Source organism: Bombina bombina, chromosome 1 (genome assembly GCF_027579735.1).
Source record: "Bombina bombina isolate aBomBom1 chromosome 1, aBomBom1.pri, whole genome shotgun sequence".
Classification (NCBI taxonomy): Eukaryota; Metazoa; Chordata; class Amphibia; order Anura; family Bombinatoridae; genus Bombina; species Bombina bombina.
In genome coordinates, this window is record NC_069499.1 from 1,505,426,100 (window position 1) to 1,505,498,188 (window position 72,089).

The 72,089-nt window shown below is 39.1% G+C and overlaps 1 protein-coding gene across 1 annotated transcript; it reads right to left on the reverse strand.

The window, feature by feature from the left end:
• Window positions 1-8,066: 8,066 nt before the first annotated feature.
• On the reverse strand, window positions 8,067-58,248 carry PSMD12 (proteasome 26S subunit, non-ATPase 12). Its single transcript, XM_053707920.1, has 11 exons — window positions 58,060-58,248; window positions 52,531-52,590; window positions 46,997-47,125; window positions 39,057-39,164; window positions 37,497-37,601; window positions 37,117-37,266; window positions 36,410-36,544; window positions 33,460-33,572; window positions 19,963-20,137; window positions 17,184-17,261; window positions 8,067-8,531 (listed from the first exon to the last, which is right to left on the reverse strand). The coding sequence occupies exons 1-11, from the start codon at window positions 58,162-58,164 to the stop codon at window positions 8,322-8,324; spliced, it is 1,368 nt and encodes a 455-aa protein (XP_053563895.1). The 5' UTR covers window positions 58,165-58,248; the 3' UTR covers window positions 8,067-8,321.
• Window positions 58,249-72,089: the final 13,841 nt, after the last annotated feature.

A 72,089-nucleotide genomic window follows, 5' to 3' on the forward strand; every position in this document is an offset into this window, starting at 1 on the left:
TTGTAAATGCTTCTCTGGGATCCCCTTTGTTCAGAAATAGCAGATATATATGACTTTGGCGTTGCTTTCTGGTAATTAGAAGGCCGCAAAATGCTGCTGCGCATCACACGTGTATTATGGCTAGCAGTGAAGGGGTTAATTAGGAAGTTTGTAGGGAGCTTGCAGGGTTAATTTTAGCTTTAGTGTAGAGATCAGCCTCCCACCTGACACATCAGACCCCCTGATCCCTCCCAAACAGCTCCCTTCCCTCCCCCACCCCACAATTGTCCCCGCCATCTTAAGTACTGGCAGAAAGTCTGCCAGTAATAAAATAAAAGCTTTTTGGGGGGTTTAGGTTTTTTTTTAAAAAAAAAAAATTCTTCTGCTGTGTAGGACCCCCCCTTAGCCTCCAACCTCCCTGATCCCCCCCCAAAACAGCTCTGTAACCTTCCCTATCTGCCTTTTTGGGGGCCATCTTGGGTACTGGCAGCTGTCTGCCAGTACCCAGCTTGCACAAAAAAGGGCTTTTTTTTTTTTTCCTTAGTTTTTTTTTTCTGTAGTGTAGCTTCCCCAAACACCCCCCCCACCCCCCCCCCACCACAAACCCCCACTACCACCTGTAGTGTAGCGGTTCCCACCCGCTCCCTCCCCGTGCACGCGCCCGCCCCCCCCCGTGCACGCGCGCGCGTCCGTCCGTGCGCGCCCCCGGGCATCCCCGCCCACGATCCCGCCCCCCTCCACATCTCCAGGGCCATCGATGGCCGCCACCCGCCTCCCGGTACTGCTCCCACCCACCAACGAAGGAAGCCACCGATCTCCGGTGCAGAGAGGGCCACAGAGTGGCTCTCTCTGCATCGGATGGCTTCAAAAGGTTGTTGCAGGATGCCTCCATATCGAGGCATCACTGCAATAACCGGAAAGCAGCTGGAAGCAAACAGGATCGCTTCCAGCTGCTTTCAAGACCGAGGACGTGCAGGGTACGTCCTCAGGCGTTAACTGCCTTTTTTTTGAGGACGTACCCTGCACGTCCTCGGTCGTTAAGGGGTTAAAGGGACATGAAACCCAACATTTTTTCTTTAATGATTCAGCTTGAGCATACATTTTTAAGCAACTTTCCAATTTACTTCTATGATCAATTTGGCTTCATTCCCTTGGTATCCTTTGTTGAATGAGCAGAAATGCATCACTAGCTAAACACATTAGTAAGCCAATGAACAGAGACATATATGTACTGCCACTAATAACCAACTAGTTCCCAGCTCTGAAGCCTACGTTTTTTTTGTTAAACAAAAGTATACCAAGTAAATTGCAAAGTTGTTTAAAAAATTGTATGCTCTACATCACTGGTTTTCAAACCTGTTCTCAGGCCTCCCTAACAGTCCACATTTTGAGGATATCTGAACTAGAGCACAGGTGAAATAATTAGCGGATTAGTAAACATGGTTATTAATCTGCTCTCATTTAAGGTAATTCTGAAAACCTGGCCTGTTGAGGAGGCCTGAAGATAGGTGTGAAAACTAGTGCTCTACATGAATCATGAACAAAAACAAAATTTATTAAATTTCTTTCTGGGCATGGAGAGTTCACAACGTCATTCCAATTACTAGTGGGATATTCAACTCCTGGCAAGCAGGAGGAGGCAAAGAGCACCCCAGCAAAGCTGTTAAGTGTAACTTCCCTTACCTATAATCCCCAGTCATTCAGCCAAAGGAAAATGGAAAAAGAAGAAACAGAAAAGGTAGAGAGGTGTCTGAGGTTTACTCAAAAAAACTTCCGAATTATTATAATTTAAAAAGAGGGCGGGGTCATGGAATCACCAAAAAGAAGGAACAACAATTTCTTGATTAAAGGGACACTGAACCCAATTTTTTTTTCTTTCGTGATTCAGACAGAGCATGCAATTTTAAGCAACTTTCTAATTTACTCCTGTTATCAATTTCTTTGTTCTCTTGCTATCTTTATTTGAAAAAGAAGGCATCTAAGCTATTTTTTGGTTCAGACCTCTGGACATCAGTTTTTTATTGGTGGATGAATTTATTCACCAATCAGCAAGGACAACCCAGTTGTTGCCCAAAAATGGTCTGGCATCTAAACTTACATTCTTAAATTTCAAATAAAGATAACAAGAGAATAAAGACAATTTTATAATAGGAGTAAATTAGAAAAGTTGCTTAAAATGTCATGCTCTATCTGAATCACGAAATGAAAAATTTGGGTTCAGTGTCCCTTTAATGTTTCGATCTGACACCACCTTAGGGAGAAACCCTAATTTAGTATAAAGACCGCCTTATCTGCATGAAAAATAAAGGTACGTGGAATCCCTTAGATTCGCACCAAAAAAGGTATTTACGCCATACCTTATGGTAAATCCTGCAAATAACAGGTTTATGAGCCTGAAGCATAGTATCAATAACCACTTCAGAAAAACCACGTCTAGATAGGACTAGGCGTTCAATCTCCAAGCAGTCAGCTTCAGAGAATCTTGATTTAGATGGAGGAATGGACCCTGAACTAGAAGGTCCTTCCTCAGAAGTAACCTCCAAGGTGGAAGATATGACATCTTCACCAGATCCGCGAACCAGATCCTGCGAGGCCAGGCAGGAACTATGAGAATCACAGACACTCTCTCCTATTTGATACGAGCAATGACTCGTGGAAGGAGAGCAAACTGAGGAAAAAGGGTATGCTAGAGCAAAATTCCAATGAACCGCCAGAGCATCTATCAGAGCGGCCTGAGGATCTCTTGACCTTGATCCGTACTTTGGAAGCTTGGCGTTTTGACGAGATGCCATCAGATCCAACTCTGGAACCCCCACCTGAGGGTTATCCTTGAAAATACTTCCGGATGGAGAGCCCACTCCCTGGGATGAAAAGTCTGTCTGCTCGGAAATTCTGCCTCCCAATTGTCCACCCCTGGAATGGGAATGGATGGCAGATAGGAGACAATCATGAGTTTCCGCCCACTGCAGAATGTGAGTCACCTCCTATATGGCCAAGGAACTCCAAGTTCCTCCCTGGTGGTTGATGTAAGCCACTGAGGTGATGTTGTCCGACTGGAATCTGATAAACCGGACTAAAGATAACTGATGCCAAGCTGTCAATGCATTGAAAATGACTCAACTCCAAGATGTTTATGGGGAGAGAAGACTCTTCCCGAGACCACAGGCCCTGAGCTTTAAGAGAACCCCAAACAGCTCCCCAGCCTAACAGCCTGGTGTCCATAGTCACAATGACCCAGGAAGGTCTCAGGAAGCAAGTGCCCCGAGACAGATGTTCCTGTGAAATCCACCACGAGAGGGAGCTTCTTGTTAGGGGATTCAGATTTATCCTCTGCGATAAATCTGAATGGTCTCTGTTCCATTGACTAAGCATGCAAAGCTGCAGAGGTCGTAGATTGAACCGAGCAAAAGGAATAATGTCCATGGAAGCCACCATCAGACCAATCTCCTCCATGCATTGAGCCACTGATGGACGAATAGCAGACTGGAGAGAAAGGCAAGAAACAAGATATTTGGATTTTCTGACGTCCATCAGGAAAATCTTCATGGACAGGGAATCTATAATTGTCCCTAGGAAACACACTCTTTTCCAGATTCACTTTCCACCCCTGGGAACGTAAAAAAGACAACATCTCTGTATGAAATTTTGCTAGTTGAAAAGATGACACCTGAACTAAGATGTCGTCTAGATAAGGCGCCAGAGCAATTCCCTGGGATCTGATGACTGATCTGGGACATCACGTATCCAAGCCTGTCGAAAAAAGGAAAGCCTGCCCCCCCACTTGATCCAAAATTGGATCGGGGTTAGACCCTTCATGCTGATTTAGAATCAGCGGAAGGCTTTTTGTTTTGCTTCCACTTATTCCATGTCTGACTGGACCTCAATGAGGTCTTGGATTGCTCTGGTTTGGAAGAAGAGGAGGAAGACGTCTGTCCTTTAAAGTTACGAAAGGAGCAAAAATTAGAATTCTGGCGACCCTAAGGTCTATTCTTCTTGTCCTGAGGTAGGAAAGATCCCTTTACACCCGTAATTTCGGAAATGGATTTCCACCAGACCAGGACCAAATAAAGTTTTATCTTTATAAGGTAAAGACAAAAGCTTGGCCTTTGAAGTGACATCAGCCGACCAAGATTTTAACCACAGAGCTCTGCGAGCTAGAACAGTGAAGATAGACATCATAGCTCCGAGTCCAATTACCTGCATGTTGGCATCTCAGATAAAAGGTATTGGTCAGTTTAAGAGCTTTGATCTTATCTTGGATCTCCTCTATCGTAGTCTCTTCTGATATCAGACAAGGCATCGCACCAATAAGATGCTGCTCCCACAACCATAGCAATAATTGCCGCAGGTTGCCACTGTAATCCTTGATGGAGGTACATCTTCTTTAAGTAAGTCTCTAGCTTCTTATCCATAGGATCCTTAAAAGAACAACTATCCTCTATAGGAATGGTAGTTCTTTTGGCTAGATTAGAGATAGCTCATTCTACTTTAGGCACAGTGCTCCAAGAGTCACGAATGGAGTCCGCAACAGAAAAAATCTTTTTAAAAACAGGGAAGGGGAAAAAGGAACCCCTGGCTTATCCCATTCCTGAGCTATAATTTCAGACATCTTGTCTGGAACAGGAAAAAAAATCCACAGATGAAGGAGAATCATAAACTCTTAAGTTTAGTAGACTTTTTAGGGTTGATAGCAACCAAAGGTTCGGAGTCGTCTAAAGTAGCTAGAACCTCCTTCAGAAGCAAACAAAGATGTTCAAGTTTAAATCTGAAATTAACTTCCTCCGATTCTGAAAAATTTCCCCCCATCATGTCAGAGTCTGAGATTTCACCTTCAGAAGCTACTGAAGTATCCTCCTCATCAGACATTTGAGAAAGGTTGACCAGAGCAGACTTAGAAGGGTCAGGAACGTTACTAGTAGAAACATTTTAAGATTTCCTCTTACACTTACCCGAAGTAGGGAAAGCAGATAAAGCTGCAGACACTGCAGAAGTTAGCTACGCAGCAAAATCCCCTGGCAAATAAACACCTTCAGGAGGTTGAGAAGAACCGCAGGGCACTGCATGTGAAACAACCATAGGTTGAGACGTTTGAGGAGAAAGCTGAGGTGTATCCTGAACAGCATTATCCTGAGAGACATAAGGCTCAGAAGGGGATGGGAGGGTGAGTATCTGGAGACAAGGTCTGAGATATGGGGGGGAGCAGTGCAGTTGAGGGTCATGTATGTCAGAGTCAGAATTTTGTGTTTAATCCTGGAGGCTAGAGGAAGCCAGTAAAGGGATTGGAGAGGTGCAGCAGAAGAAGAGCAACATGTAAGGAAGATGAACCTGGCAGAGGCATTCATTATGGATTGTATAGGAGCTAGGTGGCAGCTAGGGAGACCAGAGAGGATGGAGTTGCAGTAGTCAAGGCGGGAAAGGATGAGCGTGTGGATTACAATCTTAGTTGTGTTTTGTGTATGGAAATGTCTAATTTTAGGGATATTTTAAGGTGGAAGCGGCAGGCTTTAGCAAAGGACTGAATGTGAGGAGTGAAATATCTGAGTCAAGTATGACCCCAAGGCATCGGGCATGCAGGGTAGGGGTTATAATGGAGTTATTGACAGTTAAAGAAATGGGGGAGTGGAGATTTTTGAAGAAAGGGGAAAATAAGGAGCTCAGAGATTTAGCTTAAGGTAGTGAGAGGACATCCAGGATGAGATATGAGAAAGACAGTTAGTGACACGGATTAGCAAGGAAGGAGATAGGTCTGGTGCAGAGAGGTAGATTTGTCCTCGGTCCTCTTCTCAATCTACTCGTCATCGTCATGTTCCTTAATAAAGTCCCCCGGGTTTCAATATAATTTGTATGCGGTACCCCAACAGAAAGTGGTAACGGGGCAGAGGATGCCCCAGAGAAGGCTATACTGAAAAGATACAGTTAGACAGGTAGGAAGAGAACCACAAGAGGGCTGTGTCGCAAATGCAGAAAGATTGGAGAGTTTGGAGCAAAAGAGGGTGGTCAACAGTATCAAAGGCTGCAGACAGATTTTGCTGTAAGTAGGTCGTTGGTAACTTAACGATTGCTGTCTCTGTGGAGTGATGGGGCAAAATCCAGATTGCAGTGGGTCAAGGAGGGAAAGATATTTTTCTTTTAACTTAGCAGCAGTGTGAATACAAGAGTGAATGAGTTATTAGAATTTAATTTAAACTGAGAGCGTGTATGGTTGTATGATGCCTTGGGTACTCTAGCATAATAACGTTACCATCCAAATTTTGAATATTAGTTGCGACCATTTAGTTAAATACTCTGTTTTCATTCGTGATATATTCACCGTACTTAAAGTGCAACCTAGTGGTTTTTCCCCCGGAAGCCTGCTTACTATTAGCCCAACTACCGGCAAGATAGAAATATATGTATATAATTCAATATTAGGTACGGACCACTCCAATTCACGGCTTAGTCGTGTAAACCCACAGCTTTGGGGTCTCTCCACTTACCGCAATATTTATTGGGAATTCAGGTGGAAGCTGGGAGTAATCCAACTAGCAACACGCTAAACTAATTTAACTTACTCTGATTCCATGTACTACAGCGGAGTTGTAAATTAAGTTGTATCCAGAAATATTGTGGCTTTTACAGCATTACCTTACAAGCCACCGACCAGCCGAATTCCAATAAATTGGCATAAGTCAAATCTACTATATAAAGTTGCACCAAGCACTATCTGACTACCATCTGAGGTTTAGTACACTATTGCCATACACTATATTATCTTCAAGGGGTATATCTTGCAACCAATAATAAGCAAGTGTCGTGTACTTAGGAATATTATTTTACATCACTAGAATAATTTATTTATATATATATATATATATATTCTACAAACATACAAAGCAGGTATTATACGGATTCTACAGTTCCTTCATAGTACACACAAGACATCTACCTACTTATAATAATGTTAGATTACAATTGTGTTTAATTCAGATACATTATTAGCGTAAGTTAATCTAGCAATTAATAACTATCTGATTAATAATTTGCTGGAATATTGGTTACACTGAAAAATAACATATGTGGAATCTTTATGGAATAGGGTCCGTATAAATTATATTAGACCTCAATTCAGACAGCTCTTGGCATATCACGTATATATTCCAGTGGAACCTTATGATTTATTAGAGGTATCCACTGGGGGGCTATAGCTCTACACTTAATTCATAAACAGGAATTGGAGCACTATATTAGAGTATACCTCACATTCACCTCCAAACATACCCTTGGGGGACACCTGAGGTTAATCTAGCAACTAATAACTAGCTGATCAATAACTTGCCGGAATACTGTGTATACTGAAAAATAACAGATGTGGAATCTCTATGAAATAGGGTCCTTATAAATCATATTAGACCTCAATTCTGACAGCTCCTGGCATATCACTTATGTATTCTAGTGGTACCTTATGATTTAGTATAGGTATCCACTAGGGGGCTATTGCTCTACACTTAATTTAAAAACAGGCATTATCAGCTAACATAACAGTTGGGGCACTATATTAACAGAATATACCTCACATTCACCTCCAAACCAACCCTTGGGGGACACCACAGAATTATAATAATTAAGTCAGACAAGGACCCAAATTGTAACCACTGACTTTTATACTACTATCTGATTAATGATGCACCCCAATAACGCACTCTAGTTATTTTTAATTTGAACACCTCCTGACCTGGAGGTTGCATGGCCATTGGCCGCCTTTCACCCATTCACACTGACTGTGATTTTAATTCACACACCCCCGTTTTTAATATTTCCAATAAATGTTAAGTTTTAAATCCGCCATTTCTCTGGATTATCTATCCTATGGTAACCTTTGACTATTTTTCCTAAGTGCTGTTGAGTGCCAATTATGTACATTCTCTCAATTGCCAAGGCAATTGGTATTTCCGGGAAAGATATTTATGCCTGATACATTTTAATGAAAATTGCAGAAAAGAAAAATACATAGTCCCCTTTAAATTATTTAAATAAAAAAGGAAGGATCTAGGGACCATTACAGATGCTGACATTGAATAAATCCACAATAGAAATGGTTATTACACAGGTAACAGTTCATGTGTGTGTTTTATTATGATCAAACACAAAAGAAAAAAAAAATAACACAACATTCTCCTTGAATTCTTGCTTGAAGTCTTGCGACCATAAAAAAAATATACAATGGACCATCTTATTATTAACCACAACCCCCTCTGGAGAAAGGTAGAAATGCTGATAAAACTAACATTTCTCAGCCTGGCTAGGAGACGCTGTTTAGATGCATCTTTTTAACACAAAAAGAATCACTAAAGGTGGAGCTTGGCTCACTGCAAGTTGTGGATCATTTCCTCTTTGGCTATGAGATGTGTGGTCTTGTTTACAAGTGACATCAAAGAGTTTAGTTTCTGGGACCAGTCGTTTAAAAGGTCATTTGGATCCTTTGGCCGTTGGAAGTTGATTATACCGGCCAATCTATCTACCTTGGCATAAATAGTCTTGTTGACTACTAGATTGGAAAGGAACTCCTCGGATTCCTGGAAAAATATAAATATGAAAAGGTTAAAAAAAGAAATCACAAAGATTTTATCAAAGACACATCAAAGAATCTTTGAAGATAAAAAACAAGCGCAACTCAGATTCAAGGAAGTAGAAATACTTTATTGCAAAATCTCACTGCGCACATATATGCACTTACAAGAGGGAAGTTAAAATATGCCTCTAAATACAATCCATGGCTTTGTCTGATCACTGCTATCCTTCGTAATTTGATCCAAGCCCTCTGTTAGAATGTACTGGTCAAAGGTAAAAAGTACTGGCCTGGGTAAGGCAAAGGAGATATCACTCTCCAGCTGACTAGACCGGCATCTCTGACTGGACGCGTTTCCTCTGCACAAAGCAGACTTTCTCAAGAGTATTTTTGACCAATACATTCTAACAGAGGGCTTGGATCGAATCACAAAGGATAGCAGTGATCAGACAAAGCCAAGGATTGTATTTAAAGGGAAATTTTAACTTCCCTCTTGTAAGTGCATATATGTGGGCAGTTGGATTTTGCAATAGTATTTCTACTACCTTGAATCTGGGTTGCGCTTGTTTTTTATCTTCAAAGATACCAAGCAACCAAGAGGAACGTCTGTGACACGTTTCAAACTCAAACACCTGGGGATTTTCTACCCTCAACATAAACAGAAGGATTACAAGTAAAAGGGATTCACTGGGACTCGATATCTATGTAACACCACAAGCAGTGGCATCATACTGGTGACTATTATAACATATGTTTGTCAAGCCCAGTTGATATATTTTGTGGTTACTAGCAGAAATAATATTGCTCTGCATTTTAATTTAACCACTACAGACCTTGCACTTCGCACGTAAGTGTGTGTTTACATATTTTTATTTTTTTAACTGTTAGATTCCACTTTCCATTTTAGCGCTTTGAAATTTTATTAAGTATTGTGACATCAAAGAATTATATTTTTTTCTTTTAAAATTGCAGTTTGTCTTTTTGTTAAACTAACAAAATAAAAGTGATGTACAAGTAGTGAAAAATTAATTCTGCTTTTATGTTTGTTGGATGAGTCGATGGGGCCTATTTAACAATGGTCTGTCGGACCTGATCCGACAGTGCGGATCAGGTCCGTTAGACCTCGCTGAATGCGGAAAGCAATACGCTCTCCGTATTCAGCATTGCACCAGCGGCTCTTGTGAGCTGCTGGTGCAACGCCGCCCCCTGCAGATTCGCGGCCAATCGGCCGCCAGCAGGGGGTTGTCAATCAACCCGATCATACTCGATCAGGTTGCTTTTTGGCGATGTAATTACAATATATTTCTGTTGTGCTTTAAATTATATGAAAAGGGGGAAAAATAATGAAAATATATTGCAAAGTAGTTTCATTATGTGTAACTAAACATTTTACATAAAAATCTCAAGGGGTTTACTGTCCCTTTAAGCACCAAATAAAGAGGCTTCGGATTTGAATAACACTAACCCTGAACTTCAGGCACCCCTGAAAAAACTTAAGGTAAATGAAAGCATTGTATAAAATGGCAGTTTATTGCATAAGCAAACCCCATCTTAGATTGCTAATATTTTTTTATACATGTTTTATTATAAATCATTTTTGTTATCCTGTAATAAAACATTTATGCGTATCTGATAAATTCTTCTCTTTCAGAATGATTATGGTCCACATATCTCCATAACATATGGGATATATTTCCTGCCATTAGGAGGAAGTAAAGAACACATACTAGAGCTTAAAATCTGTCCCATCTCTCTCTTAGTTTAACGTATAGCCGAGTAGAGAATAGGAAACATTAGGTAGGAAAGACAAAGCAGGGTCTGTAGAGGTGTTATTAGAACTGTCGCCCAAAACGTCGGGGCACCATCATCATTCCGAAAGAAAATAATTTATCAGGTAAGCATACATTTTGTTTTCTTTTATAAAATGATAATGGTCCACGGTCCTCCATAACATATGGCATTAATTCCCAAGCCGATGGTCTATGTTACGGAAAGGGTAAGACTTTTTTTTCTGTCTTATTTAGCTGACACTGCGGCCAAAAAGACTTCCCTGCCAAAAGCTGCTTGCAAAAAAACAACAAAACCTCAAAATGCTAAACACTGAAAAAAGTATGCAGAGAAAACATGTTGCAGTTTTGCAAATCTGCTCCAAATCATAATTATTAAAAACCTACAATGTTGCAACTACTCTTGTAGAAGAGCTGAATACAGTTAGGAGGCGACTTTCCCACCTTCAAGAAAGCCATGTGAATAACTTATTTAAGCCAAGAGGCCAACGCTACCTTAGTAGCTTTCTGCCCCTAGCGAGTCCCAGAGTAGTGAAACAACAAAATAAAAACAGAAGTTTGTCTGAAATTATTAGTAGCGTGGAGATAGAACTTCAAAGCGTTGGCTACCTCAAGATTATAAAAGAGTGGCTACTTAGAGTTAGCAGGATCTGAACACAATAGGGCCGATTTATCAATGTCCGTTCCGACATGATATGCTGTAGCATATCATGTCCGACATACATTGCTGAATGCCGAAAGCATACGCTGTCGGCATTTAACATTGCACAAGCAGTTCATCAGAACAGCTCGTGCAATGCCGCCCCCTGCAGATTCGCGCTAGCAGGGGGTCAATCAGACCGATCGTATAGGATCAGGCAGATTGGAGATCGCAGCCTCAGAGGCAGCAGACCAGTTATGAAGCAGCGGTCTTAAGACCGCTGCTTCATAACTGCTGTTTCCGTGGAGCCTGAAGGCTCACGCAGAAGCAGGGTCGTCAGGGGCCATTCGGCCCTTGATAAATCAGGCCCAATCAAGGAACAACCATTTAAGGTTAACAACTCAGCAACTCTCCTTGCTGAAGAGATTGCTAATAGTAAGAGTACTTTCCCCGTTAAAAGTAGATATCAATGGAATGCACTGGTTCAAACAAAGTGCCTTGCCATGCAGAGAAAAGTAGATTCAGATTCCAGGGTGGAGAAATGGGAATCACAGTTGGCCTAACGAACACCTGGAGAAAAGTCTGACCCTCAGGAAGTTTAGCCAACTTCCTATGAAAAAGAACAGATATAGCAGAAGTTTGATCCTTTACAAATTAGCAGACAAAACCCTTGTCAAGGCCATCCTGAGAAAAACTGAAGGAGTCTAGAAATCCTAAAAGGAATACCAAGAAACCTTCTGGAAGAACTACATTAAAAAAATGTGTTACAAATCCAGTAATCAACTATTTGTGTTACAGGCTTTGTGGCCTGCATCAAGTAACCTCAATGTCTCAAAACTAAACGTTTAAGCTCCAAGCCATTAAATGTAGAGATTAGAGATCCTGATGAAAAAGAGAACATTGAGACAACAGATTTTGTCTCAGAGGAAGAAGTCATGGATAGCAAGAAACATCTGCACTATATCCACATACCGAGGTCCTGCAAAGTCAGGCTGGAGCAATTAATATACTAGTAGAGGCGGGCTGGTAACTTGGGGTGTACCGGCTGACCCTCTTTGGGTAGTGTCCTCACAGACTTCTCCGATGGATACTCCTACAATAGGGAACAACAACAGAGTGCCTCATGTGTGCATCAGTGTATCAATATGAAGCAATCATAAGAACAATGCCAAATGGGTACTCACATTTAACTATAGTACACTTATGTACTAGTGGAAGCAGGCTGGTAACTTCGAGGTGTACCGGCTAACCCTCTCCAGGTAACAGATGCAATGTGCAGGATGATATCACCACATTCATTGAATGATATATAGATATAATTTGTCAAAAGCAGAAGTGTTGCTGCTCAAAAAGAAGGTGCTAAACACCATAGCTTGTATAAAACAAGTTAGTTTATTAAAAACAATTTAAAAGCAATAACAAGAATGGGTTAATGCAACGCGTTTCTCAGCCTTAACATTGGCTGTTTCCTCAGGCATAAAGCACCTTCTAACTGACCAAATATTTAAACTAAATCCCACCAATAGTGGAAAAGGAACACTCCCATAATGGGCGTGTAGACATAACTACATTATTAATTGCTTCATTAGCTATTTGCAACATTGTTGCAATCAATATGTTAAAAACCATATGATACAATGTTGTACATTAGCTTTTGCCACATAATTAACAATTCTACAAATATAAAAAAAAAAAAGTTTTACAGGGAAATACATAAAGAAAAATAGATCTTTAGCAATATCCACCATAGCCAGGATCATAATAATAATTATAGTAAGGTCCAGATCTATATAAACCTAGAGAGGGTTAGCCGGAACACCTCTAAGTTACCAGCCTGCTTCCACTAGTACATAAGTATACTATGGTTAAATGTGAGTACCAATTTGGAATTGTTCTTATGATTGCATCATATTGATATACTGATGCACACATGAGGCGCTCTGTTGTTGTTCCCTATTGTAGTAGTATCCATCGGACAAGTCTGTGAGGACACTACCCAAAGAGGGTCGGCCGGTACACCCCAAGTTACCAGCCGCCTCTACTAGTACATTAGTGTATTCTGACTAAATGCGAGTATCCATTTGGCTTTTTCATTTAAATGTCCTTTTCTGATACACTGATGCACACATGAGGCGCCCCTCTATTGTCTCTCATTTCAGCAGTATCTTACGGATAGGTCTGTGAGGAGGAGAGCAGCCGCCATCTGATTACAGTGAATTTACTGAACCACCTTTCATTTGATACCCAAGTCTGGGATCCTCTGTTGGGACTATTTCCATCTATGAACATTGGATTACATGGTTTGAGTAATACATTATATTTTCATCTTTATATATCAGTTAACAGACTTATTTTTTCTTTATTTAAAGTGTTAAAGCGCCTCCTTATTTCTTGTTGTCATGGAGCAATTAATATTACTGATGTTGACTCCTGTTTGGATCAAGTATGATTCTTGGAAACAGGCATGCTAGATGAAGGTTCCATGGACACACCAAGGCATTATTAGGAGAGCCTTTGGATCTTTTGATCTTGCACAATAGCTTGGATGCATGTGGATTAAATGAAAGGTCATCTGATCTATGTCCTTTAAACCCATTTTGATCTTCGATTTATCGAAAATGTCCTAATGGAGAGACCACTATCTTGAATGGACTGAGATGATTCACCTACTAGTTGTTCACAGCTTCTATACGATTTACCAATAAGGAGCAAAGAGTCCTCTCTGCCTAAGACAGAGTTTTAGACACTTCCTGCATTGCCAGTGGACTGCAGACATTCCCCTTTATAATTTATGCAGGAGACCACCGAGATGTCCAACTGAAAATGGATAAACTTCTCTTTCTTCAATAGAGGCCAGGGCTGAGAGTCTGAAAATCGCTCAAAGTTCCAAAATGTTGTTTGGTAACCTTGCCAACCAAACAACTTGCACTCTGAGAAACCCAGACCGCCTCCCAGCCAGGGAGACTAACGCCCGTTGGTACAATAGGCCAAGTAAGGATGTCCCAAGGGTCAGACAGATTTTGTGTCCTCAACAAAAAGATTGAGTGACGGAAAATCCAAAGCAATCCGTATGCCAAATGTAAATAATTATTTGACCACTGAGGTAGCAAGCCATTAAAGGGGTCTCAAGTGAATATGGGACAAAATAAACTACATCTGAAGGAGCTAATCTAAGTCCCACCGTCACCATGCACTGAGCTACCATCAGAATGTAGTTGAGGGTAGTAAGAGACACACCCTCTGAATCCTACAATGCAAAGTTCCGTCAGGAAACTAGATGCTACCCTTATTGCTGAATATAATGAGTCTTTGGGGTACACCAATGCTCCAACCATGGTCTTGAATTAAGACAGAAACTGGAGAGTATGAGCAATAGCTATTAACAAGAAATAAGCTTGCACTAGTATGAAATTCAGATAAGGAGCAGCTGAAATGTCTTGATTCTGAGCACTGGCCAGACTTCATGCAACATGGGTGGTAAACGGGCAAGGTTTTGCAGATATACAAAGCTCAAGAACTGAAAGTATTCCCTGTGTATAGGGATGTGCAGCTAACAATCCTAGAGGTCTATACTAGCCATAAACTGACCCTTTGGATGAAAGATAAAAACAGTGAGGAATGTTCCCATTACACAAGTGGGAACCCTGATCAGCATGTTTAGGGATGTTAAATCCAAGACAGGACTGTAATTCCCTTTGGACAATGAACTTATGGGGACAAAAATTATTGACCCCGAGGTTACACAGGTACTGGGATTAATTATTCCCCTATCCTCCAAATCCTTTATAAAGGCTGCCGCCTCAGAAAGATCTTTGGCAACATGAGATAGGAACGCTGGTCAATAAGGAAGCTCTGCTTCAAAGAGAACAAAACTCTCAATTTCTTGAAGGACAAAGCAAATCAGTCCGGATATCTAAACTATGTTTCCTGCTGTATTCAAAAAGATAAAAACTTATACAAAGTTTATTAAATCCATACATGAAATAAAGTATCAGGTGTGGTATACATGTAGCATTTGCGCATGTTTATACTGTCATATAGCCTTATGGACAAGAGGAGCAGATACTTGTAAATCCATGACCAGAATAAGCAGAGACTGCGTATACTTGGAAAGTAAATACACAATGTACATGGTCCATGAAAATATTCATGATTAATGTTCAGTATCAGCATTATAGAACCTATGTGCATTATTATTTGTGCTACTGAACATACAATGCACATAGATAGCTTTTAGCGATTTATATATTCCAATAGTGTACAGAACCTGCACGATGTATATTACTGAAATAATATTCCAAAGAGCATGATATGTACAACAGTATATAAAATGCAGACTGACATCAAAATTTTTTTTACAAAAAAACAACTGTTTACATCCCCTGGCAATGGTGGGAGTACAATGCTTAACTGACTTATAAATAAGTATTAATAGCGCAGATAGTTATAATAAATGGTAATAGCACCATATGTAATTTTCAGTACAATATAAAACTGCACATATTATAGTAAATTGGGTACACTGTAGACCATATAAGAATGTGCTGTGGTGTACAGCTGCCTAAAAGGTCTTTGCAAAAAAAACACCTGCCTCTAGGATGTTATCAAATCTGAACCTTTAGGTTATCAGCCTAACAGGAGCCTCCTCTATCAAACTGCATATTGCACTAAGCAGATGCCAGTCTTCTTATAGGGTCATACACCTACATTTTAAAAGGTGCCCCTTAGAGCTGCCAGAGGGCTGTAACAGGTCAGATAGGGTTCCCAATGATGATATAACTTTAAGGGACCCGATAGGTAAAACAAAAATTATGTCATTAGGGGAGCAGGTTAAGTCCCCTGGCTATGCTGTACCTGTGTAATAATAGCCTCTAGGCTGTATGTGTGCTGTGTACAGTCACTTACCTTATGCAGCACCCCTCCATTTGCTTACCAGGCATGTCAATGCAGCTGCATTCAGTAGAAACCCCATCCAGTGCAGGTATAGAGTACTGCAGATGACGGCAGTTGGAAATACCAGAGTCCCTCAAAGGGGAGGTTAGGGACAAGTCATTGCAACGCTTGAGGGTAGTTATTGCTGAAGTCCTGTTAGGGAAATACTGTGCACATAACAGGGTATTCCTTTGTCCCTGTATCATTCAGCTGCTGTGAAGTTTCTATTCTATTTTCTTTGTAAATGATACTCCCTGTGGACTCTGGGTCTCACATAGGTTTGAGCACCCAATTTATAATCCATAAGCAAGTAGCTGGAACAACCTCTATTCTCAAACATCTCCTACAAGGCCAAAAACAAAACTAAGAGAGAGATTATTGACCTCCTCCTAGTGGTAGGAAATATATCCCATATGTTATGGAGGATTGTGGACCATCATAATTTTACCAAAGAAATCATTGCATCCGCCACCTTCTATCTCTTGTTCTGCACTGTAGTGACATATAAAGTTTTCCCACATGCAATATATGTATGTAATGTTCTAGGTGAACTGCGCATGCGCAGATTATCTACACAGCGCCTCCTGAGTTAACATAAGCTCTGATTCACTGTTTACATTTAAGTCATGAGATTGCCCCCTTTGGCTCATGTGTGCACTGACTAAGTGACTGGCATTTGGCCACTAATACACATGTGCCAACCCATTCAGGCACGTCAGCACAGTAAGTCTGTAACTTTCGTTGGGTGAATGCCAAAACGGTCACCTGAAGAAAAGAAAAAAAAACTTTCAAGGAAGGTGGCAGGGGGAATGAGAAGTATGGAAGAAGGAAAAATAAATAAATAAATATATATTTAAATTATTTTTTTTTAAATTTTTTTTTAAGTACTAACTTGCAATAAAAGCCGTTTAAGTTGAAACTTATACTGCAGTATTGGTTATGTACTCCCTACAAAGCCTGACATTTGTTTGCCTGATATTGGTCTCTTTAGAAATAGAACATAAGGTTTCCATTCAAAATGTGTAATATTTTTATATTGCTCTTTTTATATTGCTTTTTAAAGCATTCTGTCCTTTTTAATGGAAGCATTATTAGGTTTATTTATTGAATTACATTAATACCTGTGACCGAGGTATTCCCTAAAGTGACTGTAAGGTGACCTGTGTTTCTTAGAACTTATTGGAAAGCATGTCATGGAAAGCTGCCTATTAATAGCACACGGGGCAGAACAGCAAATCAGAAGTTTGGTATGGTGGCAAGAGTATAGAGAGTGAACAAACTAAAGCCTTGTTATACTTACATCAATTGACAGATCCAGGAGTTGTGCCATCCGTTTTCTTGTGATACGAGTGTAATATTTTGCCATTATTCTAATATTCTGCAAAACATACAAGACGTTTTGATTAAACTACGTTTAAATAAAAGGGAAATAAAAGTGCATGCAACAGTGTAATAATTAAAGCACATGCTTAAAAGCAATACACTACTGGGAGCTAGCCAATGAGAAGAGGCATACGTATGTAGCCGTCAATCTCCAGATAGCACCCAATAGGGCATTGTGGCTCCTGAGCCTACCTATATATGTTTTTCAAGAAAGGATAATGAAAGAACTAATTAAATTTGATAATAGAAGTGCTTGTGTGGGTTTTTAATGCAGTGGATAACACCTGGAGGAGTAGATAGTGCAATATCTGTATATATTGATTAAACTGGATTTCTCAAACTGTCTCTGTGGTATGTAGTTCTTCTCATGCTGGTTCACAGAGGACCCAAGGAGATTCACTGTTGTATCCCACGGGTTTCCTCAGGTATCACATCAAGATATAATGTCTCCAATTACTGTTGAAGGATTTCCCATTGGCGTAGTGCATCCAAACACCATGAAAAATAAGTGTAGATACCCAGAGTAAAGTTGATAAAACGGTTTCTTTATAAAGAAGGCTTCTCAATAAAGAAGCCATTTTATCAACTTTACTCTTGAGTATCTACACTTATTTTTCATGGTGTTTGGATGCACTATGCCAATGGGAAATCTTTCAACAGTAATTGGAGACACTATATCTTGACGGGATACCTGAGGAAACTGTGGGATACAACAGTTAATTTCCTTGGGTCCTCTGAACCAGTAGCTCCTTCTACAAACAAATTTCTACAGACAGCCTTTGGGAGAGACCATTGGAAGGCAGCGGTTCAACTTTCAGAGGGGAGTAAAATCCATATTGTTTATCTTGTGTTTGTTTTTGTATAGTTATTCTCATGCACAGACACTGAAGTATGTGCTAATGAGTGACATGAACCCTTGCAGTGTGCTAATGAGTGACATGAACCCTTGCAGTGTGCTAATGAGTGACATTTACCCTTGCAGTGTGCTAATGAGCGACATTTACCCTTGCAGTGTGCTAATGAGTGACATTTACCCTTGCAAGTGTGCTAATGAGTGACATTTTACATAAATTACAGATCTTGTACAGAACACCATTAACCATCAACTTTTTGTACCACCGACTGCCTGTACCAAACAAAAAAAAAAAACGGGACATAACTGTGTGATTGACACCCTCTAAGACAACATGAGCATGGTGTGACTGATCACGAAACAGACATGAGCCAATGACTGACACAAGACAAAAAAGAAAGGGACAAATCACAAATAGAACAGGAATACAAACCAGAAACCGAAAATGATCTGGTGATTTATACAAAGTCAGAAAGAGAACATGAGCCAATGACTGAAATCTAACCAAAAACGGGACACGAGTGTGATTAATACCAGAACACAAACAATATGAGTCTGGTGTGACTGATACCAAATCAGAAAAAGGAAAGGAACGTGTGACCAAAATGAGCAAGATGTTGCAGTTTATAGAAACTGTGCAGACCTTTAGCTGGATACAGGGGTATATGGTGAGTCACATGGCCGGTAGTGGTATACCGGGGTATATAGTGAGCCACTAGGCAGGTAATGGTATACCCGGTTATATGTGGAGATTAACATAACCGGTTGCTGCATACCGGGCCTGGGGCACACAGTGATTCACTTCAGATAGGCAGATCATGACATACATCTGAGCAGCTTCCTGCATTAATGACTATCTACAGACTCCTCCCATGTGAGTGGGTACTGGTACAAGCATAATAATATTATTAGTGGGCCCTCAGTCATAACTATGAATGAAACAGGCTGGAATCATCATTCTCCTATTTTGGGCTTTGATGTCACAGGAGGCTGACCAATAATGTAGCGTGCTGCTGTTGGAAGGATTTCAAGCTCCGTCTACGATACTGACATTTACTGGTGATCGAGCGCTAATTATTCGGAGAAACTGCAATATTGTATACACAGGAAAAACATATTGGCTCCCGTGCCAACAGAGAGGCCTCTGCGCACCAGCTGTGGCATGTGTGCCATAGGTTGGACATTGTTGTTCTAGGCACTATGTTTAAAAATAAGTGCTCCATGGCAGCGTGCTTTGGAAACTCCCATTGTGCCTTGAAATTGGGCATCTACAACTACCAATAAAATTAGCTGTAAGCAGGCCAGATCTAATGCCATTTAGTATTTTGGGTCAGTGAGATAATATTTATACATCACATGTAAATGTTACATCTTCAAGCTGCCAATAAAAAATAAATCATGAAGCAAAAGGTGGGAAGTAGTGTACTAGGCCACCCATAGTCTATACCAGTGATGGCGAATCTTGGCACTCCAGATGTGAAGCACCAAGGTTTGCCATCACTGATCTATAGTATAGAGGCACAAACTGCTGTAATACTTGTATTTTTGACTTATGTACAGTAAATAATGTAATATAGTCCTGAGACTTTACAACAAGCATATGAAGCAGGATGTGACAACTAATACTCTGTTAAAGAGCATTTTATCTCTGGAAAGTGCAGAATGAACCCATGTGACCAATATGAACAACGTTTTATTCGGTATTCTAGTGTGCTACATACATTACCTTTCATTGACCCTCTATATAGCATCTACACTTATATTTATTCAATTCATTTTTGATGTAACATTTCTGATGGTAAATGAGCGGAATGATACATTAAATAGAGAAACAGCTACTTACGTGCTCTACAACTCTGTTCTTCAAATCATTCCACCTCTTTTCGCCTTCCTCTGTAAAACTGAACACATCAGTTGCAGTGCTGTCTAGAGAACCCTCTCTCAGTTCTTTCCCATACTCCTCTACCAGAGTACTCCAACGCATCAGTTCCATTGTAGTGAAAAGTTTTAGGAGATCCCTGGGCAACATAAAGCATTGTTTTTATTTTTATTGAAGACCAATATGGCCGCAATTACAAGATTTGGTAAATTACATTAGTACAGAATAAAAAGGTGACAAACAGAAACAGACATTATCTAGTCTCTTAACAACATAATCCTATAGGTGCATCTATTCAAGAAGACTTCCTGTAAGCGTCAGTGAGTATTCTTCATTCAGAGAAAACTGTTTTTATATTAAGTGATCAAAGTCACAGAAACTGTGAAAACGTTTAGCTGAAATCACCTATCCAAAAGGGAAAGTAAACCCACAATTTTCTTTCATGATTCAGATAGAGCATGCAACATTAAGCAACTTTCTAATTTACTCCTATTATCAATTTTTCTTTGTTCTCTTGCTATTTTTATTTAAAAAGCATGAATTTAATGCTTAGGAGCCAGCCCATTTTAGGTTTAGCACCCTGGGTAGTGCTTGCTTATTGGTGGCTAAATTTAGCAAACTAATAAGCAAGCATAACCCAGGTTCTCAACCAAAAATGGTCCATCTCTTAAGCTGTACATTCCTGCTTTTTAAATAAAGATAGCAAGAGAACAAAGAAAATTTGATAATAGGAGTAAAATTAGAAAACAGAATTTATGTTTACCTGATAAATTTCTTTCTCCTACGGTGTATCCGGTCCACGGCTTCATCCTTACTTGTGGGATATTCTCAATCCCTACAGGAAGTGGCAAAGAGAGCACACAGCAAAGCTGTCCATATAGCTCCCCTCAGGCTCCGCCCCCCAGTCATTCGACCGACGGTTAGGAGAAAAAGGAGAACCATAGGGTGCAGTGGTGACTGTAGTTTTAGAAAAATAAATTTAAGCCTGACTAAAATGCCAGGGAGGGCCGTGGACCGGATACACCGTAGGAGAAAGAAAATTATCAGGTAAACATAAATTCTGTTTTCTCCTACATTGGTGTATCCGGTCCACGGCTTCATCCTTACTTGTGGGAACCAATACCAAAGCTTTAGGACACGGATGAAGGGAGGGAACAAGTCAGGTAACCTAAACGGAAGGCACCACTGCTTGTAAAACCTTTCTCCCAAAAATAGCCTCCGAAGAAGCAAAAGTATCGAATTTGTAAAATTTGGCAAATGTATGCAGAGAAGACCAAGTCGCTGCCTTACAGATCTGTTCAACAGAAGCCTCATTCTTGAAAGCCCATGTGGAAACCACAGCTCTAGTAGAGTGAGCTGTAATTCGTTCAGGAGGCTGCCTTCCAGCAGTCTCATAAGCCAACCGGATGATGCTTTTCAGCCAGAAAGACAGAGAGAGGTCGCAGTCGCCTTTTGACCTCTCCTCTTGCCAGAATAGACGACAAACAAGGACGATGTTTGTCTGAAGTCTTTAGTTGCTTTTAGATAGAACTTTAAAGCACGAACCACATCAAGATTGTGCAACAGACGTTCCTTGTTAGAAACTGGGTTAGGACACAGAGAAGGAACAACTATCTCCTGGTTAATATTCTTATTGGAAACCACTTTTGGAAGAAAACCAGGTTTGGTAAGTAAAACAACCTTATCTGCATGGAACACCAGGTAAGGTGAATTACACTGCAAAGCAGACAATTCAGAAACTCTTCTAGCAGAAGAAATAGCTACCAAAAACAAAACTTTCCAAGATAATAACTTGATATCTATGGAATGTAGAGGTTCAAACGGAACCCCTTGAAGAACTGAAAGAACTAAATTTAGACTCCATGGAGGAGCCACAGGTCTATAAACAGGCTTGATTCTGACTAAAGCCTGTACAAACGCCTGAACATCTGGCATCGCTGCCAGACGCTTGTGTAACAAAACCGACAGAGCGGAAATCTGTCCTTTTAAGGAACTAGCTGACAAACCTTTCTCCAATCCTTCTTGGAGAAAGGCTAGAATCCTTGGAATCCTAATCTTACCCCATGAGTAACCTCTGGATTCACACCAACAAAGATATTTCCTCCATATCTTATGGTAAATTTTCCTGGTGACAGGCTTTCTAGCCTGGATCAGGGTATCTATAACAGATTCCGAAAACCCACGCTTAGCTAGAATCAAGTGTTCAATCTCCAAGCAGTCAGTTGCAGAGAAACTAGGTTTGTATGTTTGAATGGGCCTTGAATTAGAAGGTCCTGCCTCAAAGGTAGCTTCCATGGTGGAACCAATGACATATTCACCAGGTCTGCATACCAAGTCCTGCGTGGCCACGCAGGAGCTATCAGAATTACCGAAGCCTTCTCCTGTTTGATCCTGGCTACAAGCCGGGGGAGAAGGGGAAACGGTGGAAAGACATAAGCTAGATTGAACGACCAAGGCGCTACTAAGGCATCTACCAATGTCGCCTTGGGATCCCTGGACCTGGACCCGTAAAGTGGAACTTTGGAGTTCTGACGTGACGCCATCAGATCCAGATCTGGAATGCCCCATAGTTGGGTTAACTGGGCAAAAACCTCTGGGTGAAGTTCCCACTCCCCCGGATGGAAAGTCTGACGACTCAGGAAATCCGCTTCCCAGTTGTCCACTCCTGGGATGTGAATTGCTGATAGATGGCAAGAGTGATCCTCTGCCCATTTGATGATCTTGGATACCTCTCTCATCGCCAGGGAACTCTTTGTTCCCCCCTGATGATTGATGTACGCCACAGTCGTCATGTTGTCCGACTGAAATCTGATTAATTTGGCCTCCGCTAGTTGAGGCCATGCCTGGAGCGCATTGAATATCGCTCTCAATTCCAAAATGTTTATCGGGAGAAGAGATTCTTCCCGAGACCATAGACCCTGAGCCTTCAGGGACTCCCAGACTGCGCCCCAGCCTAGGAGGCTGGCGTCGGTCGTGACAATGATCCACTCCGGTCTGCGGAAACTCATTCCCTGCGACAGGTGATCCAGAGACAACCACCAGAGGATTGAGTCTCTGGTTTTCTGGTCCATTTGAATCTGGGGAGACAAATCTGCATAATCCCCATTCCACTGTTTGAGCATGCACAGTTGCAATGGTCTTAAATGAATTCGAGCAAATGGCACCACGTCCATTGCTGCAACCATGAGTCCTATTACCTCCATGCACTGAGCTATGGAGGGTTGAGGAATGGATTGAAGAACTCGACAAGTGTTCAGAAGTTTTAACTTCCTGGCCTCTGTCAGAAAGATCTTCATTTCTACTGAGTCTATAATTGTTCCCAGGAAGGGAACCCTTGTGAACGAGGACAGAGAACTTTTTTCTATGTTCACCTTCCACCCGTGGGACCTTAGAAAGGCTAGAACAATGTCTGTATGAGCCTTTGCCTTGTGAAAGGACAACGCTTGTATTAGAATGTAGTCTAGGTAAGGTGCTACTGCAATGCCCCTTGGCCTTAGCACCGCTAGAAGAGACCCTAGCACCTTTGTGAAAATTCTGGGAGCAGTGGCCAATCCGAAGGGAAGAGCCACAAACTGGTAATGCTTGTCCAGAAAGGCGAACCTCAGGAATTGATGGTGATCTTTGTGGATAGGAATATGCAGGTACGCATCCTTTAAGTCCACGGTAGTCATATATTGACCCTCCTGGATCATTGGTAAAATTGTCCGAATGGTTTCCATTTTGAATGATGGAACTCTGAGGAATTTGTTTAGGATCTTTAAATCCAGAATTGGCCTGAAAGTTCCTTCCTTTTTGGGAACTACAAACAGGTTTGAGTAAAATCCCAGTCCTTGTTCTGCTGTTGGAACTGGGTGTATCACTCCCATTTTTAAAAAGGTCTTCTACGCAATGTAAGAATGCCTGTCTCTTTATCTGGTCTAAAGATAAGCGAGACATGTGGAACCTTCCCCTTGGAGGAAGGTCCTTGAATTCTAGAAGATACCCCTGAGAGACAATTTCTAGTGCCCAGGGGTCCGGAACATCTCTCGCCCAGGCCTGAGCAAAGAGAGAAATTCTGCCCCCTACTAGATCCGGTCCCGGATCGGGGGCTACCCCTTCATGCTGTCTTGGTAGCAGCAGCAGGCTTTTTGGCCTGTTTACCCTTGTTCCAGCCTTGCATTGGTTTCCATGCCGGTTTGGGCTGGGATGCGTTACCCTCTTGCCTAGTGGCTGTAGAGGTAGAAGCCGGTCCCGTTCCTGAAATTGCGAAAGGAACGAAAATTAGACTTGTTTTTAGCTTTGAAAGGTCTATCCTGTGGGAGAGCATGGCCCTTTCCCCCAGTGATATCTGAAATAATTTCTTTCAACTCTGGCCCAAATAGGGTCTTACCCTTGAAAGGAATATTAAGCAATTTTGTTTTGGACGACACATCCGCCGACCATGATTTTAGCCAAAGCGCTCTACGCGCTACTATTGCGAAGCCGGAATTTTTCGCCGCTAATTTAGCTAACTGCATAGCGGCATCTGTAATGAAAGAATTAGCCAACTTGAGGGCGTGAATTCTATCCATGACTTCATCATAAGAAGTTTCCTTCTGGAGAGAGTTTTCTAATTCCTCAAACCAAAAAGCAGCTGCAGTGGTTACAGGAATAATGCAAGAAATTGGTTGTAGAAGAAAACCTTGTTGAGCAAAAATTTTCTTAAGTAAACCTTCTAATTTTTTTATCCATCGGATCTTTGAAAGCGCAACTGTCTTCTATTGGTATAGTCGTGCGCTTAGCTAGCGTTGAAACTGCCCCCTCTACCTTAGGGACCGTCTGCCATGCGTCCCTTCTAGGGTCAACAATTGGGAACATTTTCTTAAATATAGGAGGGGGAACAAAGGGTACACCTGGCTTCTCCCTCTCCTTAGTCACGATATCCGCCACCCTCTTAGGTATCGGAAATGCATCAGTGTGTACTGGGACCTCTAAAAATTGTCCATTTTACACAATTTTTCAGGGATCACCAAAGGATCACAATCATCAAGTGTAGCTAGGACCTCCTTAAGAAGGGTGCGGAGGTGTTCTAGCTTAAATTTAAATGCTATGCATCAGGCTCTGCCTGCTGAGAAACTTTCCCTGTGTCAGAAATTTCTCCCTCAGACAGGCCCTCCCTCACCGCCAAGTCAGATTGATGTGAGGGCACTACAGATAAATTATCCTCTGCGTCAGCTTGCTCATTTTCTGTGTTTAAAACTGAGCAATCACGCTTCCTAGGAAAAGCTGGCAGTTTAGATAAAAATGCTGAAAGAGAATTATCCATTACTGTCGCTAACTGTTGCATAGTAATCACAATTGGTGCGCTAGATGTACTGGGCAACGCTTGCGCGGGCATAGCTGGTATTGACACAGGAGGAGAGGATAGCGAGCTATCTTCACTACCTTCAGCTAAAGAATCATCTTGGGCTATATTTTTAAGTGTGATTGTATGGTCCTTAAGCTGCTTGGACGCTATGGCACACTTCACACATAAATTTAATGGGGGAACCACCTTGGACTTTGAGCATACAAAACATAGGCTATCTGAAGGTTCAGACATGTTTGACAGACATAAACAGAACTTCAATGCAATAAAAATTATTTTTGACAAAAACGTTACTGTCTCTTTAAATAATAAAAGTGCACACTTTATTACTGAAACATCAAAAAACCATCATATAAACATCCGATTTTAATGAAATTTTCACCACAGTGTCTTAATGCTTTGAAAAGATTGCACACAAGTTTTCAGACCAATTAACCCCTTAATGCCCAAACCGGAGCTAATAACAGTTATTAACCGGTTAACACAGTACAGTCCCCTGCCACAGCTTCCACTGTGGCCTTTACCTTCCTTAGGGATTATTTTGGTAGCAAATAAGCCTTTCTGGAGTCCTTTTCTGAGCCTCTGGACGCCCCACGTGAAGCTGCATGAACTGCCTAGTCAAAAAACACTGCGCAAATTGAGGCACGAAAATGAGGCCTCCTCCCTCTTCATTCCAGAGTGGAGGGGCCTTTCTGACTAGATTAGGTGTCTAACTAAGTGCCAGGCGCAAATTAAACCCCAAAAGTGTTTTAAAGTTTGAAAAAACACCTTATTTATAGCCAAAAACATGCTAAAAAGCAATCGATTAAGCCCACAATTAGTGTCAACCAGCATAGAGCCCTAAATATAAGCCATCATTTCATACTGAGTCTAAGAAAAATGGCTTACCTATCCCAGAGGGAATTTCTGACAGTCTTCTAGCATTACATGGTCTTGTTAGAAAAATGACTGATCATACCTGAAGCAGTTAAGCCTGCAAACTGTTCCCCACAACTGATGTTCTCTAGTTTCAACAGTCCTGCGTGGGAACAGCCATGGATTTTAGTTACTGGTGCTAAAATCATATTCCTCTTAGCAGAAATCTTCATCACTTTCTGCTGTAGAGTAAATAGTACAAGCCGGCACTATTTTAAAATAACAAACTCTTGATAGAAGAAATAAAAAACTACAACTAACACCACATACTCTTTACCACCCCCGTGGAGATGCTACTAGTTAGAGCGGCAAAGAGAATGACTGGGGGGGCGGAGCCTGAGGGGAGCTATATGGACAGCTTTGCTGTGTGCTCTCTTTGCCACTTCCTGTAGGGATTGAGAATATCCCACAAGTAAGGATGAAGCCGTGGACCGGATACACCAATGTAGGAGAAAGTTGCTTAAAATTGCATGCTCTATCTAAATCATGAAAGAAAGAAAAAACAGAATTTATGCTTACCTGATAAATTACTTTCTCCAACGGTGTGTCCGGTCCACGGCGTCATCCATAACTTGTGGGAATATTCTCTTCCCCAACAGGAAATGGCAAAGAGCACAGCAAAAGCTGTCCATATAGTCCCTCCTAGGCTCCGCCCCTCCCAGTCATTCGACCTACGGACAGGAGAAAAAAAGGAGAAACTATAGGGTGCCGTGGTGACTGTAGTTAAAGAAAGAAATGTATCAAACCTGATTAAAAAACCAGGGCGGGCCGTGGACCGGACACACCGTTGGAGAAAGTAATTTATCAGGTAAGCATAAATTCTGTTTTCTCCAACATTGGTGTGTCCGGTCCACGGCGTCATCCATAACTTGTGGGAACCAATACCAAAGCTTTAGGACACGGATGAAGGGAGGGAGCCAATCGGGTTACCTAAACAGAAGGCACCACGGCTTGCAAAACCTCTCTCCCAAAAATAGCCTCCGAAGAAGCAAAAGTATCAAATTTGTAGAATTTGGCAAAAAGTGTGCAGAGAAGACCAAGTCGCTGCCTTACATATCTGATCAACAGAAGCCTCGTTCTTAAAAGCCCATGAGGAAGCCACAGCCCTAGTAGAGTGAGCTGTGATTCTTTCGGGAGGCTGCCGTCTGGCAGTCTCGTAAGCCAATCGGATGATGCTTTTCAGCCAAAAGGAAAGAGAGGTAGCAGTAGCTTTTTGATCTCTCCTCTTGCCAGAATAAACGACAAACAGAGAAGACGTTTGTCTGAAATCCTTTGTTGCTTCTAAATAGAACTTTAAAGCACGGACTACATCTAAATTATGTAACAAACGTTCCTTCTTTGAAACTGGATTCGGACACAAAGAAGGCACAACTATTTCCTGGTTGATATTCTTGTTGGAAACAACCTTTGGAAGGAAACAAGGTTTAGTACGCAAAACAACCTTATCTGAATGGAACACCAGATAGAGCGGATTACACTGCAGAGCAGATAATTCAGAAACTCTTCTAGCAGAAGAAATAGCAACCAAAAACAGAACTTTCCAAGATAACAGCTTGATATCTATGGAATGTAGAGGTTCAAACGGAACCCCTTGAAGAACTGAAAGAACTAAATTCAGACTCCAGGGGAGGAGTCAAAGGTCTGTAAACAGGCTTGATCCTGACCAAAGCCTGAACAAAAGCTTGAACATCTGGCACAGCTGCCAGTCGTTTGTGTAACAAGACAGATAAAGCAGAAATCTGTCCCTTTAGAGAACTTGCTGATAATCCCTTGTCCAAACCTTCTTGGAGAAAAGAAAGGATCCAAGGAATTTTAATCTTACTCCATGAGAATCCCTTGGATTCACATCAACAGATATATCTTTTCCATATTTTATGGTAAATTTTTCTAGTTACAGGTTTTCTGGCTTGTACCAGAGTGTCTATCACAGAATCCGAAAACCCACGCTTAGATAAAATCAAGCGTTCAATTTCCAAGCCGTCCGCTGGAGAGAAACTAGATTTGGATGTTCGAATGGACCTTGTACTAGAAGATCCTGTCTCAAAGGTAGCTTCCATGGTGGAGCCGATGACATTCACCAGGTCTGCATACCAAGTCCTGCGTGGCCACGCAGGAGCTATCAAAATCACTGAGGCCCTCTCCTGTTTGATCCTGGCTACCAGCCTGGAAATGAGAGGAAACGGTGGAAACGCATAAGCTAGGTTGAAGGCCCAAGGCACCACTAATGCATCCACTAGAGTCGCCTTGGGATCCCTGGATCTGGACCCGTAGCAAGGAACCTTGAAGTTCTGACGAGACGCCATCAGATCCATGTCTGGAATGCCCCATAATTGGGTCAACTGGGCAAATATCTCCGGGTGGAGTTCCCACTCCCCCGGATGGAAAGTCTGACGACTCAGATAATCCGCCTCCCAGTTTTCCACTCCTGGGATGTAGATCGCAGATAGGTGGCAGGAGTGATCCTCCGCCCATTTTATGATTTTGGTCACTTCTCTCATCGCCAGGGAACTCCTTGTTCCCCCCTGATGATTGATGTAAGCAACAGTCGTCATGTTGTCTGATTGGAATCTTATGAATCTGGCCTTTGCTAGTTGAGGCCAAGCCCTGAGAGTATTGAATATCGCTCTCAGTTCCAGAATGTTTATCGGGAGAAGAGACTCTTCCCGAGACCATAGACCCTGAGCTTTCAGGGAGTCCCAGACCGCGCCCCAGCCCACTAGACTGGCGTCGGTCGTGACGATGACCCACTCTGGACTGTGGAAGCTCATTCCCTGGGACAGGTGATCCTGGGTCAGCCACCAACAGAGCGAGTCTCTGGTCTTCTGATCTACTTGAATCACTGGAGACAAGTCTGTATAGTCCCCATTCCACTGTTTCAGCATGCACAGTTGTAATGGTCTTAGATGAATTCGCGCAAAAGGAACTATGTCCATTGCTGCAACCATCAACCCTACTACTTCCATGCACTGAGCTATGGAAGGTCGTGGAACAGAGTGAAGAACTTGACAAGCGTTTAGAAGTTTTGACTTTCTGACATCTGTCAGGAAAATCTTCATTTCTAAAGAATCTATTATTGTCCCCAAGAAAGGAACTCTTGTCGACGGAGACAGGGAACTTTTTTCTATGTTCACCTTCCACCCGTGAGATCTGAGAAAGGCCAGAACGATGTCTGTGTGAGCCTTTGCCTTTGAAAGAGACGACGCTTGTATCAGAATGTCGTCCAAGTAAGGTGCCACTGCAATGCCCCTTGGTCTTAGAACCGCTAGAAGGGACCCGAGTACCTTTGTGAAAATCCTTGGAGCAGTGGCTAGCCCGAATGGGAGAGCCACAAACTGGTAATGTTTGTCCAGAAAGGAGAACCTTAGGAACTGATGATGATCTTTGTGGATAGGAATATGTAGATACGCATCCTTTAGATCCACGGTAGTCATAAATTGACCCTCCTGGATTGTAGGTAAAATCGTTCGAATAGTTTCCATTTTGAACGATGGCACTCTGAGAAATTTGTTTAGAATCTTTAAATCCAGAATTGATCTGAAGGTTCCCTCTTTTTTGGGAACTACAAACAGATTTGAGTAAAACCCCAGTCCTTGTTCCACAGTTGGAACTGGGTGTATCACTCCCATTTTTAACAGGTCTTCTACACAATGTAAGAATGCCTGTCTCTTTATTTGTTTTGAAGATAAGTGAGACATGTGGAACCTTCCCCTTGGGGGTAGTTCCTTGAATTCCAGAAGATAACCCTGAGAAACTATTTCTAGTGCCCAGGGATCCTGAACATCTCTTGCCCAAGCCTGAGCGAAGAGAGAGAGTCTGCCCCCTACTAGATCCGGTCCCGGATCGGGGGCTACTCCTTCATGCTGTTTTGGTAGCAGCAGCAGGCTTCTTGGCCTGTTTACCCTTGTTCCAGCCTTGCATCGGTTTCCAAGCTGGTTTGGTCTGCAAAGCATTACCCTCTTGTCTAGAGGCTGCAGAGTTGGAGGCCGGTCCGTTCCTGAAATTGCGAAAGGAACGAAAATTAGACTTATTCTTGGCCTTGAAAGGCCTATCTTGTGGGAGGGCATGGCCCTTACCCCCAGTGATGTCTGAGATAATCTCTTTCAATTCTGGCCAAAAGAGGGTTTTACCTTTGAAAGGGATATTAAGCAATTTTGTCTTGGAAGATACATCCGCTGACCAAGACTTTAGCCAGAGCGCTCTGCGCGCCACAATTGCAAATCCTGAATTTTTCGCCGCTAATCTAGCTAACTGCAAAGCGGCATCTAAAATAAAGGAATTAGCCAACTTAAGTGCGTGAATTCTGTCCATAACCTCCTCATACGGAGTCTCTCTACTGAGCGACTTTTCTAGTTCCTCGAACCAGAACCACGCTGCTGTAGTGACAGGAATAATGCACGAAATAGGTTGCAGGAGGTAACCTTGCTGTACAAAAATCTTTTTAAGCAAACCCTCCAATTTTTTATCCATAGGATCTTTGAAAGCACAATTATCCTCGATAGGAATGGTAGTGCGTTTGGCTAGTGTAGAAACTGCCCCCTCGACCTTAGGGACTGTCTGCCATAAGTCCTTTCTGGGGTCGACCATAGGAAATAATTTCTTAAATATAGGAGGAGGGACAAAAGGTATGCCGGGCTTCTCCCACTCCTTATTCACTATGTCCGCCACCCGCTTGGGTATTGGAAAAGCGTTGCGGTGCACTGGGACCTCTAGGAACTTGTCCATCTTGCACAATTTTTCTGGAATGACCAGGTTGTCACAATCATCAAGAGTAGATAGCACCTCCTTAAGTAGTGCGCGGAGATGCTCTAATTTAAATTTAAATGTCACAACATCAGGTTCTGCCTGTTGAGAAATTCTACCTGAATCAGAAATTTCCCCATCTGACAAAACCTCCCTCATGGCCCCTTCAGATTGGTGTGAGGGTATGACAGAGCAATTATCATCAGCGCCCTCCTGCTCTACAGTGTTTAAAACAGAGCAATCGCGCTTTCTCTGAAATGCAGGCATTTTGGATAAAATATTTGCTATGGAGTTATCCATTACTGCCGTCAATTGTTGCATAGTAACAAGCATTGGCGCGCTAGAAGTACTAGGGGTCTCCTGCGTGGGCAAAACTGGTGTAGACACAGAAGGAGATGATGTAGAACTATGTCTACTCCCTTCATCTGATGATTGGGCAACTTTACTATCTGTGGCAGAACTGTCCTTACTTTGTTTGGACGCTATGGCACAATTATCACACATATTTGAAGGGGGAGACACATTGGCTTCCATACATACAGAACATAGTCTATCTGAAGGCACAGACATGTTAAACAGGCTTAAACTTGTCAATAAAGTACAAAAACCGTTTTAAAACAAAACCGTTACTGTCTCTTCAAATTTTAAACAGGGCACACTTTATTACTGAATATGTGAAAAACTATGAAGGAATTGTTCAATTTTAACCAAATTTTCACCACAGTGTCTTAAAGCATTCAAAGCATTGCACCCCAAATTTAATGTTAACCCTTAAAATGAGGAAACCGGAGCCGTTTACAGTTTTAACCCCCTTACAGTCCCAGCTCCAGCCTTTGCTGCGACTTCACCAAACCCAGGTGAGTATACGATACCAAATAAAGCCTTCTAGGAACCTTTTCAACTAATTCCAAACCCACACACATGCAGCTGCATGTACTGCTCTCAAAAGTAACTGCGCAGTAATGGCGCGAAAATAAGGCTCTGCCTACTACAGAGAAGGCCCTTCCTGACTGGGAAGGTGTCTAAACCAGTGCCTGACGTAAAAAAAAACGTTCCCCAAAGATATAAAAGTGTGAATTTCAACATCAAACTGTATAAAATGCCCAAATAAAGCAATCGATCTAGCCCATAAAAGTGTCTACCAGTTTTATAGCCCATATTAAGCCCTTTATTCTGTTTGAAACTAAGAAAATGGCTTACCGGTCCCCATGAGGGGAAAAATGACAGCCTTCCAGCATTACACAGTCTTGTTAGAAATATGGCTAGTCATACCTTAAGCAGAAAAGTCTGCCAACTGTTTCCCCCAACTGAAGTTATCTCATCTCAACAGTCCTATGTGGAAACAGCAAACGATTTTAGTTACTGCTGCTAAAATCATACTCCTCTCACAAACAGAACTCTTCATCTTTTTCTGTTTCAGAGTAAATAGTACATACCAGCACTATTTTAAAATAACAAACTCTTGATAGTAGAATAAAAAACTACAACTAAACACCACATACTCTTCACCATCTCCGTGGAGATGCTGCTTGTTCAGCGGCAAAGAGAATGACTGGGGGGGCGGAGCCTAGGAGGGACTATATGGACAGCTTTTGCTGTGCTCTTTGCCATTTCCTGTTGGGGAAGAGAATATTCCCACAAGTTATGGATGACCCTGTGGACCGGACACACCAATGTTGGAGAAATTGTGTTTAGTGTCCCTTTAAGCCTTGTCCTTCCCCTGGGACTCCTTACTCCGATTCTACCCGGTCAGTTATTTACATCACCTCCTTGTATCAAGTCCATATTAAACATTTTGACAACATTCTAGATCCACTATGGCATCAAAATGTTATATGATTAGTTGATGTAACAGAGTGTTTTAATTATCTGAACGTGGGTGGTTTCTTATTTATCCATGCCTTAAGTACTAATTTTCTTGCCAAAAGTATTGTATTATGTATTAATAACTTCTGTTTCCCTAGCTTGGCTGAGAGGTCTAAAAATAGTATTGCCTTTTCATCCAATTGGATTGTGACATTAAAAAATCTTATTCAGCCATCTCTCTGTCTTAGCCCAGAACATAAAGCATTGTTACTACCACAAATTAGTACATAAGGCAATATGAACAGACACATATATCAGCAAAGTGCAAGTTAATAAAACCAAATGACCCGCAAAGGCGTTAAACACACAGTAGACTCGGGACTCGCAGAGCACTAACAAATTAGAGCATGTATTTTTTGTGTGACTATTATGTGCCTTTAAAGGGACAGAGAGGTGGAAAAAGAAAATACTGTAATGTGTTGTATGCAAATAAAAACAGTGCTATAATAAAATACTCTGTGTTTAGCTCCTGCAAAGGGGACAAACACACAAATAAAATACATTACTGGGACCTAGCTCACCTAGGTGAACACATCCGACTTTACCTTTCATGTCTTGTCTCTATTTATTGTATCAGAATCTGTTGGTGCATTAGAAACAATAATAATACTCACTTGTATTTGGGGATATCCTCCAGTTTTTTGTCTGTGCTTATTCTGTGTACCAGGTCTGACTGTTCATTGTCATATGGGGCCAGAATTACATACAGCACCACGCTCTTAAGTGCCTATTAAAGTTAACAACAACTGTCAGAGACAAATGCATATAAAAAAGCACTATTCACACACTTAAGGTAATACTTATTGTTTACTTCTAATGCATAATTTAAAAAATTTACTTTTGTCTCTGTTTTTAACCCCTTCCCGCCGTTAGGACGTTCCATGCCATCCTAACTGCGCTGGGCTTAAGTGCCATTAGGGTGGCATGGAATGTCCGAGCCGTTCTGCTGTCCTAAAGCCATAGCGGCTTGGTAAATGGGACCACGGGCTGGAGGGTGTGCCTAGCGGCTGGAGGGGGTGCCTAGCTTCATAGGCACTCCCCACTGAAATCATAAACAACGATCGCGTGATTGCAATTTTTACTTATTTATTTACATTGGAACTTTGTTCTGATGTAGACCAATAAGTCCCGGTGGGAAATGTTTAACTAACAGATAATGCATCGTCAACGTATAACCCTTTCATAAGCCAAACCTGTTCTGAAGCTATTTTTAGGCTTTTGCACTCACTGCATTTAAAAGTGACAGTAAAGTCAAAATTAAAACTTTCATGATTCAGATAAAGCATTTTAAACAGCTTTCCAATTTACTTCTATTATCACTTTTGCTTATTTTCTTTGGTATCCTTTGTTGAAGGAGCAGCTGGGAGCTATTGGAACACATCTGGTTAGTCAATGACAACCACCAATCACCTCCTGAGCCTACCTAGGTATGTTTGTCAACAAAGTATACTAAGAGAACAAAACAAATTAAATTGGAAATCTGTTGAAAATTGCTTGCTCTATTTGAATTAACAAGAAAAGTTTTAAACTTTGACTTGTACTTCATAATTTTTTACTTTTGTTTTTTTAAGCAGATAATTTTAGAACATTAGTTTGCAGAAATACTGAAAAATGGAGAGAGAAAAAAAATCTTTGCAGAAAAACATGACTTTATCTATAGTGTATGTGGGAGTAATTATTCCGAAGTATTTTAATGAAAGATGCTATACTGAAAAGGTTAGCAGAAGCTAAATATTTAATAACACCAAAGTTTGATTCTGTTTTTCATGAAAAGTATTGAAAATTAGAAGATAAATTTAATCTTTGTATGTTTTGAAGGAAAAACTATACAAATATGAGATTGCTTTCCTTATCTTTACAGTGTATACATGTTTACTTCTAATTAATAATTAAAAAAATGGACTTTTGTCTCTGTTTTTAACCCCTTCCCGCCGTTAAGACGTTCCATGCCATCCTAACTGCGCTGGGCTTAAGTGCCATTAGGGCGGCATGGAATGTCCCCCTGTCCAAACTGATTAAGCACACGAAAAAATAATTCCTATATGAATGAAAAAACAAAAAAACAAAACAAAAAAACACAGATTGCTTGCAGAATGGAGTTAGGGCAGTATAGTGGGAGCCCAGTGAATAAGCAGCCAATTTGTTTTTTCCTGTCACCTTAGGAAAGCATAACAGATTCCCACCCTTGATATATAGATTCAAAAGTGCTTATATTAGGGTGCTAGGATCCCTTTTAGGACCACAAGATTGTTAAAGGGACAGTCTACACCAGAATTTGTATTGTTTTAAAAGATAGATAATCCCTTTATTACCCATTTCCCAGTTTTGCATAACCAACACAGTTATAATAATATACTTTTAACCTCTGTGATTATCTTGTATCTAAGCCTCTGCAAACTGCCCCTTTTTTCAGTTCTTTTGACAGACTTGCAGTCTAGCCAATCAGTGCCTGCTCCCAGATTACTTCACGTGCACGAGCACAGTGTTATCTATATGAAATATGTGAACTAACACCCTCTAGTGGTGAAAAACTGTTAAAATGCAGTCTGAAAGAGGTGGGCTTCAAGGTCTAAGAAATTAGCATATGAACCTCCTAGGTTAAGCTTTCAACTAAGAATACCAAGAGAACAAAGCAAAATTGGTGATAAAAGTAAATTGGAAAATTGTTTAAAATTACATGCTCTATCTGAATCATGAAATTTTATTTTGGCCTAGACTGTCCCTTTAAGCTCACCTAGTACACAGAGACCTAGGCCATCCTATGGGTGTTAGAGCCACCCAGTCAACCTGGCTGGTTGTTTATGCTGCAGCTGACTCCCACGTTTGCAAAGATCACCTGCAACTTGAGAGGCAACATACTCCCTTATTTCAAACAAGCGATTGTATGTCACTCTGTAAAGCTCCCCTTTATACAATGGGCAAGTGCCTCTAAGCCAGTGATGGCGAACGTTGGTACTCCAGATGTTTCAGAATGCAGTTCAGTCAATCATTACGGGAAATGTAGTACTGAAACATCTGGAGTGCAAAGCTTCGCCATCACTGCTCTAGGCACTTCCTGATTGCTAGTGACATCATGCAAACCTTGATATTGTCACAATGTCCAAGTCAACATGGAGATACTATGGACCCTCTTAATCTATCCAGTAGAAAACAAGCTGCTTGCAGTGTCCTTTCCAGTACATGCAAATAATATTGTCATCCCTCCTCAGTGGGACATAATTATGAATTCTATTTCTAGTCAGACAGCCCCTTAATCTGGCAGATTTGGTGAGCGACGGAAGACTCAGTAGTCAGCAATGCCATTTCTGTATTTCACCATTTTAGATATATAGACATAATAGAAAATCCCATTAGACAATCTTCTACAGCTATGGTTGGTGCATGTACAAGTTAAAGAATAAGAAATAATACAACTGGAAAGTTAGTATAACTACAATTCCTGCAAGCTATGTCGAGAACACACAGATATTTAGTTATATTGCAATAACATTTTATTTCAGAATTGCAGATTTTACATTTCAAGGACATTATTTTTAGATAAATACAATTTTAATAAAAGTTTACCTGTTGCCACTTGTCACTTTCTGCCTGTATGCAGGGGGTATCATAAATCGCCCTGTAGGATTTACAGATGGATAAATAGGACCCTTCATGCTGATCAACTTGGATCATTAGATTGTAATACTTCAGTTTTGGCTTCTAAAAAAAGAAAAAGAGGCTTCGTGTAAAATTGTGTATTATCAACAAAAATATTTAACACTGGTTCAATAAGCCCTTCTGGATAATCGTATATTTTATAATCTGCTCTAACCACCTGCTAGGTATGTTCTTTTGTCTTCCTGTGCGACACTAAAATTAGTTGCACCCAGATCAATCAGATTTCAAATTATGTCTAAAACACCATACACAGGAATATGAATTTATCTGGTAGGATTGATAATCATTACCTACTTCCTTTAATTTTTAACTTTGTAAAATTACAATAGAGAAGCCCTCCTCTCATGCTAAAAAACAATGTCAACAGATTTTCTCAACAGCAATACAATGTAAACAAAATCTTCTAGAGTTTTTCTAGCCACACTAATAAACTTCAAAATAGTGTGACATGAATACATCTGACATTCTGAGGAAAACGTCACGAATGGAATAAGAATTATAATGAAAAAATACACGATGAAAAATGTGTTGCTCTGATAAAATGTAGCAATGTAAATAAATAAAACAAAATAAGCTGGTCTTTTAACACTGAAATAGAACATAAAGGAATTTACCTCTGAGCTTTCGTCTTGGAAAAACTTAGTGTTGATTTTCTTGCTGATGATCTGGGTACGAATGTAATCTTTAACAGCCAAACAGAGTCGCATTTGCTCCAAGATAAATTCAACTTTCTCTTTCTTTTCCATTGATCCATAGGTCTCTACCTAAAAACAAAAAAGGTACTTGTGTTATATTGTATATTGAACAACTTTCCATATGACAAGAAGAGCCATATATACCACCCCCACCTATTTACAAAAAAATAAAATAAAACCAAGAATACAAATTTGACTACCCCTCACACAGATATACAAACATGACACAAACGTACTCATCACTACATCTTGAAATGCCATTTAAGAATGGATCACCTATGAATATGTATTTGTCTTACCTGCAGCTCTTGCAAAATGGCAGCAGCTTCCTTTACATCTCCTGCTTGTTCTTTGATAGTAGCTAGGGTCTTTGTAAGACGAGCACGCTCAATTTCTACATATATCTGGAAAGATGATACACTAATTATTATGCGGCAAACATCTAGATTTCCGTAAAAGGCACCCCCTAGGGATAAACTAATGAGGAACCCTATGACTTTTCAAAACATAGAATTTGCCGGTAGATAAGAACCAAAAGACCCATCAAGTCTGTCTATATTACTGTTTTCTTAGGATAGCGTAAATATTTTTTAATTCTTTTACAGTCCATATGTTTACCACCTCTTTTGGAAGTTTATTCCATGAATCCACCACCCTTTGTGTAAAAAAAAATGAAATGCTTCCTTACATTTGACTTCATGATTGGCAGCCTATGCATGCCTCAGTATAACATCTGATTGGCTTTAATGGGCAATCATGTTTGTAGTGCACAGAGAATAGGAAATGAAGAACGTTGACTTCACAAGCTTAACCATGCCACATTCGTATCCCTAATTGTCCTCAGAGGTAATTAAATAGTTATTGTAAAACACAGCAAGTTTTGTTAACAAAATGACAGGAACAAGCCTGGTCTACTTTAGTAACAGGTCTAAATTGGCTCCTCCAAATAAAGCAAGTAGTGGGGGGAGTTTGGCAACTAAAAAAACAAAAAAACACACACAATTGCAGCAAACAAGGTGTTAATTTATTCAGAAAATTTTCACATTGAGCTTGTATGTTTGTTTATTAGATTACCACAAAAAAATGTCTTGTAATTGCAAAATGTTTTATGCACTTTTAAACCCTTTAGCACTAGTGACCTGAAGACCAGTAGGCCAGGCGAAGCAGAGAGATGGGTGAATGGTTAGGTAATAGACTAAGAAGTAGGAATGATAGGTTCGAATCCCATGAGGGGATTCAGTTAATAACCAATTTAAATCATTTTTCAGGAGTAATTTGAGAAAACACTTCTTTACAGAAAGGGTGATTGATTCATGGGGGTATATTTAACATAGTGAGAGCGGACATGATACAACGTAGCGTATCATGTCCGGTGCACATCGATAAATGCCGACAGCATACATCATTGCACCAGCAGTCCTTGCGAACTGCTGGTGCAATGCCGCCCCCTGCAGATTTGCGGTAAATCGGCCGCTAGCAGGGGGTGTCAATGAACCCGATTGTATTCAATTGGGTTGATTTCTGTCCGCGGCCTGAGAGCAGGCGGACAAGTTATGGAGCAGGGTTTTTAGGCCGCTGCTTCAAAACTGCAGTTTTCGGCAACCTGAAGGGGTATCAAACTCCATATGGAGCTTGATAAATCGGCCCCATGGAATAATTATCCACAAGAGGTGGCGATGATAAACGCTGGGATCACTGGGATAAGCAAAAGGTAAGTTTATACTTTTAGGAAATATCAGGCAGACTTGCTGGGCCTATGGTTCTTATCTCCTATAATCTATGTTTCTATGTATTGCCAAACATGATTTATAACTTGTTTTGAGTCGTAAAACTGGTCACATTTTAGCCAAAGTTCTTACCTTTCCTTCTGTAACCGTTCTAAGTGTATCAATCAACCGTAATTTGATAGGAAGGTCTGCGATTTCCTCCACGTACGTATAGCACTGCTGCACCATTTTAACAACTGCCTATATGAAAAATAAATAGGTGACAGTGCATCAAATCATTGGCAACTGGCACTCTAACAACACACAATATTTGATACTAAACCCCTTAATGACCGCAACACTTCCATTTTCTGTCCGTTTGGGACCAAGGCTATTTTTACATTTTTGCGGTGTTTGTGTTTAGCTGTAATTTTTCTCTTACTCATTTATTGTACCCACACATATTATATATTGTTTTTCTCACCATTAAATGGACTTTCAAAAAAATACCATTATTTTCATCATATCTTATAATTTACTATAAAAAAAAAAACCACACTTTTTCTAACTTTGACCCCCAAAATCTGTTACACAACTACAACCACCAAAAAACACTCATGCTAAATAGTTTCTAAATTTTGTCCTGAGTTTAGAAATACCCAATGTTTACATGTTCTTTGCTTTTTTTGCAAGTTATAGGGCCATAAATACAAGTAGCACTTTGCTATTTCCAAAACCACTTTTTTTCAAAATTAGCGATAGTTACATTGGAACACTGATATCTTTCAGGAATCCCTGAATATCCCTTGACATGTATATATTTTTTTAGAAGACATCCCAAAGTATTGATCTAGGCCCATTTTGGTATATTTCATGCCACCCTTTCACTGCCAAATGCCATCAAATAAAAAAAATTGTTCATTTTTTCACAAACTTTAGGTTTCTCACTGAAATTATTTACAAACAGCTTGTGCAATTATGGCACAAATGGTTGTAAATGCTTCTCTGGGATCCCCTTTGTTCAGAAATAGCAGCCATATATGGCTTTGGCGTTCCTTTTTGGTAATTAGAAGGCCACTAAATGCCGCTGCGCATCACACGTGTATTATGGCAAGCAGTAAAGGGGTTAATGAGGTAGCTTGCAGGGTTAATTTTAGCTTTAGTGTAGAGATCAGCCTCCCACCTGACACATCACACTTCCTAATCCCTTCCAAACAGCTCTCTTCCCTCACCCACCGCACAATTGTCCCCACCATCTTAAGTACTGGCAGAAAGTCTGCCAGTACTAAAACAAGTTCGTTTTTTTGGGGGGGGGGGGGGGGGGGTTGGGTTTCTAAAAAAAAAAAATTTTTTAAAAATTCTGCTGTGTAGAATCCCCCCTTAGCCCCCAACCTCCCTGATCCCCCCCAAACAGCTCTTTAACCCCCCCCCCCCTGACTTATTGAGCGCCATATTGGGTACTGGCAGCTGTCTGCCAGTACCCAGCTTGAAATAAGAGGTTTTATCTTAAAAATTATGCTTCTTTTCTGTAGTGTAGCAGCCCCCCCCTCAAGATCCAACCCCCCAACCTCGCCCAGGATCCCTTAATTTTATAATCCACCCTTTCCCAGTCCTCTCTCCCACCCTCACATCTACAGCATATGAAGCCTTTTGTAGGCATCCCATTCTCACACGCCCCCGTGCTCGCACACCCGCACGCGATCCCGCCCCCCTCCCTGGATGAGCTCCCACCCACCAACGATAACGGCCATCAATGGCCGATGCATAGAGGGCCACAGAGTGTCTCTCTCTGCATCGGATGGCTAAAAAAAGTTATTGCAGGATGCCTCACTACACTGCAATAACATGAAAGCAGCTGGAAGTGATCAGGATCGCTTTCACCGCTTACAAAGACCAACGACGTACGGGGTACGTCCTTGGTCGTTAACTGCATTTTTTTGCAGGACGTACCCCATACGTCGTTGGTCGTTAAGGGGTTAAAGTGAATGTAAACTTAATACTAGTGCCCACGGCATTAGATATATACGGCATTAGATATATACTTTTAAAAATTAGCCAGGGTTTAATTCATCAAATCTTTTATATGTATGTATTATGCCCAATGTTTACCTATTTACCGCTGCAACGATAAGTGCAGCTCTCCTGTTTGCCATTTTGTCGAATCGATTGACAGATGACGATTCGTAAAAGAACTAATCCTTGTTTCATCCCCGGGCCATCTGTCAATCAATTCGACAATATGGCGGGCGGGAGAGCTGCGCTTATCGTCGCAGCGGTAAATAGGTAAAAATTTGGCAAAATACATACAAAGATTTGATTAATGAAATCCTTGTTAATTTTGAAAAGTCTATCCAATGCCGTGGGGCACTAGTCTTAATTTTACATTCACTTTAAAGGGATATGGAAATGTAAGTGGTCTAATTTGTTTGAGCATTTAACCAACTGACGTGGGAGCTAGCCCACTGTATAAATTTAAAGACACTGTACTTTTTTATCATTTAAAATATCTGTTTTTGCATGCTGAAAACTCCATCTATAATGATATAAATACTTTAGTGTTCTCTATAAAAAAGTTCTGCAAACAAGAGGAAGCAAGCAGCAATCAGGTTCCTAGTGGGGTTGGGGTGGAAGAAATAGGTAATAAAATGTTGCTTTTCAATATGGGCACATGAGAATAATGGGCTTTGTCTGAGAATAATAGATGGAGGCTTCAATCAGTAAAGGCAGCTATTTCACATGCACAAATAAACTTAAACAAATTCCCATTCATTTTATACTCTGCGACTACTATAACAAGTCACCGGGAATAGGAACACATTGAGGGGGAAACTATTTTACAATACAATGTGAGCATTTTATTACTACACTATTGGTTGTGTGTGTTAAATCCCTGAGCAGCTAAACACAGTTAAAGTCAGCAACAGCAATGTTCTACTGGGAGCTAGCTGAACACACCTGGTGAGCCAATGACAAGAGGCATGTGTCTAACCACCAATCACCAGTTAGCTCCAAGCCTTGCATTGCTGCTCCTGAGCCTACCTAGCTATGCTTTTCAACAAATCTAAATGTTGAATTTATAAAGAAGTGTCTTACAATTACATGCTCTGAATCACAAAAGTTTAATTTTGACTTTTCATGTCCCTTTAAAGGGACAGTTTACTCAAAAATTTTCTCCCCTTTAATTTGTTCCCAATGATCCACTTTACCTGCTGGAGTGTATTAAATTGTTTACAAGTAGCTCCTTTACCCTTATATTGACATTTGAAATAGTTGATTTAGCATGTGGTATCCCCACCTATTCTGAAAGTTTGTGGCCGCAGGTCCAAGCTATAGATAAGCTTTGTAAACACAGCCAGCAGAAGAGATTACACTCCCAGTGGCATATAGCAGAGATAAGGTAATAAAATGTTGATTTTCCATTGTTCTCTCCAAGTACTGGTGATTGTTTTAAGGACAGATATAAGATAAAGAAGCAGGTGATATGTACACAATGTGATACAGTAATGAGATCTGATTATACCTACAAGCTCAACCCATTTTATTAGGTTGTGGCTTCAAAACACAAAATCAGAGCATTAATATACACAAATAAACCTTAAAAAGCAAATTTTCATACATTTTAACTCTGCAGTTGGTAAAAAAAAAGCAATTGTAAACACATTAAGGGAAAAACTATTTTACAGTATACTGTCCCTTTAAGCAAGTTAGAAACAGTCACTTTAAAACGGCCATTATAGTGAATACTTTTATTAAGTTCAACCCTCCAAATCTGTGTGTTTAATCCCCACAAAAGGAGTAAAACGCATAGATAAAAGTAAATGTTCAGAAAGAGCAGAGAACTTCTGGACCTGAGTGGAAAATGTTAACCCAGTCTGCAGCACTAGTCATATAACCCAGCTGTGCAACTAGTACTGCTGATTGGGTCAGCAGTAGTTTCTACTTGGACCACTGCCCAGCACTTCTTTTCAAATACTGATCTGTACTTTACCTATGTGTTTAACCTCTTATTTTAAAAACTATAGCTTGATTTTTATTATTTTATTAAGTCCTTTAATATTTTTTTTTATATTTCATTGCCTAGTTTTAACCATACGTAAAAATGGTAATCATAATAGTTAATAATAATAAACCTTTTTACCTTTAAAAGGGGTGGCTCAAAAGGTTTCTTATAAATCCATAATATATAAACTATAATAATAATAACAACAACAATATCTGCTGATATGTAGCATGCATTTATAAAAAAATATTATATACTAAAACTTCTGCCAATGATACCAAGTGATATGGTATCCCAAAGTACCAATACATTTTTCCCATAGGTTTGTTATCATTACTGTAACTTAGGGAGAGAATTCTCCAGGACCAGTATCCTAGGAGACGCCTCCACAAGAACAAAACAAAAAAACACACAGCTTGCTTGTTAAATACTTTTGCTATATAATTCAATTGTCTGTCTCTGACATTTTGCTGGTTTAATGTTAGAAAAATAAATTAATAACTCAATTCTACTGTAGCTGTCAGCAAAGTACAACTTAGGGCTCCATGTACTAAGCCGTCAATTCATCCGTCATTTTAGACGCGGATAAACTCGCCGTTACTCGCCGCGGGCGAAATGGTGTCCGCTGTCACTATGTACTAATAATCCCCCAATAAATAGACAAGTCTAGCCCGCCGCGAGCAGTGGCGGATTATTGATAAATTTGACGCCTCGCTCGCCGCGACTAAGCTGATGTACTTAACTTTCAGTTGAATTGTCTGGCCAATTATTAACACGTGACATGCAAGGTGTCACGAACATCATAGTAGTCGCGGGAATAGAATTTTGCTCCTATAAAAGTTCAACTTATCTAAACAACTTTATTATTGTTCAAAAATTTTTGAAGAGTGATAACAGAGCGTTATTTTTGTAATATTTATTTACAATTTGGATATGGCTTCATCTGGATCTGATAATATATAAATATTAATATAAAAATAATTATAAAGATTGACAACTATACAATACAAATTTAAAATATAGATTACTCTTTAATTACAGTCGACAAATTTGGCGCAATTTATGTACATGGAAATGAGAGACAAATTAGACGCCAGTTATGCTGTACAATGCTGATATTACTGCCTTTTATATATGTCTAGACTGGCGTCTAGATTGACTTTCCTATTGTTTTGTACCTTGCCCGCCACCTAAAAGGTGGCGAGGCAAAAATAACGAGGTGGGAGCGGAAATTGTAGCGAGCGGACAAATAGATTTTTTAGTACATTCGTTTTTGGCGAGTTGGTGGTCAAATGTGTCTAATTACAGTGAAAAATGGAGAGGTAGCGAGGTTTGGCGGATAAGTACGCTCGCAATTTTAAAGATGCGAGTTTGAACATAGTTGACGACTTTGTACATATCAGTTTGCGAGTTTTGACGCGAGATTTGTTGCGGGTAGCTCGCTGACTGCTTAGTACATGGAGCCCTTAGACGGACAACTGGGAGGCCTTGATTGAAGTTTTTTTTTGTTTTTACAGAATACTTATCTGATTTATGCAGATTCAGAAGCTAAAAATAATATGTATTTTGCCCAATGAACAAGCTACATAGATTAATGGCTCAGTCAGGACTAAAACCTGGGGTACCATACTATTTTGAGTGGGTTATTAAAGGGAAGGATGGAGCTAATTAAGTTGTGTTACGTGCCATGCATGAGGTTACCCAAAAAAAAAAAATGTTATAGCGATTCTAGCAAGACAAATCTTTCCTGAGACAAATATAAGGTAGTGCATTTGCTGCATGTTAAGGGGATAAATACCTTAAAAAGCATCCTCTATGATTCTAGTGGGATTTAGTTAGTACTGCAAAAAACACAACACTCTTAGTATTTGCTAAGTTATCCCAAGCTTCAGTAGGAGAGTTAAATGGTTCAGGATGATTTTTTATATAAAGGATGAGCCAAATTCCGTTTCAAGACTTAAAGGATTACTTTCTGTTATAATTTTTAAGCTAAACAACTAACATATTAAAGTTAATAAACATTAATTAAAACCTACTGAACTATATTTTCTCCAAAACGAAGTTTCATAACGTTCTAAAAGTTATATCTTTTATTTGCCGATGATGTCACGTTATCCTGCCCACTATTTTCTGCACTGCATGTTCAAAATACTTAAACCAATAACTTTGTGTTTAAAGCGCCATTTTGAAACCTAGGTATTGTAAACGGATTGGTACAGAGCAAAGGATACCCACGGAGTGGGTTTGGAAAACAATTAAATTTGCAGACAAGATTTATGATATACGGTAGAGATATGTTAATGAAATGCTATTGATAAAAAGCGTATTTGGGGTAGTTAGTTAGTAACAGGCATAGAAAATATTTACTTACAGTGGCCCTTTAAGTCAGAACAAACGATAAGTAATCTTATGATGTTAACTTAATTTTAAGTTTATTTGCTTATAACTGCATCATTAGTGCGCTTTGCCAATTATGGGGTTGATTACTATCTTGTCAATCGTGTTTATTGGCTGTTTTTCCATCAACAGAGGAATTATAAACGTCAACATCATTTCTGTTTTAGAAAAATAGAGTGGATATTGGAAAATTCCCCTTATAAAATGAATGGAGCGTCAAGTTCAGTGATCACAAACCACCCGACAACAAAAATGGATACATCAAATTTAACAGCCAAATGAACTTGATAAATGCTCAACACCCACAGATGGAACAAAAAAACAACTTATAAAAAGGTAACAATATCGTCCACTGATCTGCACTTGCTCAGATCCAAACAAAATGGTGCCACCTGTGCAACCAACCACAAAACAACTGAACTGCATCAAATAAAGATACTGAACCAGTAATCATCAATTAAAATACTTGTAAAAACAGAAATAAAAACATAGCTACAAGAAACCGATATTAGCAAAATCGATACAGGTATCAATAACAATCTATAGCTATCAGTAAATTACATAAAAAAATGTATTTTAATAAAAAAAAACTCAATTTTATCAAATTTAAAAAACACACATAACACATGTACTAAGCCCAATTTATCCACTATAAAATGAATCATTCACTAGTATGGGCCATGTTACTTGTGAGGACTGGAGAAGATGCAGAGAGAGAGGAGACTGTTATATTTTTCCGTGTATTGATTCTGATGTAGGTGATCAACAGCAATGATAATTTGTTAACATTGCTGCTGTGGAACAATGGAGATTGAGTCTCCTGGGAGTTATGACTTGGTGAGATTGTGATTGTTATGATACAAATTTCAGAATGATTGGAACTAAACCCCTTGTGTTTTACCCCTGCAAAAAAATGTTAAACACATAACTAAAGACCTGCTTGGTAGCCCAAACACACTGCAGCTACTGAGCAGGGCAAAGCCAATGAGCCAATTGGAAGTGGTATATGCATGTAGGCTCTAATCATAAGGTACTTCCTGATCAATGTGTGGTGCCTACTAAGAGGGACTGTAGCTAATATTCCCTTCATTGGTGTTAAAGGACCATTAAATACAGTAGATTTGCATAATCAGCAAATGCATGATAAAAGACAACGCTATAGCACTTAGTCTGAGCTTCAAATGAGTAGTAGATTTTTTATTTTTTTAAATTTCAGTTATGTCTATTTCCACTCCATCATGGGACAGCCATCGGCCAATCACAAATGCCTATATGTATATTTTGTGAAATCCTGCACATGCTCAGTAGGAGTTGGTGACCGAAAAAGTGTAAATATAAAAAGGACTGTGCACATTTTGTTAATAAAAGTAAATTGGAAAGTTGTTTAAAATTGCTGCTCTATCTGAATCATGAAAGTTTAATTTTGACTTTACTGTCCCTTTAAACACAGTAGTGCAAAAATAGCGTACGCTAATGAATAACTGCAAGCAGGTAGGAACCTAGATCATAGCATGACTGATCTTATCTTCCTGGGTTCCTCAATGCAGACTAAATCATTTAGCAAGACAGCGCAGTCTGAAGACTTTTCTTCCACAAAGGAGGGAAATTATGGAACATGTTCAAAAAATGAAGCTACGGTACAAAGTCTTCATTTTTACTGTGATTCTTCTGTAAAAAGTGCACCATTTACACTCACCTGTTTGAGCTGGCTTCTGCGCTTTGACAAGTGCATGATGTTTTCATTAAGCAGGTCCCAATCTTTAGCTTCATAACACATTTTTACAATAGCAACCAAGATACGAGATGTAGATACCATGTCAGAAGCCTGTAGAAATAAACACAATGTATATAAAGTAAAACATACAATGAAAAGGACTATTGTTGTCCACCTAAAGGTCGGACAATGAACCTGCCAATCATAAACACAATTACAGAGAAAAGAACAAAAAAAAATAACAAAACCATGGAACATAGAGAGATATTTTTTTTTAGAGAGATATTATTCTTTTGCCCCTCAGAGTTGGTCGTGGTCTATTTATGGACCACAGATTACATCAGATGACACAATCCACGTTTTTTGTTGTTGAGGACATTACAAAATAAATAAAAGTACAATGAAAATTGAATACAATCATATCAAATGTTAAGTCACAGAGTATAATGCTATATAATATGAAATAAAAAGCAAATTAATTTTGCACTGCATCTCTGCATCTGATTTAGCATTGCGGAATACAGTTGCAACTAATATGGAATTGGCAGAAGAAGAAAACTAATGTCCTAATGCCTCATCATATTATTCTCAAATCACATTTTATGGTAACAATATGCTTTATTTTGTGGGAGCATTTTATTTTTTGAAAACAATTTCCTATTACTGTACTGTGAGTTGAGGCTCTGGTAAATATACTTATACTTGAGCCCCTATGCTACTCTAGATGAGGATACAGCTGGGGGTCCATCCGATAAAAATCGTCGCCCGCAAAAGCCGGCGACGCCAATATTTGCGCGGGTTTGGTATCACATATACGGCGTAACCTAGAAGTTAAGCGCGTATATTTCTGCCGTCGCCCGTAGTTTTTTGGGCTATAGGCAGGTATACCAAACCAGCGCAGTTTGGTATCCAATATGCAGCGTAAGGACTTACGTGGCGAAAATGGAGAAAACTTACTCCATTTTCACCTTGCCACAAAAAGCAGCCGTAAGAAGCCTTACGCTGACTATTGGAGCCCCGTAACTCCCTAAACTGGCTGCTAAAATAAACCTAACACCTAACGCATGCGCAATGTCTATCTACCTGTCAACCGCGATCTTCTAAAATAAACCTAACACCTAACGCATGCGCAATGTCTATCTACCTGTCAACCGCGATCCCCCCCCAAAATCCCTAATAAAGTTATTAACCCCTAAACCGCCGCTCCCGGACCCCGCCGCCATCTACATAAACTAACCCCCTACTGTGAGCCCCTAAAACCGCCGCCATCTACCTTATCTATCCCCTAATTAGAACCCCTTACACCGCTGTCATCTACCTTATCTATACCCTAATCTGACCCCTTACACCGCCGCCACCTATATAAAAATTATTAACCCCTAATCTAATCCCCCTATACCGCCGCCAGCTATATTAATATTATTAACCCCTAATGTAAGCCCCTTACACCGCCGCCATCTCTATTAAAATGATTAACCCCTAATTTAATCTACCTACCCCGCCGCCAGCTATATTATCTATATTAACCCTAAGTATATTATAGTTAATATAGGTATTACATTATATATATTAACTATATTAACCCTAATTATATTAGGGTTAATATAGTTAATATAGTTACTATAGTATTTATATTAACTATATTAACTCTATCTAACCCTAACACCCCTAACTAAATTCATATTAAATTAATCTAATTCTTTTATAAACTAAAATATTCCTATTTAAATCTAAATACTTACCTATAAAATAAACCCTAAGATAGCTACAATATAATTAATAATTACATTGTAGCTATGTTAGGGTTAATATTTATTTTACAGGTAAATTGTTAATTATTTTAACTAGGTATAATAGCTATTAAATAGTTATTAACTATTTAATATCTACCTAGTTAAAATAATTACCCAATTACCTGTAAAATAAATCCTAACCTAAGTTACAAATACACCTACACTATCAATAAATTAAATAAACTACAAACATCTATCTAAAAATACAATTAAATTAACTAAACTAAATTACAAAAAAAAACAAACACTAAATTACAAAAAATAAAAAAAAGATTACAAGATTTTTAAGCTAATTACACCTATTCTAAGCCCCCTAATAAAATAATAAACCCCCAAAATAAAAAAAATTCCCTGCCCTATTCTAAATTAAAAAAATTTCAAAGCTCTTTACCTTACCAGCCCTTAAAAGGGCCTTTTGTGGGGCATGCCCCAAAGAATTCAGCTCTTTTGCATACAAATACAATACCCCCCCACCCCATTAAAACCCACCACCCACATACCCCTATTCTAAAACCACCCAAACCCCCCTTAAAAAAGCCTAACACTACCCCCCTGAAGATCTCCCTACCTTGTCTTCACCACACCGGGCCGAACTCCTGATCCGATCCGGGCGATGTCTTCCTCCAAGCGGCAAAGAAGAATTCTTCCTCCGGCGATGTCTTCCTCCAAGCGGCAAAGAAGAATTCTTCCTCCGGCGACGTCTTCCTCCAAGCGGCAGCAAAGTCTTCATTCTTCCGGCGGCATCTTCAATCTTCTTTCTTCTCTCCGCCGCCGCGGAGCATCCATCCCGGACGACGACTGAACGACGAATGAGTTACCTTTAAATGACGTCATCCAAGATGGCGTCCGCCGAATTCCGATTGGCTGATAGAATCCTATCAGCCAATCGGAATTAAGTTAGAAAAATCTGATTGGCTGATTGAATCAGTGAATCAGATTCAAGTTCAATCCGATTGGCTGATCCAATCAGCCAATCAGATTGAGCTCGCATTCTATTGGCTGATCGGAACAGCCAATAGAATGCGAGCTCAATCTGATTGGCTGATTGGATCAGCCAATCGGATTGAACTTGAATCTGATTGGCTGATTCAATCAGCCAATCAGATTTTTCTAACTTAATTCCGATTGGCTGATAGAATCCTATCAGCCAATCGGAATTCGGCGGACGCCATCTTGGATGATGTCATTTAAAGGTAACTCATTCGTCGTTCAGTCGTCGTCCGGGATGGATGCTCCGCGGCGGCGGAGCGAAGAAAGAAGATTGAAGATGCCGCCAGAAGAATGAAGACTTTGCTGCCGCTTGGAGGAAGACGTCGCCGGAGGAAGAATTCTTCTTTGCCGCTTGGAGGAAGACGTCGCCGGAGGAAGAATTCTTCTTTGCCGCTTGGAGGAAGACATCGCCCGGATCGGATCAGGAGTTCGGCCCGGTGTGGTGAAGACAAGGTAGGGAGATCTTCAGGGGGGTAGTGTTAGGCTTTTTTAAGGGGGGTTTGGGTGGTTTTAGAATAGGGGTATGTGGGTGGTGGGTTGTAATGGGGGGGGGGTATTGTATTTGTATGCAAAAGAGCAGAATTCTTTGGGGCATGCCCCACAAAAGGCCCTTTTAAGGGCTGGTAAGGTAAAGAGCTTTGAAATTTTTTTAATTTAGAATAGGGCAGGGAATTTTTTTTATTTTGGGGGTTTATTATTTTATTAGGGGGCTTAGAATAGGTGTAATTAGCTTAAAAATCTTGTAATTTTTTTTTATTTTTTGTAATTTAGTGTTTGTTTGTTTTTGTAATTTAGTTTAGTTAATTTAATTGTATTTTTAGATAGATGTTTGTAGTTTATTTAATTTATTGATAGTGTAGGTGTATTTGTAACTTAGGTTAGGATTTATTTTACAGGTAATTGGGTAATTATTTTAACTAGGTAGATATTAAATAGTTAATAACTATTTAATAGCTATTATACCTAGTTAAAATAATTAACAATTTACCTGTAAAATAAATATTAACCCTAACATAGCTACAATGTAATTATTAATTATATTGTAGCTATCTTAGGGTTTATTTTATAGGTAAGTATTTAGATTTAAATAGGAATATTTTAGTTTATAAATGAATTAGATTAATTTAATATAAATTTAGTTAGGGGTGTTAGGGTTAGATAGAGTTAATATAGTTAATATAAATACTATAGTAACTATATTAACCCTAATATAATTAGGGTTAATATAGTTAATATATATATATATATATATATATATAATGTAATACCTATATTAACTATAATATACTTAGGGTTAATATAGATAATATAGCTGGCGGCAGGGTAGGTAGATTAAATTAGGGGTTAATCATTTTAATAGAGATGGCGGCGGTGTAAGGGGCTTACATTAGGGGTTAATAATTTTAATATAGATGGCGGCGGTGTTAGGGGCTCACTTTAGGGGGTTATAGATATAATATAGCTGGCGGCGGGGTACGGGAGCGACGGTTTAGGGGTTAATAACTTTATTAGGTTGCGGCGGGGTACGGGAGCGGCGGTTTAGGGGTTAATAGCTTTTTTATTGTTAGGATAGTGAGGGGGGATAGCGGATAGAGGGTTAGACGTGTCGGGCTATGTTAGGGAGGCGTGTTAGACGTGTCGGGCTATGTTTAGGAGGCGTGTTAGACAGTGCGGGTGATTTAGACTTTAGTCAGGTTTTATAGGCGCCGGTAGTTTCTAACGTGGCGCAAGTCACTGGCGACTCCAAAAATCTGTACTTACGCAGATTTCTGGACATCGCTGGTTTGTGAGACTTACGCCACTTTAGCAAGTGACGGCGCCGCATATTGGATGGCTCGAGTTGCGAGCTGAAACTGCGGGCGACGTGGGTTCCCTCGCTTGCGCCGCAAACTGCGATCTATATCGGATCGCGCCCCTGGTAGGCAAACGAAAGTGAGGAATACACGCATATGCTATAGTTATTAGGTTTATTGTAATATGGAACAGAACGGGGAGTTCCGGGAGTGCAACTCTGACTACTGAAGTCAAAATACACAGTAAAAGAATGGAAATTGTTTAAATGGACATACAAAATGAAAATTACATTTTCATGGTTGATATAGAGCATGCAATTAAAAAAAACTGTCTAACTACTAATATCAAGCCAGTATCCATTGTTGATAAGTATACCTATGTAGACTCAGAAGTGTGCATGTGTCTTAAGCATATGGCAGTAGTGTTTGCAACAATGAATAACACCATGCCTCTTCAAAAAAGGATACCAAAAGAACAAAGCACATTTTATAACAGAAGTGGTTTACAAAGTTAATTAAAATTGCATGCTCTCTCTGAACCATGAAAGTTTAATTTCAACTTCCATGTCCATTTAAAAATAAAATTCTGTAGAAAAAGAGAACAGTTTGTTTTTTTCGCTAGTATGTCTCTTTAAAAGATCTTATTAAATGTATGGCTTATACAGCATGCATACCAATTCCATTCCTTTTAACATGTTACTTCTGCACATCCCCCTGTACATCACATGGAAAGTAAAAAATTCTAAGAATGGATGAACAATAGTTTATCAGTTGCAACTATATATGATGTGTGTAAATAAAAAACATCAGTGATGATTAATAACTGGATTGCGCTAAATAAGCCTAAACACATGCAGTCTGTTTATCACAGTGGAAATATATGTATGAAACAATCGTAAAGATTATAGTATAAATCCTAAAACATTACAGATTTTCGTACCGTTCGGGTCTGTTTTTCCAAGGAAAGCAATGTTTCAATCACTTCTTGAAGTTTTCCTTCCTGAAAGAGATTTAAGCAAATGAATCACAAGACTAGTCTACCAGGCTGGCGATGTAAATAGTGAGAAATATTTAGATGTGACATTTTACAGCAGTTGTGTGTACTGAACGCTCTTCATCATCTTGACTTAAAGGGACAGTAAACCTCAAAAATAATGTTATATAATTCTGCACATAGTGCAGAATTATATAACATATTAGCCTTATCTGTATAAAACGTAATATTCCCTTTTAATTTTAAAAAAACACGTCTGTTTTACAGACCTGCTCTCTGCTGAGCGGGTCTGTTTTATTCACACAGCGCATCGGGCCAGCTGTATAGTCACAGCCTGGCCCGACCACGCCATAACACAAAGTGCAGCTCGCTCCTGCTCTGTCTGAGAGCAGGAGCGAGCTGCACCGTGTATAATGGCGCGGTCGAGCCGGGCTGTGACTATACAGCTGGCCCGATGCGCTGTGTGAATAAAACAGACCCGCTCAGCAGAGAGCGGGTCTGTAAAACAGCCGGGGTTTTTTAAAATTAAAAGGGAATATTACGTTTTATACAGATAAGGCTAATATGTTATATAATTCTGCACTATGTGCAGAATTATATAACATTATTTTTAAGGTTTACTGACACTTTAAATGGACAGTGTCCCCTTTAATGTGTTCCCAATGATGATATGTTTTACATAAAGGAGTGTATTAAAATAATATCTACAAATGGCACCTTTACTTTTGTTATTTGAAATAGCCTCTTTTCTGTTGAAACATCCCCTTATACCTAACATTTCAATACTCCATCACTGGCTACAGTAAAGCTATGTAGTTATCTATTGTATGTGTGTATATAGCTATAGTATAGCTATCTCAGAGCTCAATTATCCCAGGCACCCACAAAATTAACCCTGGCACCCCAAAATAGTTTTGGACTTGGTCCTTAAAAGTACTGAGATGACAGACTTCCTCTTCACACGGAGAGCACTTCCTGCTCAGCCACAAAAAAACATTTTAAAACCTTCCTTTATTTGTTTTTACTAGTGGCTGTCAGTGGGGGCTGCTGTGAAACATACTGCAACTCTTGTTGGTAGACACAGGGTTAACTGTACTCCCACAGCTCTATTGGTGAACAAGGACATGCCCACAAGTATAAAAGCAGTTTGTCCTTTTCAATCAGTTACCTCAATTAAAAACCCTCTTAGATTATACAAAAAAATAGTTTATATGGTCAATATACTTGAAAAATGACATGCTCTAAATCATTAGAACATGTCATTTTAAAACTAGTGACTGCACCATTATGTATTTAACCTCCGCACATGGGTTAAACACACAGTTAAAGTACTGCTCAGGAACAGCAGAGCACTTCTGGTCCTGAGTGGAAATTGACACAATAAGCAGTTGTATTCACACAACCCTAGGAATTAGAGCATGTAATTTGTCAACTATAATTGCCCTTTAATATCCCTCCTGTATCAGTTCATGATAAACTGGGGACACTATTCCAATATAAATACCAACCAAGCACTCCAAAAATCATCTGTCATCACATAATCCAACAAATACAGTTATGTTCTGGAAAACAGTCTATTTTCACCCAAATAATGATATAATGAAGAGATAAAGACAACACATAGACACGTTTATGTAGATTAACCAAAAGCAGATACTTTACACCGTGTGGTGTTTTCCTTCCAATTGATCTTAAAAAATGTATCCACTTCCTTACAGCAGATATGTTTAAGAGCAGGGCTCGACAAACCCAGGATCCAGGGAGCCACTGGCTCCAAGAATTTAACCCTTGCAGCTTCTTTAAACAAAGAATGCCAGGAGAACGAAACAAATGTAAAAATAGAAGTAAATTGGAAAGTTGTTTAACACTTTGACATCTCTAGAACGTGCCATACCATCCAAAAAGCACTGTGCTTTAGCGTCCTTAGGAGAGCATGGAACGTCCTAACTTTTTCCGTCGTCCTGCTCCCTTCTGTGTAGAAGGGTCGATTGATCTGACTGGGGGACGTGTCTAGCAATGCAGGCAGTCCCTCAGGGGTCAATCAGCGCTGTTTTTGAAGCTTCCTTTTTCCTTTACCATCCAAACTTGGAAGGATGTGTCTATCCTGAAGGGGTTAAATCACAAACGCTTTCTGAATCATGAAAGAAAAACTTTAAGCTTAAAGGGAGACTGAACCCAAATAGAGCATGGAATTTTAAGCAACTTTCAAATTTACTCCTATTATCAATTTTTCTTCGTTCTCTTGCTATCTTTATTTTAAAAGCAGGAATGTAAATCTTAGCAGCCAGCCAATTTTAGGTTCAGCACCATGGATAGTGCTTGCTTATTGGACACTTACATTTACCCACCAATAAGCAAGCATAACCCAAGTTCTTAACCAAAAATGGGCCGGCTCCTATGCATCACATTCCTGCTTTTTAAATAAAAATAGCAAGAGAATGAAGAAAAAATGTTAATAGGAATAAATTAGAAAGTTGTTTAAAATTGCATGCTGTATCTGAATCATGATAGAAAAAAAATTGGGTTTAGTGTCCCTTTAAAATTAGCTAATGTTATTTTTTTCTTCCAATCTTTGCTGCACAAATGATATTAAATCCATTTAAATTATATTATGCAATTAATGTATGCTTTCAATATCTTACAAATAACAACACTTTATAAAAGGATTACACTTCTCCCATCTGGCTACTTCTTAATGCCATCCAGCAGGCAAAGATTTCTGTGGAGAACACTGCTGAGGATTTTCTTGTGCGCAGTCTTACACAGAGAGGGACTTTTTCGACAGACACAAAAAGTAATCCTGGATAAACAAACCTGCAGACCAAGTCTGCTGCTTGGTCTTTCACAAATAAAATCTATGAGTGCTTCCTGGTCTATCCCTTATGAGTGCTTCCTGGTCTATCCCTTTCTAAAGACAATACACCACCCAAGCAACAGCCCCAAAGACGTGCACAATGCTTTTTTCTGTGCTGCCCCTGCAAGCTTGGTGTGTTTATGTAATGCACCAGCACTTAAAAAGTTCACAGCCAGTGATATTTTCAACTTTGCCAGGCACGGATACCCAGCTTGTTTCAAGTTCCCGTTTCTTCAGTTTATTATGTTATTAGGGGATGTGTACAGCAAAGGAATAGAACAGGAAGAGGTCCACATGTGCGACTCAATAGCACCAAATGTGTAACAAGCACAGTACGGAGATACAGGGTACTCACATGTAACAGAGGCACTCAATTATGCCAATAGAAGCAGGCTGGATTTTAAACTGCAATCCAGCTTGCTGTACTCAGGCATTCTCTGGAACCAGGATCACAGGAACACTGGAACTAGGACAGAAAAATGGAAGAGGGCTAACAACCCACATAGCATAGGCTGGTTCCAGAGAATGCCCGAGTAGAGCTAGCTTCTATTGGCATAATTGAGTGCCTCTGTTACATGTGAGTACCCTGTATCTCCGTACTGTGCTTGTTACATTTGTAGAGTCTCCACATCGCCTTTGGTGAAGTTAGAGTGCTGCCTTCCTCGTTGCGTCAAGCTGAAGTTCCTGTGTGCCTTGACTAAGGACTTTGCATCAACACCTGTTTGGAAGCTGTAAGTATATAGCCTATAAGACTTTGAATCTTCCGATTTGGTGCAATTTGTGCATAGCTATACATTGTTATTTTATTACACATTGTGATATTGTTATCCTCTTGATGACTGTATCTTTATTTATACTAGTGCATTGTTGTGTCATTTGCACATTATACATTTCCTATTATCTTTACACCCCTCTTTTTTATATATATTTAGTTTTTATGTTTAGGTACTTTTAGTATTCCACATATAGCGCCTCCTATTGGATATATACTAACACTATATATTCTCTTTTCTTATGTTATTAGGGGTAGTACATGAATGTATAAATTACTGTACACCTTTTTATCTATTAATAAAGCTGGTTTTTGAAGAAGAAAAAAAAAAATCACAGCCACTTCAAAATGACGACTATATCTGTGTATTGACACAGCGCCACGTTTCCTATGTCAGAGCGGCATAACACTACAGATGACTTGTGGCTGTGTAACAAATGTATACCACGCATATGAGAGAGGTACTTACAGTATGTCAGTCCTGCACCACACTCTTTCAATGGAGCAGTGCAAGGCCTTATTCCTTAACTATCTATGGCTGCTGAATTAAAAGGACATGAAACGCAAACATTTTATTTCATGATAAAGGGAAAGCATACGATTTTAAACAACTTACCAAATAACTCCTGTTCTCTAATTTGCTTTGTTCTCTTGGTATCCTTAGTTGAAAACCATACCTAGGTTGGCTCAGGAGCAGCAATGCATTATGGGGAGCTAGCTGCTGATTGCACATAAATTCCTCTTAGCATTGGTTCACCAGTTGTGTTCAGCTAGCTCCCAGTATTGTATAGCTGCTTTTTCAGCAAAGGCCGACAAAAGAATGAAGCAAATTTGATAATAGAAGTGAATTGGAAAGTTGTTTAAAATCACATGTGCTATCTGAATCATGAAAGCCAAATTTTGGTTTTATGTTCTTTTAATCAAACCCTCAGTTAGAAATATAGTTAAAGAAAAATTAAACATTGATTTCTTTCAAGATTCAGACAGAGCAAAGAGGTTTAAAAAAAACTTTCCAATGTACTTCTATTATCAGATTTGTTTCATTCTCTTGGTATCCTTTACTGAAAGAACAGCTGTGCACTACTGGATGATAGCTGAACACATCTAGTAAACCAATAAATCGCAAAACACAAATGTGTGTAGCCACCAATTACCAGCTAGCTCTCAGTAATCTAGGATATGTACATATTTTTTAACAAAGGATATCACGAGAACAGAGTAAATCTGAAAATAAAAGTCAGTTTAAGAGTCTTACAATTACATGCTCTACCAGAATCATGAAAACTTAATGTTGACTTTCCTATCAATTTACAGACAGCACCAGAGCAGCAACATACTACTGGGAACAAGCTGAACACATCTGGTGAGGCAATGACAAGAGGCATATGCGTGTATTGCTAGCCACATATCATCAGCTAGCTCCCAGTATAGCAATGCTGCTCCTAAACCTCCCAAGGTAATATTTTCAACATGATACCATTAGAAGTAAATCTGACAATAGCAATAAATTGAAATGTATCTTAAAATCGCATGAAAGTTTAATTTTGATACAACACCAGCTAATTAAAATTCATTGGTGATATGAAAAGGCAGCCGCTGTAGCTGAAGTTTCTTGGGAAACTCTCTGAGGGTGCTGGGGAGATTTTGAAACCAGAAGAGCTTGGTATTTATTTCCAACTATGGGGAAAGTATCACAGCAAGCGCCTTTAGTACCATGAGCCGTGAACCCTCACTATAAGAAAGCATTGCTAGGTGTTCCAGCAACAGACAGAATCACAACATCAGTGTTAATGGTGAGGCCTACCCAGGCCGGCATGACTCAGCCCGCACTCTCCACTTTTATTCTCACCTTAGCCAGCTTCTCGCACTCCGGGAGCCGCTGATCCACTGTAGAAGTGTAGTCCACTTCCATCTTGACAATGCGGCCATCGGAGCGTTCTGTATCCTCAGACATCTCGTTACGAGAGCGGAGACAAAACCTGACAGAACACCGGACACACAGAGCACAACAACTAGCAGGCAAAATCAACGGGCACCACACAAAGCGAGGACCCCAGTGACAAGGTAAACCATGCAATGAGCATGCGCGGAGGATGTCCGCTCCATTGACGTCAGGGAAGCGATAAAGAACGATATTGTATACTTTTTTTTTTTGTTGTTGCTGGAAAGTTGTCACAACTTTATTTACCAACTGACAAACCATTACAAGACATATAAATACAATGCAATACAATATATATACAAGATAATATATGCTCAGCACACTATAGCTACTGGAGTATCCCCTGTACGACACTATCACACAATATATTCTTCACCTCCTCTCAGAGATGTCATTGTCATTTTATGAGACCCTGTGACACCTGCGTTTTCTCCCACAAAAATGTAAAAAAAAATGTTGGGTTTCGGTTTAGAGTTTGATCATTACAGCAGCGTTTGTTTCCACAAAGACAAAAGAGAGGGGTATAGTGTGGTGTAAAAAAAAAGACTTGTTCTTTCCAGAGACTCCACGAAAACTCAACGGATTGGTTCAATCTAATGTTTACTTAGATACAAAGTATCAATGTTTGCAACAATGTATCAAAATATGTGCCAGTGTATTTCCATAGCTATAATATATTTGCTTCCTATGAGTCTCTCACTTTTCCTAAGGAACAAACATTAAAGAATGTTCGCCAATACTTCTATTTCCCTGATGAAATTATCTAAAGCCACTTTTTATCCTGAATACAGGGTGTCTCCCTAAGAGGAGTATGCTGCATTTTCATATGAAAAGTGCACAATACAATTCGTATTTTAAAAATCTAACAAAACAAATAATTGAACCATTCACACAAAAATGAGCAGGGAAAAATTGTATTGTTAAGGTTGATCAAACATTGTAACACAATTCTTCATCAAAATTGTATTTTACCAAAAACCTAAAATTTGTATGTAATTTACACAGCAAAAAATCGTATTAAATATGCACAGTGTAAATCGTAATTTTAGTTCACTGGATGTGCAAAAATCACACAGAAATTTGTACTTATAAATACAAAATATAAAGCGTAATTTATGAAAATGTTTCTCTAACCCCAGCGCAATTCTGTAAAGATTTTCGCACTGCAGATCTCACTTTTTTTTCTTGCCAACTAATAGGTGTCAAGCTTTTCTCAAACCACTACAAATACTTATAACCCTAATAGAAAAACACATGCATACGAAAATATAGGGGGATGTAAGATGCTATACTCAGAAAGCAGCATAATGTGATTTATATTGGCTGCAAGATCTAATTTTTTAAAGTGCACCCCCTGCTCACTGCTAACTTGCTCCAAGGTGCAGCAAGCTCCAATATTTTCAATAGGAGACATCTCCCCACTCGCAGGGACTGCCCCTTTTTTACGATAATTCCCCCAGGGCAGCCCTTGCAAGGGTCAGTGTGAAAAAACACACCTGAACCCTCGAAGTTTAGATTATTGAGCCTTCTGTGAGTTGAGGAGGTGTTTAGATTATCTATAGAAGTCTCCTCAGTACAGTGAAGTTCCTCAACAAATTTTATAAAGGCTGCGGAATCTGTTGATGCTCTACAAATACCTGATAATAAAAGGCATATTCTAGTGTGAGGTCTATTTATCTCACTATGTAGGGTTCTGGGTGTGGAGAGACACATTACGATACAATGCTCAAAGTACCCAAAGATTTTGCGTGATTTATCTCCATGCCAGCGTTTTTGACCATCAGGTTCTGATTGAGAATGCACACATCATAAATGCACGTGCTTCATGCACTCCATGCACAGTAAACACATTTACTAAAATTGTGATACTAGAAGTATTTTGCTAATACATGTATTTTTCAAAAATGCTTGTATTCAAGGTCCCTTTAATTAATGAATGTCCTGTATTATATGGAAGTTCAGCTGCCTGAAGTTGATATAATTCAAAGTTTTAAGAGGAGGGGGTGGAGGATACTTGTAGGGGATTGTTTAACAGAAATTAGGAAGACTAACAGTTTGCATTTCCTTGAGTCTTGACTATTTTTGGAGCTCTTGTTTCTGAAATTGAGAAAGAAGAATTAGAACCTTATGGAACAGGAAAAATCCAGATGAAAAAATTCCAGGAGGCCCCATGAAGATACAATCTGTACCAGCAGATTTTGTAAACTTTGTCTCAACTTTCTATAATTTAATTGCTGTTCTTTTTTATTGGCTCCTCTCTTTATTCATTTGCTGATATATATTGGAATTTTTATATAAGGTTGTATTTAGAGTTTGTTGTTTTTTTGTGTTCTATGGTCATTAAAAAAATACATTGATCTGTTAAAAACAGCAAACAATTAACTTGTTTTCTTACAAAATGAGCTGTTAGAAATTCTCAGTGTAGCCACTGCCCACATGAAGATAAGAGAGCTGACATCCTGAGGACAGGAAACCACAAAATTCTTTCATAATTTGGATAGAACATACAATTTTAAGCAACTTTCCAATTTACTTCCATTATCAAATTTGCTTTGTTCTCTTGTTATCCTTTGCTGAAGGAACAGCATTGCACTTCTGGCAGCTAACTGAACACATCTAGTTAGCTAGCCAATCACAAGAGACAAATGTGTGTAGGCACCAATCAGCAGCTAGTGTAGGATATGTGCATATTCTTTTTCAACAAGGGATACCAAGAGAACAAAGCACATTTGAAAATAGAAGTGAATTTAAAAGTGTCTTAAAATGACCTGCTCTATCTGAATCATTCAAGTTTAGTTTTGACTTTCCTATCCGTTTAAAGGGTTATGAAACCCATTAATTTTTTTTGTGATTCAAATAGAGGATGCCATTTAAAACTTTTCTTCGTTCTCATGATATTCTGTGTTGAATAGATACCTAGGAAGGCATCTGGAGCACTACATGTCAGGAAATAGTGCTGCCCCCTAGTAATCTTGCAGAGGGATAACATCCTTGCTAAACTGCTGTCATATAGTGCTCCAGAAATGGGCCGACACCTAAGCATATGTCTGCTTTTCAACAAAAGATTTTTAAGATCATTGTTGGTATGACATAAAATTGGAAAATGTTATGTATACTATGGCTACAATAAATATAGACTTTTAATTGCATCAAGGTGAAGTCTGCAAATCTTTCTCTATTGATAGACATTTCAACAAAAGATACCAAGAGAATGAAGACAAATTTATAATTTAAGTAAATTAGAAAGTTGTTAAAAAATCGCATTCTCTATCTGAATCATGAAAGAAAAAATTTGGATTTCATATCCCGTTAAGTTTCATTCTGCCTCTTTTGAGCATAGGCAAAACAGACTTTCTGTTTCTCTCGTGTTAATTGAACAGTAAGCCGGGTCATGTTACTCTACAAGATTTATGACATCAAGCTAGATATGCTAGCTGAGAACATCTACTTAGCCAATCAAAAGAGACAACTGTGTGCAGGCACCAATCAGCAGCTAGCTCCTACTAGTGTAGGATATGTGCGTATTCTTTTTCAACAAGGGATACCAAGAGAACAAAGCATGTTTGAAAATAGTGAATTTAAAAGTGTCTTAAAACTACATGCTCTATCTGAACCATGCAGGTTTAATTTTGACTTTCCTATCCCTTTAATGACACAAGCTTTTTTTTTTTATATCCCTTTAAATGAAAATGTTATAAGCAGTTGGATTTCAGTGATCCTTTAATTATAGAATGTTTGAGATAAACCAACATAGTATAGTGCAAAAAGAAAATGCTATAATGTGCTATTATTGCACTAATACTTGCATATAACTATGGGGTATCACAGTCCTTTAGAAAACACCTAATGATTTTTCTACAAAATTCATGATTAAAGTCTATGGCGATTTTTGTAGATAAATCATTTGATAAGCTTTTCTAAAGGATTGTGATAGATGTCTATCTTTTTAACCACTGTAAAGGGATTAAACAAAAATATAAAGTTAGCTCCAGAGCATCAATGTATTTCTGGGAGATAGCTGAATATATCTGGTGAGCCAATGACAAGAGATATATGTGTAGCAGCCAATTAACAGCTAGCTTCCAATAGTGCATGGCTGCAGCTTAAGATATGCACATATGCTTTTCAACAAAGGAGACAAAGAGGAGAAATTATTATTATAATCATTTATTTGTATAGTGCTGCAAAATTCCGTGGCACTTGTATATGTTATAATAGAAGGAAATTTAAAGAGACAAGTAACCCAAACATTTTTGTCAAGATTTTGTGCAATTTTAAACACTTTTCTAATTTACTTCTATTATTTATTTTGATTAATTCTCTTGGTATCCTTTGTTGAAATGCATACCTAGGTAAGCTCAGTAACTGATAGCTAGCTGCTGATTGGTGGCTGCACATATATACCTCTTATCATTTGCTTACCAATGTGTTTAGCTAGCTCCCAGTAGTGCATTGTTGCTCCTTGAATAAAGCATGCCAAGAGAATGAAGCTAAATTGGTAATAGAAGTAAATTGGAAGGTTTTTGAAAATGTTATGCTCTATCTGAATCATTAAAGAAACTTTTTGTGTTTCATATCCCTTTAAGAGTCTTAAAATGACATGATCTATCTGAATCATGCAAGTTTAACTTTAACTTTCCAGCCCTTTTAATATCTCACTTCATCTCACATTTGCTTGCTTGTACCAAAATGCACAGACTCTGTGTATTAGTATTATTTTTTTTTCAATTATTTGTAGAGCACCAACAGATTCAGCTGCGCTTATTGGCAATCATGAACACCAGCCCCTAGTTTTCGGGGCCTGGACACTGTATATGACCCAGAATGCAGATGGTTAGTAGCAAATAGGTCAGGAATGGAGATTGAGGGGTAGATTTATGAAGCAGCGGATGCTGCTTCCAACCCACTCCGCTTCAGGTCCGCCTAAGACCGCTGCTCTCGTCCGCCACCTCTGAGGCGGTGGACAGCAATCATCTCGATCAGATACGATCGGGATGATTGACACCCCTGCTAGCAGCCGACTGGCTGCGAATGTGCAGGGGGCAACATTGCACAAGCATTTCACTAGAAATGCTTGTGCAATTATAAATGCCGACAGCGTATGCTACAGCGGATCATGTCTGCCCGTACAATGGTAAATCGGCCCCAAAGAGTGCGCCAGGAAAAGGGCTGGCTGAGCTGATATGGGACTGGTAACAATGGCAAGTGGGCACAAGGAGCTGGGCAGGTGACAACAGAATTGAGGCAGGAATAATATACAGGTAACAAGACTTATAGAAAAAGGGTATTGGGAAGGCAGGAAGAGGGAATATGCAAAGGCAAGCAGCAAACCCAAGATTTTTAGTGATGGAATAGGAGAAATAGAATACACAGAAAATGTAATGAGGCTACAGGATAGGTTATAAAACTACTGAGATCTTCTAAGTGCAATATACATCTGTTTCCTATTGCATCCAATGCTCTTCTTGAAACAAAGGTAAACCATGCAGATATACCGTGTATATGGCCACGTCAAAGGTCATTTTTTGAAATAAAGGGACATGAAACTCATCATTTTTCTTTCATGATTCATATAGAACATACAATTTTAATAAAGTTTCTTTTTTTTTAATATACTTTATTTATAATTCAACAGCGAAAACAATTTGAGATAGCCACACAGGGCAATTACAATACACCTCGCAGGGTGTCAAAAGATTCTTAACAACTCATAATAAATTAACAACGTTGCACAAAACAAAAACAAAAAAATAAGAGCCACATCACTTAATCTAATCCTTCTTTGACTAGAAAAAAAAAATAATAATAAAAAAAAATACTTGTACACAATTCTGTGGTTAAGAATAAAGAGAAGTGGAAAAATTAAAGACTTACATTTAATATATAATTATATTCCATCCTCTTTGATCAGGGTAATGCTGTTGAATATTTTAATTACAATAAAATAACGTTACACACAAACGAAGTGGGAAGAAAAAAGGAAGAGAGAGAAAAGAAGAAAAAGAGGAAAAAAAAAAATTAATAAAGTTTCTAATTTACTTCTGTTATTGAATTTTCTTTGTGCTCTTATTATCTTTGAAGTATTATTTTAGATGCATTAATACAAGCACAAGAAATAATTATGAACGTCATTAAACAATTACCTATTGTGATATGTTTACAAGTTATTATTTTATTAAATCAATCTCAGATAGTTATTATTTTATTAAATCCCGCTCCGGACGCCTCACACTAAAGAGCCCTTTTTAATTAAATGTTTTCCTTTGTCGAATCAAAACTCTTGCCACAGGACATGTATACGAGATGTGAATGCGCCAATTTTTGTCATGGATTAGCTCCCTGCGTGAGCACAATTTACACATGAGCACTGTAAAATGCTAGGCATTCCCAGCTGATGTCATCAGTGACACAGAGTTGCTCTGATACAAGCGGCTTACTGCAGCGATTCTTAGCAATCCTTTTCAATTGAAAAAGTAAGTATAACTTTACTGTGTAATTTTAATTATCTATTGGATACTAATTGTTAAAATAATATGCACTAAAAAATTTGCACTATACCACAGTTCTCAGCTCCAGAAACATTAAATTTACCATCATTTTACCACGGGTGGTAAGTGGGGTCACCCCTCCCCAAAGCTCTAACTTTGGCCCCACCTTTGAACCTACTTCACATTTTTCCACAGTTGAGAAATTATTGTATCACTATGGTTGCCAGTAATATATACATCAGTCATTTTACCTCTTTGACTACTAGTAACTTACACCTTTGTGATTTGACCCTCTCTCCCTTGACTGTCAGTAGCACACCCAGAGCAGAACTGTTACCCCACTGGGTATATGTAACATATTGGGAGCCCTCAGTTTTAATCTAGTAGAACTAGCTAAGTTGTTTAAAATTGATATCTGAGCTGACGATGAACGTATACTCAGATTAGTCAGATAGCTGAATCACCTGGGAGAAGTCCTCTGTTACAATACTCAAGACTAATGTCTCACAATATTTGATCATTTGTATCCGCTTTAGGACTACGGAGACATTTGTATAACCACTTTGTAGCCTTATTTAATATTCCTCTATTTTTTGTGGGACTGAGGAGTAATATAGCGTTAAACTGTACACGTTACTAATCCTGCATCTACTATTTAAGCACATTAACCGGCAATCCACTATAAAGCATAACGCTTGACTAAATATTTGGGTTGTTACTTATACAGACCAAAGGCAACTATTAGTGGATAACTAAGTTGATATATTATCTTTATATGATAAGTAAATAATGCTATGACTGTTATGCTCCAACAAGCTCTTTAGTTATTTGATCTTACAGTAATAATTAATGGTACATTTAGACCGTCCATACTGCAGTGCAAAATTATACACTATAGCACTGACTAAGACGCTACTGAGCTGTTATAGCATCCTTATATAGTAACAAGGAATACTTACTTTTAAGACCCCACTGAGCTGTTATAATATCCTTATACAGTAACAAGGATTGCTTATTTTTAAGACGCTATTGAGCCGTTATAGTATCTTTATATAGTAACAAGGATTGCTTAATTCTAACGTGCACATTAACTTAATAACAATATCCATAGTTAATGGAAAATAACGGAAGTGGTAAAAAATGTTATTGTGATACCATCACTACCTGGTATATAAGTCAGTAGTGTTTAGTTACAATGATTATACTCTACCCTTATGATCTTATCAGATAAACAACAATTGAAGCATTAACAATTAGAGGAATCCAGATATCATAATTCCTTTATCGCTTCACTTTTTGCCTCAGCGTATTAAGAGGCAGCAAATAAAACATCTGACTATATAACTTTTATAAACCTCAATCGTAGCATTTAGCTCGAAACTATAATAGTTAATGGCAACACTATTGATATAAACATTTATACTGTTGGATAATGCACCATTCAGTGATACTATTTGTGATATAAGCACAATAATTATTGCCACATACATATTACTTTGTGGACGATACAGTGACAACCCCTATTATATGCAATTATAGGAGCACAATAAAGCTATTGGATATCCAACTTATCAAGGAACAACTATGATAATCGCTTAGGAGAACATCTCCCAATGTCTCAAAACAGGGTTCTTAAGGTATTTTACTTATAACCCTAGTTGGCATGAATATATCAGAAAGGTGACTTACACTAATTACTAATAGGTACCGAATACAAATAAATGTGGTTTTATCGTGTACACCAAATACTGTTCTGCTTAATCAATTGAGACTTTTCTATACATAAAGATATATTACACCAAATACTTTGGGTGAATTCATAAAGATATATCTGACAACTGTACATACCATTTAGCTCCGCCTGTTATTATTGCAGATGAATTGACCTGCTACAACTACTAGTTCTCTAGGGGTTTTAAGTGTGCCCAATTTTTAATAATGCTTATTAAAGTTTAACGTTTTAATGTGTCATTTTTTTCTTATACACACACCATGCCATACGTACAAATATTTTTTTGGGGTTTGAGTGCTATTATTGTGTACACTTTTTTGCAACTTTCTTTGGTTGTACATGTAAATATATGTAACATACCCAGAGCAGCATTTAGTACCCCCATGACTGCCAGTAGCTGCTAGTAACACAAGGTAGTGCATGTGGAGTGTCACTTCTTTGTTTAGAGGAAGAATTGGCCTTTAAAATGTAACTGCCAGTCAGGGAACATTAAAAAAAAAAAAAAAACACATTGATGTGTCCTGTATTTTTTACATATTTTGAACTGGACAGTCTATAAATAAAGGACTGTCCAGTTAAATACAAGACACCTGGAAACCCTACAAAGAATGGCAGTTCAAGTGCTGAGTAATACTATCTACACCCATTCATTCATTTGCACCCCCCAAACCTCAAAGGTGACAACGCTATCTTAAATTTGAAAATTAGTGCTCTACACAAAGCATGGAGATAAGTAAACAATGGAGAATAGGGATTTATTAAATACCAATGGTAGGGAACTGTTATATACAGGTAACATTTTCCAGTTAAAGTGAGCCTTGAGCTGTTTTTGGTCACACAACATTTTTATATTAATTCCAACTGGGTTGCAAAATAACAGATAAGTATTTAATTTATGTTGAAATTATTTTATTATAGTTTTCAAATGAGACATTTAACAGCATACAATAAACCAGTATGATTCAAATAACAAGTTGTTAGTATAGATTACAATAAACATCACATATCAATACATTTAATAGGTAAGGAGTTTCTCACTCCATATAAAGAACTTCATCATTGTTTTTGTATTTCCTCCTGCAGTAGTCCATGCTTATATACTGTATCACATCAATATGTATTATTCTAGCTTCAAAAAGCAAACATTTTACAACATGCAAAGTACAATCATCTCATACCCTCTAGTAAGTCTCCTTGGTCCCGGCTCTCCACCGCATCCCCAGTAAGGGCAAGGCTTAATAGAAAGAGTAACATATACTCCCCGTCTATTCCTGTTTTCATGAAACATTATGAAGGGTTCCCATTGTATGAGAAAACTATCTCTTGTGTTCAACATCTCGGCTGCCATTCTGGCCATATTATAGTGGTACATTATTTTATTATAAATAACAGAGAAGTTTGGTGGTGCATTTTTCAAGTGTTGGGCCAGACTTATTCTCACGACTGTACAAATGGTCATAGCCAATCTATGGTATCTTTTTGGGATCTGTGGTATCTTAAACTGTAATAAGGCTTGTTCAGGAGTAAGTACTATTTGTGTTTTAAAAACTGAGCTCAAAAGAGCGGATGTTTGAGCCCACACTTCTCTGGCTTTGATGCAGTGCCCCCACATGTGTATATACTAGTCCCTCTCCCCACAACCTCTTTAACACAAATGTTGGTGCTGGTTTTCCCCTTCTCCGAACCTAGTCGGGTAGAGGTACCACCTAAAAGCCACCTTTATATAATTCTCTTTGAGAGTCGCATTATGTGAAAATGAGAGACCAGTGGTCAGATTATCAACCCAGGTTTTAAGGGGCCAAGTAGTGTCCAAATCCTTTTCCCACTTTAACATAAGCAAAGACTTATTCATAGAAAATTTGCTTTTAAGTAACTGATATAGAATTGTTATGATACCTTTAGTGTATTCCTTAATTAAACATAAAGATGCAAAAGTGTTATTTGTAGGGAATTTAAAGTTAGTTGAAATGTTTGGACCCTGGATTTCATTTGCAGGTAATAATACCATATATTTCGATCATTAGGGTTAAGAACTCTATATTGTTTGTAGGATATCAGTTTATCATCTATTATCACATCGGCTATTCTATAAAGGCCCTTATTAGCCCATTTCTGCTGAACTATCAGGCTTATAGAGGACTGTGGTAATACTAGGGGTGTCGTTCTGGACTTGGCCTGAGTAAGTGTGTGTTTTGCATTTAGTTTATTCCACAGGTATACAGTGTGGGAGATCGCCAAAAGTTTGCTCTGTAAGGGGTATCTAAAGTTTCTTGGTGCCCACAGGAGACTCGACATCTGATCAATTTCCAGTACGTCAGCTTCAATATGTACCCATTGAGCCCCTTGTTCATCTTTAAACCAATGTATGGACTGGGCTAGTCGAGCCACCTGGTAATATGATACTAGATCCAGCACCCCTACTCCCCCATCTCCCTTATGGTTGCACATAATTTTTTTATTTATTCTAGCTTTTTTACCCTGCCACACAAAGCGTAATATGTCTCCCTGCAAGGCATTCAATTCTGAGACCAGTATTGACACAGGTAGGGATTGAAATAAATACAATAATTTCGGTAATGAAGTCATTTTAGTTAATACAATTCAGCCATACAGAGAGATCTTAAGTTTTAACCAGTTCGCAATAAGGCTTCTGATGTGTTTGAACATAGGGATATAGTTAGCTTGGTATAGGGTGTAAATGTTTGCAAGAAGATTTATTCCTAGATATTTAAGTTTTTTGGAGGCCCATTTGAATGAGAAATTCAGCTCCAGAAGTTTTTTTGTATGTTGGGGTAATTTAATGCTTAAGGCCTCACATTTATCTTGGTTTACCTTTTATCCCGATAACTTGCTAAAGCGATGTATTGATGCATACAGTGGGGGAAGTGACAGAAGGGGCTTAGTTAATGACAGAATAATGTCAACTGCGAAAAGAGATACTTTATATTCTTTTTGGCCCACCTTCAATCCCGAGATATCTGAATCATCTCTGATTTTCACAGCTAACGGCTCAATACAAAGAGCAAACATCAGCGGTGAAAGGGGACATCCCTGCCGTGTACCGTTGTTGATGTGTATTGGTTTTGATTGGTATCCTGCTGAAAGTTTGACAAAGGACGTAGAGACCGAGTAAAGGGCTGTCATGGCATCACAAAATTCACCCTGTATTCCAATTTTTTTAAGACAGCAAACATATAGTCCCAGCTTATCCTATCAAATGCCTTCTCTGCATCCAAGGAGAGACACAGAGAAGGCGTTCCTGAAACAGTGGCCACATTAATCAAATTAATAATTTTAAGGGTATTGTCTGGGGCCTCCCTGTTCCTTATAAACCCCACCTGGTCTGTGTAGATCAAATGCTTGAGAATGGGATTGAGTCAATTGGCCAAAATTTTGAATGGGATTGAGTCAATTGGCCAAAATTTTTGCGAGGATCTTAATATCCTGATTTATAAAGGAGATTGGTCTGTAATTCTGGCAGTGTTTTTTTTTTTTTTTTTTTTTACCAGGTTATGGTATGACCGCAATTCTGGCCATTAACATTTCTCTGGGGATTTCTATATCCTTCATAATGGAGTTAAAAATCTGGATCAACTGTGGAATCATAATATCTTTTAGGGATTTGTAGAAGATCCCAGAGTAGCCATCCGGACCAGGTGTTTTGGAACTTTTAAGATTTTTTATAGATGCCCTAACTTCCTCCTGAGTAATAGGAGAAATCAGAGATCTGAGTTCGTCCACCGAAACCTTTAATAGGGCGCTTTGACCCAGAAAACTGTCCAGTCAGTTCCCTTGACCTGTCTTTGCCTCTGTTGGGGTCGGGAAGATTATATAGATCATTATAAAAGTCAGCAAACATATTGGCAGTAGATAGAGGATCATTAGTAAATGTGCCATCCTGCCTCTGTAACTGTGGCACTGTGGAATTTCTAGTCAATTCCTTGAGCTTATTTGCAAGCATTTTGTCCGGTTTATTGGTGTAAATATAATAGTGAGTGTCTATAATTTTAATGGACCTAGTTGCTTCTTTATCTAATAATTGATTTATCTCATCATTCTTGGCTCTAAGCTGTTTAATATCTTTTTTGTTTGGGTGGGTAATCATTTGAGTTTTTAGTAAATTAGCCTCATATTGTAGCTGTGTCAGCTTAGCTTTATTTTGTTTACTCCTCCTATTCAGCTATTAAGAAACCCCTTAGATACTCTTTTAAAGTGCCCCAAACAAATAGGTAGTTAGAAGTACTACCTTCATTGATTGAGATGAACTCAGAGATCTGTTGGTGGAGTTGTTGCAAAAACACTTTATCCTGTAGCAAACCAGTATTTAATGACCAGGATTTTACTCTATTTGGGTTCAATACTCCGGCCAGTGTGATTTCCACTATAGAATGGTCTGACCACGGACAGTTTAATATTGAGGCTTTCATCAGGAGTGGTATCAAGATTTGGCTTGTGAAGATGTAGTCTATCCTAGAGTGCGACTTATGCATGGGTGAGAAATATGTATAGTCTCTCGTACTGTCATTTAATGTTCTCCAGCTATCAATGAGGTTGTGATCTGCTATAAAATATTTTAAGATATTGTGTGAAGATCGGCATTTAGCCTGAGTCATCCCTTGTGTGGTACGGTCTAGCTTGTGGTCTAATGTGAGGTTAAAATCCCCCCCAATAATAATTTTATAATTCCTCCAAGAGTTAAAAGTTTACTCACTTTTGTCAGGAAAGTCGCTTGGTGTTCATTTGGAGCTTATACATTGGCTATTATGACTGAAGTATTCTGAATTAGAGAATTAGACCTCTAAGCAAGATATATCTCCCATCTTTATCTATAACTACTTCTTCCTCTTTGAAGTTTAAGGATGAATGAAGAAGAACCGTGACCACACCCTTTTTTTATTACATACTGTATGGTACTGATCTGGGTACATCTTATCTCAATATTTTGGCGTATATGCCTTAGTGAAGTGTGTCTCCTATATCATAACTATCTGTGCCTTTCGGGCCTTGTAAGTGAAGATTGCCTTTTTCCTTTTAGTATCAGAGTTTAGTCCCCTTGCATTATGAGATAGTATTTTAATAGACATCTCGGGACATAGTGAGTATTATCAACACAGTGGTTTCTTCAAATAGTAAAGTCATGTGGGGCCCAGTGCAATCCCAGAGAAAGCTTTGTGGTGGAGAGCCAGGACTTACCAAATAAAGAGGACAGCTGAATAGTAGATCGCATCCAATATACAGCATATTCTGCAATAAGGGTGAAACAGTGATTGCGAACTCAAGACAGGAAACATTATCCTGTAAACAACAATTACATGTTAACAAACTTAACAACTTTAATAATAAATACAACTGGTTTAAATACTTCAAGACAATGAGAAACACTAGACTCATAAAGTATTAGGATTCCTAATCTGGGTAGTTCGGTAAGAGATATAGGAAAGCAGGTCTAATAGGGTCTATAATGAAAAATGTATCTACTCCTGTTCCCTTGATAGTTAGTATGTGGCATGATGGGGATAAGGACGGGGAGGGAAGTGAGTGGTAGTAGGAAAATAAAAAGGGGAGGGAGGGAGTGGGTGGGGGATGTGGAAGAGGGGAGGTTAAGGGATGTGGTGGAGGGGGAAAGGGGAAGATGGTAGGGGTTTAAATCCTGAGAAGAGCGAGAATGCTTATGAATATATTAGGACATTTAGGTATATGTTATACCCGTAACACGT

Coding starts and splice junctions, on each gene's coding strand:
- PSMD12 (XM_053707920.1), bottom strand. CDS start 58,164: ATGTCTGAGGATACAGAACGCTCCGATGGCCGCATTGTCAAGATGGAA. Junction 36,545..37,116: donor TCCAAGACGAAAGCTCAGAG/GTAAATTCCTTT, acceptor TTCTTTTTTTAG/AAGCCAAAACTGAAGTATTA. Junction 8,532..17,183: donor TCCTGGATCTGTCAATTGAT/GTAAGTATAACA, acceptor ATATTTTTCCAG/GAATCCGAGGAGTTCCTTTC.